The sequence below is a fragment of the Coptis chinensis genome, chromosome 1, assembly GCF_015680905.1.
Source record: "Coptis chinensis isolate HL-2020 chromosome 1, ASM1568090v1, whole genome shotgun sequence".
Lineage (NCBI taxonomy): Eukaryota > Viridiplantae > Streptophyta > Magnoliopsida > Ranunculales > Ranunculaceae > Coptis > Coptis chinensis.
The window spans coordinates 50467630-50522418 of NC_141456.1; the positions used below are offsets into that span (position 1 = coordinate 50467630).

At 36.6% G+C, this 54789-nt stretch overlaps 3 protein-coding genes and 1 pseudogene across 5 annotated transcripts; all 4 read right to left on the reverse strand.

Annotated features, from left to right (window-relative positions):
• Nucleotides 1–9584: 9584 nt before the first annotated feature.
• On the reverse strand, nt 9585–11444 carry LOC147524425 (D-glycerate 3-kinase, chloroplastic-like; annotated as a pseudogene).
• A 7711-nt stretch (nt 11445–19155) lies between these two features.
• LOC147524426 (uncharacterized) lies at nt 19156–19874 on the reverse strand. Its single transcript, XM_086563313.1, has 2 exons — nt 19733–19874; nt 19156–19633 (listed from the first exon to the last, which is right to left on the reverse strand). Exons 1-2 carry the CDS (start codon nt 19839–19841, stop codon nt 19251–19253), a joined length of 492 nt encoding a protein of 163 aa, XP_086419439.1. The 5' UTR covers nt 19842–19874; the 3' UTR covers nt 19156–19250.
• A 9396-nt stretch (nt 19875–29270) lies between these two features.
• On the reverse strand, nt 29271–40004 carry RCD1 (WWE protein-protein interaction domain protein family). 3 transcript variants are annotated; one of them, XR_015219392.1, is made up of 8 exons: nt 39815–39954; nt 36394–37667; nt 35675–35910; nt 35264–35364; nt 31923–32052; nt 31168–31353; nt 30952–31047; nt 29271–29682 (listed from the first exon to the last, which is right to left on the reverse strand). XR_015219392.1 is itself a non-coding variant. In XM_086603163.1 (7 exons), exons 2-7 carry the CDS (start codon nt 37542–37544, stop codon nt 29632–29634), a joined length of 1821 nt encoding a protein of 606 aa, XP_086459289.1. In that variant the 5' UTR covers nt 37545–37667; nt 39815–40004; the 3' UTR covers nt 29271–29631. The 3 variants fall into 3 exon arrangements, 1 of the variants encoding a protein (XP_086459289.1); XR_015219386.1 differs by having other exon boundaries at nt 31603–32052; XM_086603163.1 differs by lacking the exon at nt 31923–32052 and having other exon boundaries at nt 39815–40004.
• An 8649-nt stretch (nt 40005–48653) lies between these two features.
• On the reverse strand, nt 48654–49052 carry LOC147524428 (uncharacterized). Its single transcript, XM_086574792.1, has one exon. The coding sequence runs from the start codon at nt 49050–49052 to the stop codon at nt 48654–48656; it is 399 nt and encodes a 132-aa protein (XP_086430918.1).
• Between the last annotated feature and the right edge of the window lie 5737 nt (nt 49053–54789).

The window sequence follows — 54789 nt, forward strand, 5'->3', positions numbered from 1 at the left end:
AAGTTCATACCTTTTCACCATTACCATCAATAAATATTATCCATTTTCATATTATGTTCATAGCATAGTATGAGGAGCTAATCTCTCTTCTCTTGGGAGGGAGATGAAGCATTTTTCATATGTTTTAGTTTAGTTTTTCTTCTATCATGTTCTAGTATAAATCCCCCATTGAGTTTCTTCTTATTCGTCCATTGATCTAACACTTTTTGTGGAGGTTAGGAGGTCTTAGGGTAATTCATAATTGTGTAGAGCCAAATACCACAAACCCTAGATTATTTCTTCTAGTTTTTAGTGTTCTAGTGTGATGATTGGATTCTTTATGGCACCTCAATTAGTTGTATGGTTAATGCCACATGTGGATTTTCCATGGCACCTAGAGTTGTATATTGAATGTCACTTAAAGCACAATTTGGTTAGATAGAAGATATCATAGGAGATCAAAGAAGTACTTGTTGGTAAGGTAAAAAGCACGTTGAAAGCTAAAATCATCATGGTTATGAGCATAAGGTTTGTAGGTATGGTGAGTTTCTATTGGTGATTTATTAATTAATATAAATCACGCTTAATTATTGGTAATCATGCTTAATATAAATCACCAATAGAAACTCACCATACCTACAAACCTTATGCTCATAACCATGATGATAATATTTAGCTTTCAACGTGCTTTCTACCTTACCACCAAGTACTTCTTCAATCTCCAATGATATCTTCTATCTAACCAAATTGTGTTTTAAATGGCATTCAATATACAACTCTAGATGTCATGAAAAATCCACATGTGGCATTAACCATATAACTAATTGAGGTGCCATAAAGAATACAATCATCACACTAGAACATTAAAAACTAGAAGAAAAGAATCTAGGGTTTGTGGTATTTGGCTCTACACAATCATGAATTACCCTAAGACCTCCTAACCTCCAAAAAAATTGTTAGATCAATGGACGAATAAGAATAAACTCAATGGGGGATTTATACTAGAACATGATAGAAGAAAAACTAAACTAAAACATAAGAAAAAGACTTCATCTCCCCTCCCAAGAGAAGGGAGATTAGCTCCTCATACTATGCTATGAGTACAATATGAAAAGGGATAATCTTTACTGATGGTAATGGTGAAAAGGTCTAAACTTTATTCTCTCTTAATTCTAGATCTAAGTTGCAAAAACTAAATTTCATAAATGATGTAAACTGAGGTTTTTGTGCCTTATATATTGGCTTACATGTTCGTTTAGATAGAGACTCGAATCCTATGTTTATTTGGTGTCAAACTCTCTGGAATATTTCTATACGCAATCCTAATAAAGTTGAATTCGGTTGGACAAAAGTTGGACGTGGCCCACTTTTCCCTGCAGGCTATTTCCCAAGCTGCAGCTTCTAACAGCTTTCAGTTTTCTAATTCTTGTGAAACTCTGAATTATATTCCATGTTGATCCCCTCTTCCTATGAAGTTGAAATTAAAGCTTTGAGATCAAATTTAAGACTCTTCTAGATCAATTATTATCCTCTTTTAGAGTCCCATTAGGCTTGGCACTTATGGAGACAAATATGACATTTTTGCCCTAGGCCTTTAGATGTAATTCCCAGTGATTCCTTTTTAACTTGTTTGACTTATTTTCCCTTCATATTTCACATTTAGGTTCTTTGACCTGAAAAAACTCAAATTGCATCATATTAGAATATTTAAATATAAAATAGAGACTAACATACACATTATTAGAGATATAAATCATTACTTTTGGGCACTTATCATTGGCCAAAACATCAACAAGATATCCAATTTGAAGAAAGACTTAAGTCCTTGGATATGAAGGATTTGGGTAAAGCAAAGTAGATACTTGGTGTGTGGATCACATGATAGAAAGATTGCAAAGTTTTGACTTTCTCAAGAAAGCTATATTGAGAATGTGTTGAAGAGATTCAGCGTGGATCAAGCGAAGCCAGTGAGTTGTTCGCTTGGTGGCTATTTCCACATGACCAAAGGTAAGTGTCCGAAGGGTGAACATGAGAAGAAAGAAATGCAAAAGATTCCTTATGCATCCGTAGTGGGCAACTTGATGTATGCAATGGTGTGTACAAAACCGGATATTGCTTTCACCATTGGTGTTGTAAGCTGATTTCTGTCAAATCTGGCTAAAGAGTATTGCGAAGGTATTAAGTGGATATTTAGATATCTCAAGGGCACTTCCAAAACATGTTTGTGTTTTGGTGGGAGTAAGACCTTACTTGAAAGCTATACAGATGCAGACATGGCAGGTGATGTTGACTCGATGAAGTCAACTTCCGGTTATCTATTTACATTTTGTAGGGGGTGCAGTTTCTTCGCAATCAAAGTTGCAAAAGTGTATCGCCCTCTCCACTACAGAAGCCGAGTATATTGTAGCCACTGAGTGTTGCAAAGAGATGCTATGGATGAATTAAAGAGATTTTTCAATGAACTAGGGCTAAAACATAAACAATTTGTAGTTCTTTGTACGTAACAGTCAGAGCGCCAGCCATCTGAGCAAGAATCCAAGTTTTCATTCTAGATCTAAGTACACATATGTGTGTTATCAGTGGATTAGAGGAGTTCTCAAAAAGAAGCAATTGTGCATTGAGAAGATCCATACCTACAAGAATGGGTCGGATATAATGACCAAAGTTTTGCCGAAGAGAAAGTTTTATGTTTGTTGTGCTACCACCGGAATGATAGCACACTCCTCCTATTGATTTGGGAATGTATAGAGTTGGTATCCCCCCTCATGGCTTGGGAGAGGGAGATTGTTGGATGTGGTCCCTCACCATATGACATGAATTGGTACTAACATGTTGATATGAACAGGTGGATGCCCTCTAATTTGCCTTGGAGAAGGGCGCACGCTCCCCAGTCTTACACAAAAATCTCTAGGATGCGTAACATCAGTACTGGAAGTTGATTGTTCACAAGAGGTGGACGCCCCCTAACATGCCTAGCCCAAGGGGTGCACGCCCCATGTCGTGCACAGGTAGAATTCTGATTTTTCACAAATAAATCGAGATGATTCATAATTTCATTTTACACTGAAATTTTAGAATCCTATATATATTAAAATAAGGTTTTTTTATCCAAAAGTCATACAAGAGAGAAAACCAATTTTGAGAGCAACCAAAATTGAGAGAAAACCCTTGCAAAGAGATAAAACTTGTAAGGAGAGATTAATGAAGAGAGATCTAGTAAGTTTGGAGAAACTTGAGAGGAGTGATTGTAATCTTCCTTCCCACAGTTATAAAGAATTGGCTCTTGTGGCAGTAGGCATCATTGGCTGAACAACGTTATATTTTGTGTTGCTTGTTTGTGATAGTTAATTCCATAGCTAAGGTTTGTGGTTGTTGGTTGTAGTGAAAGCTTAGATTTTTCGATTGAAGTGTAAAGTGTTCATATTCAAACTATTTTAGTGGGGATCGATTGATATCATTTTCCCCAACAAGATTACCAAAAGAAAGCTTCAACACTCCATTACGACAGTTAATGATAGCATTAGCTGTGGCAAAAAATGGATGGCCTAAGATGACAGGAATATGGTGCTTAGGATCTTGAATAGGTTGTGTATCTAGAACAATAAAGTCAACAGGGAAATAAAATTTATCAACCATAATCAAAACATTCTCAATAACACCACGTGGAATCCTCACAGACCTATCCGCCAATTGAAGAGTAATTGGTGTAGGTTTCAGCTTACCAAGACCAAGTTGTAAATAAACCGAATAAGGCAAAAAATTAACGCTAGCCCCCAAATCAAGTAATGCCTTCTCAATCATATATCGAGCCCGATATATGAACTCTGCCTTATATGAACACCACCACCAAAAGGGGATTTATAAGATGAATTGAGGGCTGATTTTTGGTGAAGAAAGTCTTCTAATAATGGAGAATCTTCCTACAAAAAATCAGCCTAAATGAAAATGTTTAACCTTGTCAAAGGTGGTTTTGAAATTTGAAAAATATGGACCATTAGATAATTTTATAACATTATAAGCTAATTTTGATACGTCTAGTCATCTTCAGATGTGCTGATTTTTTCTAAGAATGATCTATATTATGGGGAGAACATCTCCTCCATAAATCAGCTTCTAATTCATTGTTTTTCATGGTGGAGTTTTTTTAAAGTTCGTATAAGTGGAGTTCATATAACGGGTAGTGATCACTAATAATACAAGAAATAGTATGGCATCCTATATCTCTAAACTTAGGTGAGGTTCGGTTTTGGATAATCGAACTTACTTGCTCGGTAAGGAAAACTTTCTTGTGCACATTCAACTTACGTTTCTGTGTACACATGTCCTTAAGAAATTTGGCATAGGGAGGAACTTGTTTTATAGCATCAAGTAATGGGATATTAATCTGAACTTGCTTAAACATCTCCATTACCTCATTAAAATTATTTTCTTTTTTATCTAGGATCAAATGTTGAGGAAAGGGAGCTTTAGGTATATAAGATGGTACATGACTAGCCTCTACTGAAGTAGGAGGCTCTAAGCTCTCCCTAGAAGTATCACGACTATTAGAACCAATTACATCACTCTCCTCTCCCTCACGCTCTATAGGATCAGATCTGACCTCAACATCCCTAGGCATCTCTGTCAACATGTTTACCACTCCTAAGAATAGTACGTAATAGATTGGCTTGCTCATGGTGGTGCTCTTGGCTCAAGTTAGAGCCTATTTCATATATACTAACCTTTTGGATTACCGACTGGCTAACTAGGAAACCTACCATTCTCTCTCTCACTCAAGACATTTGCAAGTTGATCCATTTGAATTTCCAACTTGGCAATAGATTGCAAGTTTGAACGCAAACTCTGTTGGGTATCTTTTTGAAATTATTAGGAACTTTGTATGAAAAGACTAGGGGTATCCTCAAGAGATGGTTTTTTAGGTGGTGGTTGATAAACACCCAAAACTTTAGTTTTAACCCCTTAATAGTATTATATTTAGGCCAATTATGTTTACAATAAATGAGAGTTAGTATTGTTTACGTGTTTTTGTGTATTTCAGGTCTTGAAGCTGATTAGGTTACTAAAAACACCATTTTTGCATGGAAAATGAGTCAACATGATTACTGAGAGAGTTCTATGTTTAAAGCCCAAGAATCAAAAAGAAAAAACTTTTTCAAGCCTAGTCAAAATTGGGAAGTCAAAGTCAATTCGAGAAGAAAAAGGACAAAAAGCCACCAGAACTTCAAAATGACATATCTTTGGACTCAACCCTCATAATTAGGTCTACTTTATGTCAAAATGACCGGCTAGGAAGAAGCTTTACAATGGACCTGGCTTTGTCCCAATCAGAGCTCTAAAAATGGATGAAAAATATACTAAAGTAATTTCCAGCAACATTGGTCCTTTTAGTATTAACCTAATATGCCTTAGGCTCACTTTAGAGGCCCAAAATCCCTTTCCAAGCCTATGCACGAAAATGTAACCTAATCTTCTCATATATAAAGAAGATTAGGGCTATCCTTCATAAAAAGCTCGATTCCCTACTTTAGAATAAGATAGTTTAGGTCTAGTTAATTAGTTTGTAGTGTAGCCTCTATTTAAACATTTCAATAAAAGCTTTAGATATCATATTCAATTCTTTCTTTACTTTAATGTCTTTAATTTACTGTTTAAATAGTTTCAATCCAATGACACAAGGCTAAACTCTCTAATAGAGGGGGTTAATGAAGCCACGTGAGAATGATTGTTAATTAGAATGGTCGTTGGTTGAAATAACATGTCAAGTTCATCGTTTTGGGATTTAGAGATAAATCTTAAAACGGTGAACTAGATAGTAGAAACCCCATCAAAGAGATTTGTGGGGGTGATGTCTCTATTGCTAGCAAAACTATGATTAGAGATAATCATAGGTTACCTTTCTTATATCGTTAATTCACTGTTTTAGCATAATAAATTACTGTTTTGCAGCATCCATATATTACTCTCATCATCCAGGTATTAGTATTTTCCATGTTTTTTTCATTAAGTGTTTGAGAAGCAAGAGTGGAATGACCTCGTGACTCATCTATGCTATAGATTGTGTTATGAGAGTAGATTAGAATTAAGTATTGATAGCATAAAAGTATCAGTAACCAAAACATTTTTTTTTTCAAATGATCAGTGGTGGTTGTTGGTGTTGCTGAAACTGGTGAGCTAGGACTTGAGAATATGGCTGGGGAGGTGGGCTTCACAAGTTGCACCCCTTGATCAATTTGATGTGGTCCATTCCTACATGAGAAGTTGGGATGACTCCTCTATCTAGGGTTATAGGTATTAGAAAATGGGTTGCTCCTTGGCTTCTGGTACGTATTGAAAGCATTGACTTGTCTAGCTACACTTGTGCATTATCAATTACATGATCAAGACTATCACACAAAAGACAACAAGGGGTCTCAATGTTATTAACTGGAGTTGGAGAATTAGGCTCATTTTCTAGCTCGAGAGCCTTAGCTGTCCTAACTAAGGCAACCATTTTAGCATTCGCGTCGAAATCCTTATCAACAACATGAAACATAACATTCTTAGGTTCACGGCTAGTTTCCCACTGCTGGACTTTTTCAGCAACTTCTTCTAAAAACATCCATGGTTCATCTACACTTTTATCAAAGAAGCCCCAGTACTCATGGTCTCAATCATAGCCTTAGAACTAAAATCAAGACCCTCATAAAGAATTTGGACTAACCTACCTTTCTCAAGGCCATGGTTAATTAGGACACTGCAAGAGCATGTTCTTGAACCTCTCCATGCACTTCCACAACGACTCTCCATCATTTTGGGAAAAAGATGAAATTACTTTTCTAAAAGCAGTTGCCTAGGGAAAAAGTTCTTTAAAAATACAACACACAACTTTTCCTAACTTGCTATAGAATTAGATAGAAGAGTGTGAAACCAACTCTTCGCTTTCTCTTTAAAGGAAAATGGGAACAACTTCAATTTTATAGCCTCATCACTAAACTGCTGAAGTTTGACAGTCCCATAAATATCTTCAAATTCCCTTACGTGAAATACGAATCGTCCTCATCCGTTCCCCTAAACTTAGGAAGAAGCCCAAGCAGATTGGGCTTTAATTCAAAATGATTAGCATTGGTTGTAGGTGTAACAGTGCAAGACGGTCGAGTTGTTCTAGTAGGGTAGATAAACTCCTTAATGGATCTAGGTACTTGGGCAACAACATCATTATTATTGTCATCCATGTCAGTGAAAATTGTTGTACTGCCGACAAAGGTTATGGGTATCTCTAACTCGGTGGAACTTCTAACTCTCTTATGGACTAGTGTTCGTTCAATCTCTAAATCAAACGGTGCTAATATTGTGTTGTTGGACCGAGGTTCAACCATAAACCACTCCTAAACCTAGGACTCAAATGAAATAAGCAAAACACGCATGACAATCAATATTAATTGCAAAAGTCATAGGTCTACCTCCTTTGTTCACTGTGTCCTACAGCACTGGAACACGACACGAGCAAAGTTCTAGATCCCGCAATAAGACTGGAAGTAGCCTGCAAAAGGTCAAAACAAACAGTAGTACTTAAGGGAAGTTCGCCTTCACGAAACAAAGGAATATAGGGTGTGCGCCCTTATGCCTGAATTCATAGAAATAATAGAAGGGGCGTGTGCTTTATCTCAAAGACCAAATAGGGGGCATGTGCACTCTATTCATCACAGTTAGACTTGAAATTTTCCAGACAACTTCCCACAGTCGTCAGGAACTTGTTTATGTGGTTGTATGCAGAAACTTTGAAGCAGACACTTAACTATTAACTACGATTACAAAAAAAAAAAAAAAAAAAAAAAAAAAAAAAAATGGAAATCACGAATTATGTAAATTAATACCCTAAGACTTAATTGCACCACTGCAATCCCCAGCAGCGGTGCCAAAAACTTTATAGAGAACTAGACAGCCTAAATAAATAGACTAATTTAACCATACTTTATAATAATACTCACAAGCGCACAAAGGCAATTGTAGTAGACAATTATGGCAAACGGGTCGATCCCACAGGGATTGTTTCTTAGAACAATTGAGTACTAGACTATCTCCTAACCTAATCTGAACAAGGTTTGTTTTGTGGAGATTTGAATTAACTATTACTAAACCTAATTATTTTAACTATGAAAGCAATAAACTAAAGAATTGGGTATTATCAATTTGAGATAATTCTAGGACTATTGAGTCCATCTTAAACCATTGTTTGTAATTTTAGAATCAAATTCAATATTTTAGTTTTTATACGAGTAGCATTATCGATGAGTATCAAATGTTTTCTCGATGATGTGAATGTGATAATTCTTAACAAATATGTATCTTCTAACATTTTAGCACTATGGTCAAGTTCAAATAATTATTCGTCTTCTTACAACACAAGTAATAAACAAACTTGACTCAAACAGTTAAAACATGCTTAATTAATAACGATACACTACAAGAAAAAAGGCTTTATATCACTGTTAAAAACAGTCACAAAAAGTCTTGTCACTTTTTTTTTTTTTTTTTTGCAAAACCGTGGCGGAGTGAGTCATTTGTTTTTTTCCCAAAACCATCACAAATATTTGTTCCAGATTAGCCTCTCTCTACCATAAAAAAACGGTAACAACTGCTCAAAAACCATCACAACAAATCATATAATTTGTGACGGTTTTAAATAAACTGTTATGCATTCATTCTTTCAAACGGTCATAAAAAGTACCATTAGTCATGACGGTTTAGGTAAAACAATGATATGTATATTTTCTTTTTCAAAAAAAATAGTGAATATTTGTGAAAACAAAAACTAGCCATTCCACATTAAATTAGACCTACATTTCATATCTGCACTGATAAAAGTTTTCTAAACAAACAAACATAATCCATTAAATTTCAAAATAGTATTTACAAACATTAATTCAGGTGTAGCTTTACAAACCAAGATCGACTTGGATAAGCCGATATATGTATTTGAATATAAATCAAAATTAAACATATCCCAGTAGAATAGAAACATATTCATTCTATCCCACCAAAACACAACACATTCTTGGATGAAGCCAACAAACTCGCGTCCTTGCTAATAGCCTACACCTCTAGCATAACTACAGTATTTCGTAGTACCCAACAAGGTGAGGACTACGTTACCCTCAGTATAGCTCCCCCCACAACTTGATTCTCATATTCATCCTACATGCAAAACAATTATCGAGTGTAAGTCAATACTATTGTATCCTAAAGTGAAAGTTTTTTGTATTTAAACTAGCCAAGATCAAGAATCACCATGTGAAACAAATGAAAAGTACATTTCCAAAGTAATGAACAAGGCAAAATCACTTACTACGTTTGGGCAATTATTTATCGTAAAAAATTTAAGCGAACATTAATGTGAAAGGAAATGGCAGCGCTAATTTTAATGACTAAACATTCAATGTATGATATAAACTTTCTTTTTGCACATTTAACCTTTACATTTAACAAATTCTAAAATGGATGTTAAAATAAGGCTCATACGTATTATAAAAAATAAAAAATAGTCTCCAGTTCTGACTTTAGTCTTCTAAGTAGTTGCTGTCAGCTAGTTTCCTAGGATGGGATTTCTTTAAAATCAATATCAACAACTAATAGATGCTCGGATCAGAACCAAGCGGTCCTTCAGAGTACAGTGCGGGAAGGTAAGCCTTGTATGCTGGAAAGTAGCGTGAAACAAAGTCCCTAACCTGCAAAATTTGCAGAAAAAAAAACAGTGTCTTAAACCCGACACAAATTAACACTTCCAAAATCTAGGACGACAAAAATCCAGAGCAAGAAAGTTTTCAATCAGGTGATCATTGCAGCTTTGAGACAATAACGTTCGGGCATTCATAATTCAATCAAGCCAGGACTTAAATAAAACAGTTGCAGACAGACCTCCTCATCATACATTCCGGGTTTGCCTTCCTCTCGTAGCAATCTCTGCCTGCAAAGTAACCCCAAACTTATGTTTACAATGCTGAAAATAATGTTCCCATGCACAAAGGTTTAAATAATTTTTCGAAGGATTTAACCATACCCTGTAATCGCCATTGGTAGACGCAGTTTGGCTCCTTAATCTTGATAACTATCCTAGCATTAATGAACTTGTCCCATGCATCATAATAAGCTTCAAGGTTTCTGTTTACAACCTCCAGCTGGAAAGTGAAACATAATTCTAATCAAAATCCATTTGCATTAACATGTTGAAAGTGTTCTGCTCCTATATGCACTAACACAGTAAGTTACTTTTAATGTCAACCTAATCTCAAAGACTCCTTACTTGTGGATCGACAGCTTTAACAACTTCGTTTGGAACGGGTTTAAAACCAAGCATCTAACCTTCGAACAATACAACCTGTATTGACACCCAAAGAGCAAAAGATGTGAGCATAACAGGCATGATGAAATTCAAATTTACATACAAGTCTTGCATGTTGCTATCTTACTGTTAGTGGCCCTTTAACCTCTAGCCATTTTGAAGGATCGGCTCTGTCTCCCTTCCCTGTGATATGCAGACTATAGAAGAATTCACGAATAAGTAACGTTGAAATAATGTGTATCAATAAGCAAACAACAATAGTGTTGTTTGTTAGTACTTACTTTATTATATCGTGGTAGCTTCATCTTCATACCTAAATATCATAAGCATAGCATAGAGTTAATACTTGAAAGATCTGTGTCTATAGAGAAAATACCGGTTTGAACTTTTGTAATTGAATTAGTAGATCAGAACTAATGCAAAGTACATAATTAACAAGCATGTAGGGAGCATTACCCTTTTTAGTCATTTTAGTTAGACCCTAAAGTGTTTCAAATGATAATGGTAGATCATGGCTTCCAGCATTTCCTCGTAACTGAGAATGCAAATTCACATATAAAACAAAAAAATCATCACAGTTACACGTATACAAGGATTGAGAGTGTTCATATAGATACCCCCAAGATAGTATTTCCTGGATTTTGCTCCCTCATCTTAGCCTTCAATGTATACGGATTGCATTTAGAAAACAGAGATAGAGAAGAAGAATGTATATCAGAACTGCAAGTATCTTTACCTGATCCTCTGCAGTTAAATAAAAATCATCGATCGAAACTGTGGCAGACTTCCTGTAATACAATTAAAGCCAATTTAACCAAGAAAAGAACTTAAAAAAATTAAAAAAACAACCAAATTCAGTTTTTCAATTCAGGTTGCCAACTTCCAAGAATTACCATTATAGCAACCTGATTAAAGGTACATCACATAGTTAAAACGATAAGCAACAATATTGTGAATGAAAAGAAAAACGGGGAATAAGTGAAAATGAAAAGGAATCACAAACCCACCCAAAGCAAGAACCTTGAAGCCTCATGCTCTGGCTAGGGTTCTACACAATCTGCAATATCGTAGTTAAGCTTTCAGACTACCATAAATCTCACCAGTCATACCTTCGAATTTGAAGAAGAAATGAAGAGAGTGGGAGTAAGTGTTGACTGCCAATGAATGAAGTGCTAGAGATGAAATCCAGAATCAAATGCTCTAATTTAATAGAAAGAAACCCTAACAAGGAAGAGAGGAGAAGATAAAGATAAGAATAACTAACATGGTTCAATTGATCGTTGTAAAGCAATCCTCTTTGTAACCAAGATCAGAACACCGGTCGCAATCCTATTTCTTCATTGAAAAAAATGCAAGTTTTTTTGTTTGTTTTTTGATAAGAGGGGTAGAATTTTGATATTGTACTGGTGTAGGAGTTTTTTTATTTTTTTATTTATTACTGTTTTAAAGAAGTGGGGAGTTAGTGTGTGGGCAAGTCTAGAATTTTTTCGAGTCGTGAATCGCGGGCACTTGTTTCTAATTTCTTACGTCAGTAGTTTTTAACAGTGACAATTAATTTATACCAATTATGTGATTGTCGTGTTCGAAACAAATATTTCTCCTACGCATATACGCCCATCTTTAGAAAAATACAATTTGTGACCGTTTCGAAAACGCACGTCACCAAAAACTTTTTAAAACAGTCACAAAAACCATTTTCTGTCATTTGTGACCATTTCAAACATAACAGTCACAAATAACATTTTAAAACACTCACAAAAAGCCTTTTTTCTACTAGTGATAGATATCAAACTATATCGCATGCATCACATACAATATGAAAGATTAAGTCTTAGCTATTAACTTACGAACAGTGAAGATTTTATTGAACATGAAACCTATTGAATATCATAGAAATCAATCCCAAAATACTAATAATAATTTAAGACTTCGTCTGTCCTAGACTAAATATAGTTACACAAAACAAATAAGAGAACTCAAGTTAAAGGTGAAGAAGCCATCACTAAACCGATATTGTTGTGTTGGTTCTTCTTCTTCTACCCTTCGTCTGCTCCAGCTGCTCTGTGCAAGAAAACTCAATCTCCGGCTCCAAAAGATGTGATGCCCTTACTCTCGGTCTTGCTTTGTTTATATAGGTTTCCTCCTTGTTGCATGAGTGATGGAATCCCTTTAGGAAAGTTGTGTGCGGTGGGGAGTCTTAACCGAGTGATTCGGTTGGAAATTTGATCATTTCTGAAACTTACTGTTCGTGTAATAAAGAGAAAAGGTGTGCGCCCTCATAAATAGGCAAAATAGACGGCGGGCGCCCTCCAACTTTGACTGCAGGAATCCAAACTTTCACAGTAGCTTCAGGAAGTCTTCTACATGTTATTTTCAACTTGTATCAAGTACACTCTCTATAACCAAGCCATGATCATTTGTCAATCCTTTTAAAAGCTCAGGTCTCAGCCCATTTTGTCACGTTCATGTTGATTTCTATAAAACCAATGAAACAAACTAATCAAAGGAACATATATCAATTAATTGGACAACTTAATATAAGTGTGGGCATAAATGTGTAGCATTTATATGCTTATCACTTGGAAAACACACACAAGCAAGCTTCCTGTCGACCACGTTCAGCCATCACACATCCATGATGGCTTGGTTGGTTATTGCAGATTAAGGGGTGTTATTGTTTGGTTCTTCTCCATGCTCATTTGAAAAATGACGATCTCCTCTACGTGTAGATTGTCTTTGATCAGTAACGGGTGGGTCATTGACTTCATTATTCCCCTTATCACCTTGATTTACGTTGGCTCTTGTAGTAACCATTGTTTCAAATCAAAGGGAAGAAAATAAAAGATTTCTCTCAAGAACAAAAACCCAAAAAATTGGTGGGTATGAGAACCTAGAATTGAAAAATCTTCATGAAGAAATCAAATCAATTTTGTATAGTTCCCCACAAACGACGCCAATTGTGTGATGATTTTTCTTAATCTAGAAAGACCAGTATTTTTTTGATGATCAAAAAACAATGATAAGTATTGAATCAAGAAGAAGAAGAAGAGATCTAGAAGCTAGATGATGAGTTGAACTGCATTCTTTAATGGATGCATACGTATCTTGTGAAGAGGAATCAAACTAAAAATGTATTTCAACTATTCTATTTATAAAAATAGATTAGGTTTCCCATAACTACTTGTTAGCTAAGTAATTAGTGTTTAACTAGGAAACAATCTCTTGTTAAGTCTTATCCAGACTCTTCCAGAAGCTCAAGTTTCCTATGTCAATAAGTTTTATTTATTGACTTAAACATTAAGGAAACATGTTCAGGTTTGGATTGGGAGTTGAAGGTTCCGAACTTAGTAGTTTCGGATTTGGAGTTCCTAGTCAGAAGTTAGTTCTCCGAACCTACTACTCCAACCAATTTCCAACCTCATCTTCTTATTTCACTTCCGAACCTAATTAAGAAGTGAGTTAGTCAGGACTTGGACATAAAGTGTGTTCACACTTCCTACCCACAGTAAGACCATACTCGAGCATTAAGAAGATGTTTCCATGTGTCACATATATATCTATTTGTTAAAATATGTACACACGCATGGTATAGCACGATACTCAACCGGTGGCATACGCTGCTCAAGACCTTCCATAGGAATGACAAGGAGAAAGTTTTTCACGTGGTTAGACCGCAAACAATCAACAATAGCTTTCTGAAGAGTTGACAACTCAAATTCCCTTTCAAGACCTTTAATAACCTTACCATATAAAATTGACACTTGATTTGGTTGGTTTCCTTAAGAAGACGAAGGAGAAAATATTTATTTATAGATCCCTTACAGGCCAAGTATTACAGGGAAGTAAATTTGAAATTTGAATATACAACTATACAGAGATAAAACCCACAATCAAGGAACCTAAAATCAAGTAAATCCTACCCAATAATCTCTCCATACAACAATTACATACATGGAGATAAAATCTATCCTAAATAAGAGTCTATAAGTATATAAACTCTTGATGTGTGGGATTGGAAACTATGTGGTATCTTGCATTGATACATATAATATCTTTAGAAATACTCTATGATTTTTGCCATCTGGTTTTTTTGCATCACAATCCTTTCACTTAGAAAGATTGCAAAAACTTATGGACACCAATATGATGACTTTGGCCTCAATTCAGTCTGTTTTTTAGGAGTAGGGTTTGCTGCTCAAATATGACTTGCGGTGCAATTTGTATCATACTCCTTATTCCTTCATATATTTCCTCATTATTTAGAGGAAAAAAATAAAATAAAAATTCATGCCACAAATGCAACAACCACTACACAAAAAAATAATGGCTTCGGTATTGCATAATGGAGTGAAAGATCCAAATTATTCCCAAGTGAAAAAAAAATGTTAAAAAAATTCTATTTTATCTGCACTACCATAACAATGTGTGAAAGATACAAAATATTCCTGAGTGAGGAGAAACAAATGTCAGAAATATTTCTCTATTTTCATTCACAACAATAATAACTTAGCACAGAAATATCAGCTCTCACAATTTTAGATGTTCCAGTTAGTACCAAATTTGTATGCCCATTGGACCAGTAAAAATCCTCACTTATTTTCATTCAAAACCATAATATCTTTCAATATCAACTCTCAAACAATTTTCATTGTGACGACGTAGTGCAAAAACAACATTCCACCTATGCCTAATAGTTACATTGCAAGTGCGATTGTCAACTCACATGCATGTTATCACACTTGCTGCCTATTAAGTTAACCAATGCAACCTCATTTCATCCTTACCAACAACTAAAACAGAAAAGTATTATTTATGTACACCATTACTTAGCCCTTCTCCCTTCTCTTTTAAAAAGTGAGGTTTTAAAGCAATATTGTCCTCAACCTTGTAACATGTCTAGTTCACTGATTGTGGAATTTGCTCTCCTCCTGAGTGAAATTCGATTGAACTATCAATTAAAGAAGCAATATAAGCCTCATACCACACAAACTTTGGTTCCTCAAAAGTGGATGAATATTAATTTCACTAACAAGCCCTCAATAACGTCAATTGTTCCCAAATAGGCCCCATGTAGCATAACAACACAATTTATCAGATCCTAGTAAGGTTATGTCAATAACTTTTTGCAAAAAGTTGCTAACATTGTTCGAATTGGGAACAATTGACATTATTAGGGCCTGTTTGGGAAATTACCCATAAAACAAACTATCATGAGTATATAATTTGATGGGTCCAAAATGTTACTGCTACGATATCCGCTAGAGGATTGCTAGCATCCTACCCCTTTAAAGGGTCCCACTCGATCTACTGACAAGAAAGAGTTACTTGTTCACCTATTCTTCAAGTTTAATATGATTTGTTGATCTTATAATGGGTTGACTCACTTCCTTATTTTTCTAACAACCCAACCTCAGAGTGCCAATCAGCACCTACCATTAGCCATGATATGGCTCCGGCTGCCGGAATCCGTTCCGGCAAGTCATTATTTTATATATGAAAAACAAACGCCACACTTATAATATTCTTTATGGGATCCCATTCTTTATTTGAGATTACAATATTTATTATTTTTGTATCAAATTAAGATTTCAAGTTTGAGATGTAAATCATCAAGAAAAATAGACGATAATTGACCCCAAAAAATTAATGATAAGTAATCCCATCATTGAAAAATGTTAGTGGTCTGGTGTGTAGAGGGGAAAATATTAAGAAGAAAAAGCAGATTAATATAAGAAAAACATCAACAAATAATTAAAACAAAAAACAAGAAAGGCATTTAGTGAGGGTGGCGTTGTTGGACGATGGCGTTAGGGCGATGCTGCTAATGGAGAGAAGATGTGAGTTCCTTTTTTGGTAAAGGAGATGACTCGATTGAGTTTTAAATGTTTAGAAAGCTTAACAAGTAACTAACTGGTTTTATACTGAGTAGGTGCCAACTAGCAAAGTCGGTAAAACATTTGGGTGATGATACTAGAAGTCTGAGGCTCGAACCCCACCAGAATCAAAGAGTTATTAATCTCATTTAAAACAGGCTTACCAATCAAAAAAAAAACTGGTCACTATTTTTTGCCCCTTTAAAAGGGCAGGACACTCGCAATTCTCTATCCGATATAGTCAGACTGCTGAGGAACTCTTCAGATCTTTACAGCCAGTTCATTCAACAGGATCTAATGCACATCTGTATAAACATCATCCACATGAGGAAAAAACTAAGGGTAATATCCTAAACAAGACAAGAAATGTACCATTTCTTCTCAATCCAGGCAAAAACACCAATTTTGACCAATTCAATGAAAATTTGACACTTTTGTCATTGCCCATGTCAAGACAAATAATTCTCTCTCAAATAGAAAAAACACTTCTCTCCTCTCTCCTTGTCCCCCTTGATGTGAACTTATCTCTTGCTCATCACCACATGATTTTGTTGAGATATGTGTGGCCGTTTGGAACCCTTGGATCTCAACAAATTCAAAATACTACCACAACTCTCTCTTCTCCTTCTCTAACACTTTTCACACACAATCCATTAAGTAGCAATACATTAAAACAACGTCAGCAACTTTGAACAAATTTTGATGTGAATTTTTTTTGAAAAATCACTAGAATTTCTTAAAATGAACTAAAATTAAGGACTTTTCTGAACACTTATTTATATAATATCAAACTCTAAATACACTGGAATCCAATTGAAAACAAAATAAAACTAAACCAAGATCTAAGAATGAATTGAAACTAAGTACAAAATGTATTGAAAAATTACATCTTACAAAAATTTAAAGTAAAAAAACCACCACCACCATATCAGTACCAAAAATTATAAAAGTAGGTGACTTATGGTTTCAAAGTAACTACCGTATTAACACATATGTTGCATACAAGATAAACTTATCCCAAAATTAACTTAAAAAAACACAAGCTAATTGCTTAACAAATATCCCGTAAGTGATAAACAAATTCCTCGGTATGTAACTCACAGATCAAAAAATTACAATTCGGTGAAAATATATATATCAACCATATGTGAGAAATAGATTCCTCAATATATATAACTAACATATCAATACTTAACAAAATAAATATAAAACAATAAAATAAGATAAAACAATGAAAATTAATAAAATCACCCACCAGTTCACTACCATATTAACACATTTCTTCTAAGAGAAACTTAGTTCAACATATATTAAAAAATCACACCTCTGTTCAACAAACATCATATGTAAGTGACAAACAATTCCTCAATATATAACTCACGGATTAAGAAATCACCAACAGTTAGGTAACAAAAACTACTAAAATAGCTGACATAATGTTTGAAAGTATGTAACTACCACTTTAAACATTACATCCTTGGGAAACTTACCCCAAAATATCTTTAAAAATGTACAAGTTTATTTTTCACTATATAATCATATGGAAGTGGCAGATATATTCTTCAATCTGTAACTCACAGTTTAAAAAATTACATTTCAGTTAAACTTAAAAAAAAATTTAAAAATGAATTGTAAAATAAAAATAAAAATAATATAATATCACCAATAGTTGAGTACCAAAAACTATTAAAGTTGCTGACAAATGGTTTGAAATAAAGTACCATATCAATACATTGCATCTAAGGGAAACTTAGTCCCAAATGTACCGAAAAAAGAACAAGTTCATCATTTAACCAATATCATATATGAATGACAAACAAGTTCCGCATTATGTAACTCACAAATCAACAAACTACATTTTAGATAAACTTAATATAATATTAGGGTTATTTAGGGATTGGTCCTACTTATTTAGAGGTATTTAGGGATAGGTCCTAAAATTATCGATTATTAGGCTTTAGTCCTATTTCTATCGATTGACCTTGAGTCGTCTCAGTTGACCGTGGTCAACCCATTTTATAATAATAAAATTTTCTTTTTTTTTATCAAAATAGCCAAACTACCCTTCGCATGTGACTTTAGAGAGACATTTAAAATAGCCACGTGTCAAAATTTGAAGCATTTGATCCAATGGCCAAAATTATAGAGTCGTTGGAAGTTGTCTCTTTGCTGTACTATAAGAAAAGGCGTTCAACACTCACACTCTTCACTCAACAACCTGAGCACTGAAGCAAAAACATGGGTGGAACTCCTGTTCGAACTTTCATTATACCAAAGGTGTGAAATCAACTTAAATGGTAAATTCACTAAAGGTATTTCACAAACTTAAATTCAAACTCCTTTAATGGAAGAAAAGTAGGATGAAAACCTAATTAACTCAAATACAGGAGGGGTTAAATCCTAAAAGACTAATTCTATGTTGTATCAAATTCTAACTTTTTTTTAACTTGGTTTATTGACAGATCTGTCAGTTATGTGAGCAAGAAGGCCACACTGCTCCAACTTGTCCCTACCTTAATAGGAGATGCAGGGAGGATAATTGCAAGGGGATCATGTATTTGTTCAAGAGTTAGGATAAAACAACAGGCAAAGTAGTTGGAATGTGGCTGCAATGCGACTGGATTGGATGTTTTAGTAAGGAGATGCAATACATTGATTGCAACCAACCTATGATGCCTACTAAAAACAAGACTACACTTGTCCTAGATTGTAATGTGTGGCAATGAGTGTTGTTGTGTTATTGAATAGGGTATCCCAAGTGAGGTTCTATCTGATATAAGGCCTCATTGAAAAGGATTCAAATAAAGGTTCTTGGTTCTGAAATAAAAGTTCTTGGTTTTGAAATATAGATTTACCTACAACAATTCAAATCTTAAACTCAGCAATGTCACTCAGACAATATTCATAAGGGTACCAAAACAATGTCAGCATCTGATAACAATCAAAAGATATGGCCACATACATAAACCAGACCTAAAATGAACAACATCATATAGACCATTTCTCAAGTATATGTAACACAAAACAACAAAATATGGACAAATATTCATTGACAAGCCCCAAAATGATTCAAAAACCAACTATTGTGTAAGTGGCTCTCCTGCTCTCTGATTTGCATTCACTGGAGGAGTTGATGGAGTTTCTACATTGCCATCACCAAACAACAAGCCATACAAGCCAGAGAAATCCCTACCCATTCCCCTTCCATTCCCTCCTCTTCCTGTTCTGCCTCCTCTTGGCCTTCCTCTCCCTCCCCTGCCTGGAGCTTGTGGTTCTTGCACTGGGGCTCCTCTTCTTCTCCCTCCCCTGCCTGGGGGTTGTTCTGCTTGTGGTTCTTGCACTGGGGCTCCTCTTCCTTTCCCTCCCCTGCCTCTCCTTCCCCTACCTTGTGCTTGTGCCTCTTGTTGTTGTTGAACTTGGGGTGGTGGCTGTTGCTGACTTACTTTTTGCTCTGTTTGGGCACCTGCTCACTTATTGAATTAGTGTTTGCATAAGGTAAGGTTTATGCAATCATGCACTAACCATACTCATGCATTTTGCTTTCAATATTCAACTAACATACCTTTACTTTTCTTCCCTTTCCTTTGCTGCATTGGAGGTGCATCTTCTTGCATTGGAGGAGCTTGTCGTTGCATCTGAGGTCCATCTTGCATATGAGGTTCATCTTGCATCTAAGGTCCATCTTGCAGTCCATCTTGCACTTGGGCTGCTGTGACATCATGAGTATCATTAGACATTGAACGATACATCACAATCACATTAGAACCAACTGTGACATCATGAGTATCATTAGACATTGAAGAATACCTTTTCTTTTCTTCTTCTTGCCAAATTCCCCTTTTTTCCTTGCATCACATGATCTGGAATTGTGGCATTCTTCTTGACACTTTGCACATTTCTTTTTTGACTTGGGCATTTCATCATCTGCCCTAATTCTCTGCTTCCTTGGTCTTCCTAGTTGTGTGGTGACTTCAGGAGGCAGTATCAATTCTTTGTCCAAGGTCTGTTAAGAAAAATACATTACAAATTACATACAAATAAAATAAATAAATTTCTAAATAACAAAAGTATTAGGAAAGGGGCATCACTCACTATTTCTGGCCAATCCTCTATATTATCAAGTGGATACAAATAACCTACGTAAGTTGCTTTGAAGGCCTCAACACTAAAATAAGGACTACAATACCTGCCATATAATGAAAAAAATGTAAAAAAAGTACCCAAGAGAATGCACATATAGACACAAGTATAGACACAAGTGATTTACCTAGACCATGGTTCCCTCCTTGATCTGAGTATTGTAACTGCATGCACATAGGGCACTCCTGACATTTGCCACTCAATGTAAGAGCATTCTTGCTTTTGAATTTCCACATTATACTTCTTCCCAGTTATGTGGCTTATTGCTAAATACTGAGTCTCAGGTACACCTCTGATCTCATAATTGTTATACCTCTCCTCTCTCTTCTTAATCATGTACAAAACATTTGGAACAACACCATGTTCAAAAGACTTCATTGACAACATTCTCTTATCATAGATGGACTTCAACAAAAGCAGGTTATATATACATGTCTATAAACTGGACCAAAGGTTTATCTCTTATTTTCAAAATCCATGAGTTGAAAGACTCACTAAAATTGTTAGTCAACTCATCACACTTTGATGTCCAATCAAAGTGTGCTCTAGCCCAACACTCCCTTGGCTCATTATCTAACCAATCCAATGCTACACTATCAGTTTTGTTTATGGTTCCTAAGATCCTAGTCAATTCTGGTAGCTTGTATGTCATTGCAACTTCCCAAGCAAAACTCTCCCATAATTCACCAGGAAACTTAGCTTTAAAATTTTTATACATATGTCTGAAACAAAATCTGCAACAAGAAATACATGTACAAGTTAAAACAACATTATAACAAAGTCTGAAACAACATTGCAACAAGAAATACATATGTCTGAAACATTAGATATGGCTTGATGAGATGTATAACAAAATACATGTATAAGATAAAACAACAACCTGTGATTAGAATCTGGGAAGTATTCTCAAGAATTTGGTACCAATCCATTCCTCACACCACTAATGAATGTCAACTTTTCCTTGTGTTTGATGAGATGTGGCTTCAATTCAGACAAAAAAAGCCTCCATGTATCTTTGTTCTCACCTTTACACACATAAAAACCAATAGGGAAAAGCCCATTCATGGCATCCAGTCCTATAGCAGTCAAACAACACCCACCATACTTACCTTTGAGAAAACAACCATCAAGCCCAATCACTGGTCTACACCCACTCACCCACCCATCCAATGAACCCTTGAATGCAATGACTACACCAACAAATGTCGATTGCTATCTTTCATAAACCATTTAACAAGGCTACGAGATTGGACTTCTCTATCTGTCTACACATCTCCGGGACTACTTGATACCCAACTTCATAATTTCCATTAATTTTTTCTAGCATCAAAGCTCTACTAGACCAACCCCAATAATAAGATATACTAACTCCAAACTCACAAAAATCTCTTTTCTCAGATATCCCTTGGTTCGTGTCGGGATGATCTCTTATTTTGTCAACAAGTGTTTTAGCTACCCATGGTGATGTAGCCTGTGCATACTTGTTTTCATCATCAGCCTCACATGTATGCTGGTCCAAAAACTTCCTAAGAATGAATGTATGATTGTCTCTTTTGGTAACAGAGGCACTTACTTTCCACTAACAATTGAAATCTTTACATTCTAAAATGAGCCTCTCCTTGTCATTCTTCATATGTCTATAGCTAAACTTCTTTCTAATTGCCAAATTTATGAAAAAATCCCTACAAGCCTCAACTGTTGGCCAAGACATTTTAGGCTTCAAGTCACACACAAAAACATTCTCAACTTTTGGTCCTACAAGTTTAGCCATCTCCTCTGCCTCAAATATGTTTGTACTGACCCTCACAACACTAGAGTCACTACCTTGTATCTCTTCTTCTAAATTTTGTACTTCTTCTTCCATTGGCTCCATGTCATCCAAGGCCTCATCATCAATACCACATACTGAGTAGTCACTATCTGAAGGATTGTAGTTGTAATCTTCTTCATCCTCGTCTTCAGCACTCCACTCATCATTATTTGTGACAGTATCAAAAACTGGTCCAAAACTGTAACCATATTCATACATCTTGTCACCTTCAGCATCGCTTCTATCCTTGTCATCTACAGGGCCGGCCCTGAGGACAGCCCACACAGGCAGCCGGCTGGGTCCCCGAAAGTTGGCCAAATATTAGGGCCCCCATGGTTGAAAGCAGTTGTGGTCAATTACTTTTTTTTCGGCCCAAAAAAACTTTAGCAAACAAATATCTACTGTTCTTTTTTTCGGCCCAACATTGGTTCTAAATTTGGCCCAAACATAAATCATTAAACATCAATACTAAACTGTACAGAGACTTGTTCTCCATGACTCCACTTCTCCTCTCAATCTCTCGTCTCTGCAATTCTCTAAGGTATTTCCAGTTCTCCAACTTGCACTCTATGGTCTCCATTCCTCTCTCTTTTGTTGATACCAGTTACCATCCCATCTGCAGAAAGAAGTTTTTCAAAGCTGAAGTTGATCAAATCTTACCTTCGATCGAGCATGTATCAAGAAAGATTGAATGGATTAGCTATATTATCTATTGAAAAGTCTTTAGTAGAAAAACTTGATTATGAAGACAATTAGTGATTTCGCAGCTAGAAATATAAGAAGACTAGCTTTTCAGTAGTGCTTAGTTTTTGTAATTGAATTTTGGTGTGAATTTATTGATGTTAAGCACACATTTGATTCCGTAAGAATACGAAGGAATTTGGACTTAATTTGTGATCAAATATGAAAAAAAATTGGCTTCTGTATTTTTCATCATTTATCGGTAGAGGCCACACTTTAGGATCTCGCCTAGGGCCCCCCAAAACTCAAGGCTGCCCCTGGTCATCTAATGCATCACCATCACCATCTGTAAATGTCTCACCTAAAGTAACCTCATCAAATGTTTCTGGATCAAGTGAACCCAATACATGTTCCCAGTCATCCACAACATCATTGACAGTGTAAGCAACTTCAGGTTCAGCAACTTCAGGTTCAACAACTTCAGGTTCAGCAACTTCAGGTTCCACAACATCCACGACATGCTCAACTTCAACTATTTCCTCTACTTCATCATTAGAATAAGACACAAGGTCCAACATCAAAGTCTCTCCATTAGGGCCTACAAGTGGTTTCAACTTCTGCAGCCTACCTGACCTTCTTAAAGGTTTTTCTTGCTTTTCACAGTAGGGGGTTTCTCAGTAGGTTGGACATTATTTGAAGAACTTTGGTTGTATACAGGGAATCTGGGGGATCTTCTAACTCTAACTGCCTCACCCATTTTTATACTTTTGTTGGAATTGTTGGAAGTACAGAAGTGGTGGTAGTCTTACTTGGTGGTGGTGGTATGGGACTTGGTGATGGTATAGGAGTTGGTGGTGGTATAGGACTTGGTGGTGGTATAGGAGTGGTGGGAGTAAATCTAGGGGATTTTCTAACACTAGTACTTACTTGGACACTTTTCTTTTTAGGGGTAGTGGGTAATGGGTGGGCCTTTACTGGTGTGGACTTAACTGGTTGGGCCTTTACTGGTTGAACTTTTACTGGTTGGGCCTAAACTGGTTAGGCTTTTACTGGTTGGGCCTTTACTGGTGACTTCATTGGTGGGAGACTGTTGTCAGAAGCAATGGTGGGGATTATAGGAGCTCTAGTGGGTTTAGAAGTTGTTGGAGCTGGAAAGACATACAGGTGGTATTTTTTGTCTCTATCAGGTTTAAGCTCATACCACATATGTAACAGGTGTTCATCTTTTGTTAACCTGCAAATATACCCTTGAATGATACTTGCCATTTGAAATTCAACTCCCACACCAACCAAGTTTTGCACATCCTTTTTCAAATCAAACATACAGAATTCATCCCCATCAAATTCCATAGTACTGCTTCTCCTACCACCTTTGTAATCACTACCCTTAATCTTCCCAGGGGTAGTTGTCCCCTAAGAACCCCCATAATGTACAACAAACTGTTTTATACCTAGCACCGAATGGTCATAGTTCATAATAGTACTTAACATAACAAAGCAACAAAAAATGCTGACATTATACACTTATCACAATAAAATAGTCCTACTTTTAAGAACATGCAATAACAAGAGTACCCTAAGAACAAAATACATGCATATATATCCACCCACACAGCAATCTTCTTACAAAAAATGCTTTTTAAACATAGGGTTCAATTAATACAAACAAATAATGGAATAAAAACACGATTTTTATAAACAATCCTAAATTTAAAAACGCATGCTTTGACGTGTAAACATACAAAGTTTGAACTTACTTACAATGAGCAACTCCGAAAAAATCCACGACCACCACAAGAGAGATCTCTACGAATAAAATTCGATGACCGGCTAGCTAACACTCACAATTCCAGTTGAAGTTTTTTTAAACATTTCCAGTTGAAGTTTTTTTCTAAGATTCGCGAGTGAAGGTTAAGTGTTTGGTAGCAAACAAAAGAGATCTTCAAGTTATCATTTTTAATGGAGAAGATTAAGTGTTTGGTTTGATTAAAAGAAGACGAACTGTCATAGTGTAAGTGAACAAAATGGGGGGAGTGCGAAGATTTTTCCCTCCCTATCTCACCTATTTCCTCGAGATACGAATACAAAATGATCGAAAGGCTTACATAATTTCATCCCTCACTGTTTGACACGTGGTGTTCAAAAACAATTCAATATAATGTAGCGTGTCAAGCACACTGAAGGGTAGTTTGGCCATTTTGATAAAAAACGAAAATTTTATTATTATAAAATGGGTTGACCACGGTCAACTGAAACGACTCAAGGTCAATCGATAGAAGTAGGACTAAAGCCTAATAATCGATAATTTTAGGTCCTATCAAATACCCCTAAATAAGTAGGACTAATTCCTAAATAACCCATAATATTAAAAGAACAAAAGACACCAGTTCAGTAAGTACCAAATACAATTAAAGTAGCAAACATGTGGTTTGAAAGTCACTACCATATTAATACATTACATCGAAGAGAAATTTAGCCCAAAATATCTTTAAGAAGTATAAGTTTATTTTTCATATATCATATATCAAATGGAAGTGACAAACATATTCTTCAATTTGTAACTCACAGTTTAAAAAATTACATTTCAGTGAAACATATATTTTTTAATAAAAAAATAATGATATATATCCCCAATAATTGAATACCAAAAGCTACTAAAGTAGTTGACATATAGATTGAAAGAAACTACCATATCAGTACATTATAAGGAAACTTATCCCCAAATGTACTGAAAAAGAACACGTTTCTCATTTAACCCATATCATATATGAATGACAAACAAATAATTATGTGGTATGGAGTTCACTAATCAGCAAACTTAATGCAAATTAAAAAGAACAAAAAAATACCCCAGTTCAGTACCAATTACTATTAAAGTAGCTAACATATAGTTTGAAAGAAACTACCATATCAGTATATTATTGTATCTAAGAGAAACTTAGCCCCATATATACAGAAAAAGAACAAGTTCATCATTTAACCCATATCATATATGAATGACAATCAAATTCTGTGGTATGGAACTTACTAATCTACAAGAAAAACATAGCTCAAAATATATTTTGTCAAAAAAAAACGTTCAACAAATATTTCAAAAATATCCAAAAAAATATACTTGTTGTATTTGTTTAGCAGGGCAAAATTTTAACGAAGCAAGCAAAAGTTGCAGATAGCATTGGAATACCTTTTTCCTTTTGACATAATATTCAAATATCTCTAAAATATTTTCCTTTTTAAAAACACACTCTTTCAGCTGACATACGATGACCATTTTGCATTTGTAATTCTATTTACTTCCATTTGATCGACCACTTCTTGCTGATTTAGTAGACCAACTAAAACTTTTATGACATTCATATTAAAGTCTTACACATGGTAATAACCATGACCAATTTCAACATTCTTCTTGTTAAACTAAGGTTTTCATATTTATAACAAAAATTATTTTTTTAGAAATGAATGATGAAGAGACGAATTATACAAAATAACCAACCAACACAACCAAACCAAATGGGACAAAGTCGTCTCCATTGATTGTTACATTAGTGTATTTCATGTGAAACATGGACACAAACTTAAAAAGAAAAAAAAAATGGATTTTGATAAATAAATTGTTGAAATGAAATGGAGAAATAGAGAGAAAATGAAAAATGCAAAGTGATAATGTGGGTGGTAAGAGAATGATAATGAAAAAATTGTAAAAAAAACAAATGAGAGAACTAATGAGGATAGTGAACTGATGAAGAGAAGTGTAAGAAAAATGAGAGATGTTTTCCCGCCTAATCGTTTTCCCGCCCAAATTGTTATGTCCATTGTCATCTTTCAGGTGAGAGATTGACAAATGCATTGTATATCAGCAATTTTACTGTATATGCTTTGACTTTATAATTATATGGTTAGCTAATGTTGGGAACAAAGTGACTTTATTTATAAAGGGAAACTTGATTTAGTGTAATAAAAGATATGACATCAAATAGCTAATTTGTTGATTCGTGCGTTACATATTGAAGAATTTGTTAGTCATTTAAAAATTAATTATTGAATGGCAATGTTGTGGCTTTTTCAATACATTCTTAGATCTTGATTTAGTTTATTAAGGCTTTAAATCTTGGTTCCTCTAAATCTTGTCTGCTTTATTTTATTTTCAATTAGATTCTAGTGTATTTAGAATTTGATATTATATAAATGATTGTAATTAAGTTCAATATTATATAAATCAGTGTTCAGAAAAGTCTTTAATTTTAGTTGCTCTAAGAAATTCCAATGATTTTTCAAAAAACATTCACATCATAATTTGCTCGGAGTTGTTAACGTTATATTACTGTATTACTATTTAATAGACTGCGCGTGAAAAATGTTAAGAGTAGAAGAAGAAAAAGTGTTGAAGAAGAGAGTTCTGATTTTATTTTGAATTTGTTGAGATCCAATGGTTCATAACAACAATACATCTCAATAAAATCATATAGTGATGAGCAAGAGACAAAACATCAAGAGAGACAAGAGATAGAAATGTGTTTTCTATTAGAGAGAGAATTGTTTTTCTTGGCATGGCAAGGGCAAAAGTGTCAAATTTTCATTGAATAGGTCAAAATTGGTGTCTTTGCCTAGATTGAGAAGAAATAGTACATTTCTTGCCTTGTTTAGGATATTACCCAAAAATTAAGTTCTCTAAATCAGGTAAAATACCCTCACGCCTTTCAATAGGGCTATTTTATGGAGCAACATCTTTACCACAATATTGAACATACAAATTATCGAGGAAAAAAGATACTCTTAGATATTGGCAATGCTCACTGCTTAGCAAGTGCATCCTGGAATCCTGCCATTTTGAGTTGGTATTATTTTTTACCAATTCGTGGAGTAAGACTAAAATGGAGTGGAGATCGCCTTAGACTCTGTTAGAACTAAGTAATAGTTGGGTAAAGACTAACCTGGAGATCGCCTGAGACTCTGTTAGAACTAAGTAACACTCCACAGATTCAGATAATCAGTCACCGTGTTTTGATTGCAAACATCGTTTCGAAGGAACTATGACATGCAGCTATTATGTATCCCTTTTTATGCAACTTTAAGTTTAACACAGAAACTGCAGGTGTGTGGTGTGTTGTCCCTTTCGAACTAAAATAGAAACCCCCATCAAACTCTTGTAGCAAATCAAATTTAAATTCAACACTAACCAAATAGAATTTGAGAAAACAAAACAGACATCTAATAACATTTGGCAAGTTTGGAATTTTTTGATTATTTGTGACAACGTTTAGAATAGTTAGAAGATCATATCTACAAAAAATTAACCTAATCCAAAACTTATAAATACCCTAACGATTTTGAGTTTGTTTACGTGTTAAAATAATATATGTCCCTAGAGAAAAATAATATATGTCCCTAGAACCCTTTGTTTATTTTAACACGTGTTAAAATAATATATTTTGGATTAGACTAATTTTTTTGTAGATATGATTTTCTAACTATTCTAAACATTGTCACAAATAATCAAAAAAATCTAAACTTGCCAAATATAATATCCAAAGTTAAAATAATATATGTCCCTAGAACGACTTTGTTTACGTGTTAAAATAATATATGTCCCTAGAACCCTCCCGTTCTAAGAACATATTATTTTAACACGTAAACAAACTCAAAACTGTTAAGACATTTATAAGTTTTGGATTAGACTAATTTTTTTGTAGATATGATTTTCTAACTATTCTAAACATTGTCACAAATAATCAAAAAAATCTAAACTTGCCAAATATAATATCCAAAATGGTGAAAATGAACATTCTACAATTAGCCAAATTTTGTAAATTGTTAACTACATTTGGCAAGTTTGGAATTTTTTTATTTTTTTGATTATTTGTAACAATGTTTAGAATAATTAGAAAATCATATCTACAAAAAATTAGCCTAATCCAAAACTTATAAACGCCCTACCAATTTTGAGTTTGTTTACGTGTTAAGATAAAATGTCCCTAGAACCCCTCACCTAACATATATCACACACAGGTCCCAGAGGGTTAACCCAACGCAGACAACACTCATCTGAGATCAAGAGCTAAGTACGTTAAACTGAACTATCAATAATTATACCACGAAGAAACTCACAACACTAACGATCTGCCAAGTATTTGAATATACACAGAGTAATTGATTAAATGTACAACCTTGCCCTATGCAATTACCAACAGCCCATAACAGCCTAACATGGTAATACACCACACAAAAACCAGCTAAAAAGGGTATAATATGTAATTCACTGAAAACAGCATATTTCAGGTTCAGTCCTTTTCAAAAAGTGAACAAACTCCAAAATGAACTATAAGGGTGCAAATTCTCAGTCTATATGCAACTTAGAGGCCAAATTTCATACAAGCTTTGTTTCTATTTCAAAATCTTAAAACTCGACTGTATATAGAGTCAGTTTCAGGGAGTAAAAGCACATAACCACTAACCAGTGAGAAAAAACTGATTAACGAGCAAACCAAGACTGAATAAGCTCAGATACCATCAATCCACATGAATCACGTCAACCATGTGAAAACATAAAATATTTCTAAGCAAAGACAGTTCATAAACTGATCCAGTTCCAAATAAAAATCGTCACTTAAAATATAGAGACTTAACAGCACATAAGTTTTCCTAGAACCTGACAACTAATGCAAGACTCTGAAAGTTATTCACAACTTCATGTCGACACATTTCCTAATAGTACCAGAATAGCAGCTGGCAAACAAACCTAATTTTGTGATAGAGCAGAGCTGCAATATTTTCAGGTAAGTATCAAATACCACCAGAAGAGGCAACTCTGGTTTGCTTCGCCATGACAAGAGCTAATAAGTTCCTTGCTCCTGTTTTGGTACTACCAAATCACGACCAGGCAGCTGCAAACAAAGACAGGCCAAGAGTTGGTCAACCAATATTTCAACGCACAATAAACAGTAAGCATGAAGAAATAAATACTTTAAACTGCCACAATAGACAGGTTAACAAAGTAGTTAACAGACCTATATACTAAAACAACTAAAACAATTGTTGATACAAAACATCTGAGCTTTCCAAATTACACAAGCAGATCGAAGCGTGATCAAAGCCTCTTGTTGTATGTTTGTGGGATACGTCATCCTACAGTATATATATCTTCTATAAAAAAATCTTTGATGACCTACAGTGAATCGTCAACCCCGTGGACTTTTGATTTTCCAATTTTACCCTCATCTTTTGATATTACATACCAAAGCCAAGACTAAAGCAGTGCATAACATGTTAAAGGGTAAAAGTGCAACTTTAATTTAAATTTCCATAAATACTCCTATTCAGATATCCCAATTACAGGCATGCCTACCTTTTACTTTTCAATTTTAACCTCATTGTTGACACAGCATATTAACCTCATTGTTGATACCCAACAAAAAACAACCTCACTGTTGACTTCAATTTATATTATCCAATACATATCAAATTAGTAAACTGTACATTAAAAAGGGAAACAATGTAATTCCACAGTTCACACACTCCCCTTCAAAAGACAACATATCATCTCCTTCCAACCAGGACAAACAATTTCTCTGTCAATCTCATCACAGTGACATTCCCCAAATTGGTCTCTTCCAACAAAACACTGTCCTCCACCGCCTGGATTGAACTTATCTACCCCATTTCCTTTTTGTATTGTCTGTGAACTTCTATGGCTAATCTGACTTGAGACATAGGGTTTTGGTTTCCATCCTTTAAATGGTTTTGGTTATTTATTCGGATTGAAAGTCACTTCTAAGCAATTAAATGGGGTTCATATTTGCTAAGATAAGTTCATTTGAATTCATAGGAACCCAATAACCTTATTGTGGTGCAATTTGAATGAGATCTAATTACCTCCTCATCATCCATTTGCTTTTATTTCAACAAAGAAAACCAAATCTCTTGCTCTTCTGCTGGAAGAAGATGCTTGGGCACTGATCCTATACTCAAATTCATATCATGCTAGGTTACTCCCTACAGCACTTTGTGATACACGTGTAACACGTGCCCATGGACTAGTTATAATTATGCGTACATAGACAAACTTTACCAACCAAAATAACAAAAGGAATTTAAGGAAAATAAAAATTTACACAAGCAGATGAATCATGTATAGTAGAGGAAAGCCCTTTTACCTTGGCCTGAAGACTAATTATTGTAGCCCTCAGCAATGTATCCCCAATTGCCCATCTCATCCTATGAACAAGTTCATCTCTGCTTATCTTATTACTCTGATAACAAATTCAAGACAGTAAAATTAAATAAATAACTAAATAAACAAATCATAGAGCAAACCCATACACAGAAAGAAAGACAAGACAAAAAGCATACGGGCAAGGCTGTAATATTACCCTAAACTGGCCGTAAAACTGATACACTAACTTCATGGAACTGTAAGGAACTTTGTCCTCAATTGCTGCAAATAACTTGGAGAAAGGCATCCAAGCTGATTTAGGAGGCTTTCCAGCAAACTTGATGCTTGAGTTTTTCCCCTGAGATGTATCCACAGAAAGTGGAGTTTGATGACAATCACCGACCTACATATCAGGTGTAATTTTTTCGTGAGAACATGAAAACTTTTCTTAAGAAGCATATAGCAATAAGTTGTGGTAGATGTATACTTATGAAAACATCCTCAACTTTTTAACAAACTCCTAGCACGTATCCAAAATGTCATATTTATAAAATGTCTCACAAATGTCATATTTCTGTGAACCACTTCAACTAAAGCATGTATACTTTTCAAAACAAAGTTTACTTTGCAAGGACGTGAAAAAAAAACTTACAGTATCAGGCAAAATGACAGTGACAAGGGTATGAATGGAACCTCAGAAACCAGTTTGTGGAATTAGACACATGGGCTTGAAAATAATGCCAATAGAGGTGTACATATTAGAAAAAACAAAAACGTGTGTATCATAATAAATCTCAAAAAGAATCTGAATGAAAAGATGCAAAAGAAAATTATGCAAACTATACACTCACCATATTTCCTCCTACCGAAATATTATGTTCCATTAAATAAAAACAAAAAGTTCATGATCAAACCAAGACTTTGGCACTACTGGGACTCTATCACTAGTAATTACATTCAAATCTAAACCACCTGTTTCGGCCAAAGTGTGGGCACCCACTACCGAATCTGTCGGCACGTAATGCAAGAATCTGTCATCACACAGACCAACTCTTGCAGCACATTCAGAAGTTTCCAAGAGGCAAGAGATAAGACATTCTTTCTGTTAAGATTACCAACCACAGTTTTAGAGTTAACAGCAGCTACCATATATCTTACAATCACTACATGAATATGATTCATTTATATAATAATTACCACATCTGGATAGCAGTCGTTAAAACGCACTTTTTCCTCCTCTGTACATTTTTGTTTTGGATTTATAGTCAGTAAAGTAGAGATAACAGGCCACAAGTACACCCTACCCAACCAAGAGACGCGTCTATACTCCACATCCAAATGACATATCCTCCCTTACACCCAATGATCACTTCCTCCAAATACAGTGTGATAACGCAAGAAATGCCTCCTATACCTTTGCAACAGCAGACCACACCAGATCGCAAAAGGTGAAATGTTCCATGTTATGCTACCTACAAAGAAATGACTTCACATCTGCCAAGCTAATGACTTCACATACAAAGGAGCAGATCAACTGCTCCTCTTAATCCGGTTGTCAATAATCTTCATTAAGTGCAGCATCATTGTTTAAGGGTGTAAATTTTGTTGATTTTCATGTGCATTGGGATGGGATAGTGAGATGAGCGCACCTGGGTAAAGGGTATTGGGAGCGTGTGCAATTGGTCGAGTAGCTCATGAAGGAAATATTTGTAAAGAAACTTTGAACTTCCAAATAAGAGCTAGTAAAAAGTGAAATTGGGCTAGGTCGGTGGAACTCTGGTAGATGGAAACAACACAAAACTAAAAGGCATTCAAAAGAATCCCTCGTTCTTTCCAAAAGTTCACCGACAACTATGCACGTTTGGTCTCGCAGAAGGAATGTAACCAAACTTCGCAGAAAAAATGCAACCATAACTAACCGTATCCCACTACGAAATGGCATTATGAATCCTCAAATCCCAACCAAGGTGTCTTTTATCTAACCCCATAAAGCCACAAATTGGGTGATTCTTAATGAGACAGATGGCAAAGTCTCAGAAACTCCAAGGCAATGGTCTTCCCTCCAACCACATATCCTTCCAAAATCAAATACACTCACCATTCTCCATACTAGATGTAATCACTTGCGTGATGCCTTAAGACCCAACCAAATGCCACACCTATACAACCACACCTTGGACCACTAACCAACCTACACGATCCACCAAATCTCTCAAGCAAACATAAACTCATGCGTCCTTCTCAACCCCAATGCTCTATAATATTTCAAATTATATTCTTTCCCAGTTCTCAACCGACATTATGATTCTCTTCCAAGTCATCACACAAGTTACTGATCATTTTTCAATTCTCTAAATCATGCTTTGCGGCATGGTAAACAGAGACATCTAATAATAGACCGATAAGATAGACACGGTACTTTTAATCTAAGTAACGCAAGCACCTTAAGGGAGAGATCTACCTTGCCACCCTTGCAACTTCCTTTGGTAACTCAAAACAACATACTTTAACCGAGCTAATTTGTAGGAGTAATTATTTGAAAAGTGAAGCAATTACCTCTGCTACCTAGGGTCCTAAATTGGTTTTGTCACATGGCATATCTGGATGAGAGACCACCTTCCCAACACAAAGATAAGTGCAGCTGTTATAGATCTGTTTGGCAGATGTAAAAGTTATACAAACATTGCCAGTAACAATTTAAAGAAAATTTTTAAAAATCAAATAAAATAAAATAAATCACTGCACCTACAAAACCGATAAACACTCCTCATATACGAGCAAGCAATTGTAACACTACTTCAAAAGGAAGGGGGGGGGCAAGGTGTTCGAACGTGCCTAAGACATGTTACAGCCACCAGATAGCATACGTCACTATGCATATAATCTTCAATTACGCAGTGTCATATATGCACGGCAGGGAAACTGAAATCCGCACTAGGCCACCAAAGCTCTTCCCATCCCTTTGATCAAAGGAATATCAGCTAAACAAGAACGACTTTGACAGTAATTTTGAAAGGGGTAGAAGGTGTAATACTAGCCCTAAATAGCAACATGTGCTTCATAAATGGTATATCTGTTACAAAAACAGACCACACCGGCACTTTTTCTTTATCGGAAACCACACCGACACATCAACCTTCACATGCAACAGATGAGCTTTTTCCTAATGTTAAAATGTCTCCAATCATGTAGTTGTTATGCATGTATGGGAGTGTAGCGCTCAAATCCAACTTAAATCATGTCAAACATCATTCCATAATTCGTACAGAAATTACTCCAGTCAACCAGCACAGCTTTTGCACCTTTAAAGATATTGCACATGATAATCACAAATGAACTTCAAGGGAATTCAGTTCAGTATCCACACAGGGACAACGAAGTAATGAACGGGTTATATTCTAAATAAAGCACACATCTACAGAGCCCATAAACCAATACCACCCACCATCCTTTATTGGTCTACAACTCAATCATATAGCATATATCCAGCTTCAACTTAGCATTTTTGGCATGGGCTGTGACCCACTTCTCAACTAACAATAGCACTTGTCACTAATAATCATCCTGGTACTGAAGATAACTTAAAATATCTAGATCCCCACGAGGTGTACAATAATTTGATGCCGCCAGCACACAGAACAGCCAGGCACCAAATGGCAGTTGGTGCAATTTCATATTCCTAGCTATACATTCAGTATAGCAGTTGAAACAGCCTAACTTTGGCACTAGAATGTTTAACAAAGGGGAAATTAGAAATCTGCTTGAGAACTCACCAAAATATATCTTTGTCTGGATGGCTATTAGAGCCGTTTTGCTAACGAAGGTAACTAAGCAGTATACCGCGCTAGGCGGTGGTCATGAACGAAGACAAGGGGACGTAGAAGAGATAGGCAGATGACCACAGCGAGACTCAAATTAGGCAGGTTGGATTAGGTGGATGCTTGAAAAAGAAAATGGCTGAGAATGTTTTTTTTCCCCTCCCAAGACGTGTTTTTTCCACTCCCCCCCCCACCAAAAAAAATAAAAATTAAGAACTTACTACGTCTGTGGATTATGCAATCAAGCTCCATAGATCAAGCATGTCTCTTTACAAACCGCTAATCCGCTAGACAAAGCATCCATGTAATGTAGATTAATCTCTCATTTTTACATCACTGAAAATAACATTATCTTGATAAAACCAAAAAATGCGGTCCCACCAACAAAAGGCAAAGAGGAGAGGTGTGCAAAGCTATTATAGGACTTCTCAGATCATCACAAAAAGGAAAATACATTATTAAAATAAAACAGTATTTTTAAGAAACATAACCAACCGAATCAGTAGGAGACATATTTGTCTGCAGTTTCTCCTGAGAAGTATTAGAAATCGTAACAGCCGAAACCCCATCTTTGCTCTCACTCCCACTTCCAAGTCCTTTAAGAAAAGAGCTAGTCAGTATTATTAATCCAAGACTTACAATTAAAAAAGCAAAACATGTAACATAATAGAAAACCATAAAGGAATGATATTCCTACACCCCTCCAATAATTGACTGCAAGTCACAAGCTTGCCCACTGAATCACATGTCAAGCATAATTGAACCAAATATATAACTGTAAAATTAAACAGATCATGGAATTGGTCGAATCAATCCATCATACAGAGGGTGTAGGAGTATCATCCACAATGCTAGAAGGAAATAAAATGCCGCCACTAGATGTACTTGAAACTTAAAAGATATCACCTTTGGAAGCCCTCTTAAAACTGACAACATATTCTGGATAGATGTGAGTGTTCATATTCATATTCCAGATTGTATAATGCTCTGGATTAAGTAGATCATCTACACCACTATCAAAGTTCTCGCCGCTGGGACAGAACTGTTCCGATCCAGGATGAACCAGTTCCATGTTTCCCAGAATGACACGGCACAACACCATATGTTGCACACCATTTTCGTCAACATCACAATAACTTGCACTGTCAAAGAAAAAGAAAAAGAATAAAAGGTGAATAATCTCCGTGACCAGATTAACCAATGATAAGATATAAGTTATAAGAACAATGACAAGGAGACACCAGAAGTAACAATTCACTAGACATCAAAAGATCATCACAGACCATAATCCCAACCATAATCCCCATGTCTCATTTAAATGGTCAACTGCAAGGGTCACTACCCAAAACCCACCATTTACCACATCAGATATCTTAAAGAATAAATGACATCCAGATCAGTAAGTTTATCGGTCCACTTATCTTTAGCCACTAATTTGATTAATGACATTAACCAACATCACCATTTAAACTTCACTATTTGTCAAGAATTATAATTAGAATGTCCCTAAATATGGAGCTTAATCCACAGTCTATACACTCAACAAATAGAAACGACAAAGCACAGAAGAATTATCAGGTTTACAAATAAAAGAAATTCTAATTTGCAGGGGGACAAAATTGTACCTGACGTGGGAACAGCTGACAGATGTAAGATGAACACCACTGCCATAACTGGTCTTAGTTTTAGGCAGTTCATTGAACCCTAGTCCATGCATCAAGATCCTAGAAACAGCTTCCTTGGACGAACCAAGCCAAGCATATTGAACGTTTGCATTGCCACGATACTTTTCCGTAATCTCAACCTGTTTCTCAAAGAGCTCCAACCGAGACTGCGCCCAATAACCTGTACTGCGTTGAATTCCATGAATGTTGTCTGCACAAATGGACGAACCCATACCTGTTATTAGCATGTGTTGGACAGCATCAGTGGTCAATTTTTCATTCAAGAATCCAGAGTGAGGTTTCTCCCGAGGAAGATATTTCAACATCCTATTTTCCCCAATAACCTCCTTGATTTCACGAACTGATTTCTCATCAGTACTTTCTTCCTGATCCAGACCAAAGCAAACTTTACCAGGTGCTTCCTCGACTTTCAGTCGCTTAACAATATTATTTGATCCTTCGCTACAATCTTCCATTTTAAAATTGTCACCGGTAGTAACTTCAATCTCCAGCTGCAACTTGATTTCATGACTCTCATTCGGATCTGAGTACAATAGAGGATGGTTTTCCTTCCCCCCAGATTGAAAGCAATCATGAAATTCATTGTTACCAGAGTGTATCTCCGGAAAGAAACAGATACCGGCTTCATCAATCCAAGCAATTGGTTTCTGTACACCTGTCTTAAGATCAACTAGAATCATGTGAAGAAAGTCTAACAATGAAGGGCATCCCCTAAACTCCACTTCCATTGCAACTTTTTGCATTTTAAAATCTTCTTTCACCAAATCAATGAAACCCTCAGGAAAATCAGTCCAATCCCCATTCTCATAGAACAACACACGTTCAGGCAGCCCAGTTTTCCTAAAATTCGAGTAATTCTTAACCAATGATTTCTTAACACAAGGCAAAAAGCTGTTCTTGCAACCATCAAAATCCATCAGTGGACCCATCTGTTTGCAAAACATTTGAGGCAGTGCATCTTCGGCAGCACACTGTGCATCAGCGCAGGCAGCTCCAGTGAAGTGCGCCATTGAACGAGCTGCTCTCTTTCTCTTCAAGTCGACAACAATTCTTCGGCCATTATCCAATACCTTTGCGTTCTCCACTTCCATTGTTATCTGCTAAGTCAATTCTATCCACTAATTTGTCTCCACAAAATGTGCAAGTATTATAGATATATACACTACACTCCTATTTTAGGTATGCCTTAAACAAATCATGCCAAGATAATGTACCTGAAAAAGTTAGTCAAACAACATATAGATACATTGGTCTTCATAAAAACAAACAATCTCAAGAAATGAGAAATGAGAAATGAAGACAACACTGCCATCTACTAAACTTAAAAGTACTAAACCTAAGATGTCGCATTTGATCATTAACATAGACAATCGTCACACACTCAGGAGCATGATATCCTCAACGTATTCTCGATTCTTTCACTCAATTAAACAGAATTGGCTATCAATCAATAGTAAGAATACACTATACTGGAGAAATACCCAATATAATAATAATTATTAAAAATAAGGTTTATGTTGTTTCCCCCTAAACCTTATGCGGAAGACTATCAAAATTGCATTAACAACAACATAAAACATAATTACATGTTTTGTGGTAAAAAAGGATTTACATGAAACAGGTACAACTGCAAAATAAGTTAAGATAAGACTATTCAAGATGAGCTAAGTTACATTGACATGGATAGGTGTGTTCGTATCCAGCACAGATACTAAGTGTCTGACACGGCGAAATATCAAAAAATGAGAGATATCACATACAATATGTCTGATACATCTCCGAGCTGTGCAGTTAAATCGCTACTCGTTTGAAGAGCGAGTAGGTGTAATCGGTCGGGGATTAATCAGGATTAATCGGACGATTTTTCATAACACTATATTTTTTTACAAATAATTATTAAATATATTTAACTTTGAAATACCAACATAATAAAGCCAATTAAGAACCCAATCAATCAATAAACAATTAAAACACTCAATCAACTAAAATAAATATGATTAAAGTGTAGAACTTTACAGAATCGAGGGTTGGTCGAATCGGTGAAATGTCGAGTTCAATGTTTAACATTGAAATAGTTGAAATAGTGAACACAATTACTCGGCTAATCAGCTAATCGGGCCGAGTACTCGGGGAGTTTTTGAGCCCGATTGTGATCGGGGATTAAATTGTTAGTCAGGTCAGCTAAGCAGCAAGTACTCAACAATTTAATAGCCCAGTCTCCGAGACTGATGCGTGTCAAAATATGGCACGTTCAAGTAACATGGAAGATGAATGATGTATAAATATTGACATATGGAATAACAAGGGATATTAAACCCAACTACACCTAATTGATCCCTCAATCAGCACTGACTGATAAGGGCTAGCCTCTAGTTTGGGTGTCGATGAATTGATACTGTAGATTGGCATTTTGATTTCTCTTCTCAATAAGGAAAAGAGGTATCATCACCCTTGGACCTTCAAGGATTGAAATTTGATTCTTTTCAACATACTAATCAATATCGTATAATGACATGTTTTCACTGACAAATAAGAGGTACCACCCTACATCATTAAAAATGAGATACATATCGTGAAATCCAACATCACCAGGGAGCTTTCCCTGGTTCCCCATGCAGAGAATAAGTCAAAGTTTCAGAACAAAAAAAAACATACTTCCAGTTTCACTACATACTTTTCTCACAATACTTCACAAGTGATTGAAAATTCACTACAGATTTCATGAAAAAGTGTCCAAAAGAAGCATAACAACACCTCTAAAAACATGTAATCAATGGAAGAATCAAAGTTTTATAGTAAGCCCACCATATATAAAGTACACCAGAATTTTTTTCTATCCCAAAGTGTTATCAAGTATAGTCCAATTTTACCTGAGACCACCCGAAAATTTCCTAACTCTACTCAGGATATAGTCAAAATCTATCAAAAAAATTTTTTTTTCCATAATACAAATTTATGTATTCTCTGATTCTATGTATTGTCGGCAAATTTCAAACTAATTTTCATGCAAAATATAACAGTTAAATTGCTGACTGTACTACACATTCCCTAAACCTAAAACACAACAATAACCCAAAATTTCTCAAATCTAAGCCATGAAATTAATACAATTATTTTACCAGAATAATAAAATAAATAAAGCATTAACAAAGTGCAATTAATAGAACCAGATCTAAACCAATAACAACAGATACAAACTTATCATCTATAAATAAAACAATAACCTTAACACCAGTACTGAAAACAACGACTTTTCAAACTATATCGTATAAAAAACACCTTCAATAATTATAAACACCAAATTTCTTTACAAAGAGATTATAGATATCGATGCTCAAAGTGAAAAAGATTGAAAATTTACCTGAGAATAACGAGCAAAGATTGTGTTTGGCTGCCTTAGAACAAAGAACGGGTCAGAAAAAACACTTCTCTAGGGAAAACTAGGAGAGAGAAAATAATGACGGCGTTAAATTATTGAAATGAAAAGAGACTTATTACTAACGGAACCGTAAGTCGGTTTGCGATTCTATCTTGGACCGCCGTCTTTAACTTGGGGGAAAAGATATCTCGACAAATTAAAAGTCGGCACGTAATGTTACTGAGGAGGGTTTTGGTTTTTCAATCCTACGGTTTAGTGGAAAAGCTCTCTAAATTGTTCGTTTCTTGCACGTGCGGTTTATGTTTGAGCAGTTTTAGTGGTGGTTTAGTTTTGGGGCGGAACAAGTTGGGAGGTCCCCATGGGTTGAACCTGACTTCGTCTGTGATGTGGGCTTCGAATTTAGAAACTTGTTTGATTGGATTGTTAGACCCGACCAAGTCAAGCGGTCAAGCCCGTACATTTATATAAAACACTGGTTTTATTATTATTTTTTTTTTTTTTTTTTTTTTTTAGGCTTTCTCATATCATCTGGTGGGCCTAATGCGCACATCTCTCCCACTTGTTTTTCAGTTTTTCAATCTTAAACAAAACAAAAACCCAAAAAAGACTGAATTGGTATCAACAATACCCAAAAACATTTTTTACCAGATTTGTCCTTAGTAGTCTACCGTTTTTTTCTCCAATTGACTCGCACACTTCTTCTTCGCTTCTCACAACAACAAAAGATAGCAACAATAGCTTCCAAATAAAGCTATGAAAGATCTATAACAGCGTTGTGGTGCAAGCTATTGAAGCTCCTGCTATCTTTGCTGCCAAGTCAAACATAGCATCCCTGACAAACTATGGCTGCTGAACCACTTATAGCCTAAAGTGCAAGCCATTAGGAAGATGGCTCCACTGCACGCTATCACTTACTTGTTATTTGGTTTTTTTTTTGGTCATGCAGTGGCTTCTGAATTACCATGTTCACCACAAATATTGGAATTCAAATATTTGCAAAGACAACTTAAACTCAAATTCTAATTGTATTAATCATTAAAACCATAATATATGGTTATACACTCATATGTATATATCCTACAATCATAACAACATCAAAAATCTGACTTTCAAATGCTTTTCAGTGCTTGAAAAACAATGTTTAATAGTATCTGCAACTATGTTCTTTGACACAATACTTCACTTTTCCATGAACCTCCACAGTAGTCAACTTAAAATTTCAGCAAGCAACAAGTTCCATAGAGGTCAGCCTATAGTTCCAGCAAGTCACAAATCACCGAAGTGGGTCAACCTAAAACGTTAGCAAGCAACAAGCTCCACAGAGGTCAGCCTATAGTTCTAGCACATATCACCACAGTTGGTCAACCTGCATTCCAAACAAGAAACAAAACTCTTAAGCAAATACTCATTGCACTAATTGAAAGTCGTCTTGGTTATATGCTTCATATTCTTAAACCATATAAATTCAAGCTCAAACCATTATCTACACTAATTTAATGACGATAAAAAATCTACACTTTGTTTTAGCTGTGATGGCATGGTCGTGATACACAAGGGCAATTTAGTGAGTTCCCAAATCCCATGCTCTGCTCGAAAGGTTAAATACGTGAAGGGTTAGTAAGATAGACGACATCAAACATATCTCAACCCCCCCCCACATTCAGCTAGTTGAGTAACATTTAGAACTGCCATTCAATTCAGTTGTTCATGCGCTTCAGAGTTGATAGTCAGCATCGTGAGCAAAATTTGGGGATCACCAACTGATATAAGGGAACTTTCACCACCGATGTCCTTGATTTGGGTGCGAATTTGAAGTTCTTACTTAATATCCAATCTCAATAGTTTGAGCACTAACCTTATTCAGATATAGCATTAGATATAGCAAAATAAATGCAAAATAAATCAATCATGTTATTAACAGAAAAAGACAAGCAGTTTCAGCCTTTCAGGCCTCCAAATCCATCTGTGCGTGGACTTTATCATTGAAATTTAAAACCCTAGTTCTGATTCTTTCCAACCCCAAGACATTCAATGTTCCTTAAAGTATAAAATTGTATCCAACAATTATTTGATGATTCACTAAAGAAGGCTAAGATAATCCATAGGTCCAATGGCTTGTGACCATGCCATGAAAATAGAATTTTGTCGGACAAAATAACCACAAAACCCAACTGAAAGCAAACAAAAACATTGTTGTTTAGAACTACAACCTATAGAACTACAGCCTTAGCGGACAAAGTCTACAAGTAACAAACAGAATCAACAACTTAACTACTTAAGAAGTGAGAAGGTATCGACACAAGGTGTTGTTTTACTGTCATATGACATCCACTCCTTGTCCATCTTCTCCGTCACTCTCTCTCTCTATTCAATTTTCAAAGTCAAACAAACAAAAGTTCGAAGTTCAAACAACTAACAATTCTACCAATGTCAATGAATCCATGTAATACTAAGCATATAGTTAAACTATTTCAAACATGCTCTCACTACTCTTGTTTGAACTAGCAATATTAGTATCAAAATAACAAAATGAAATCAATAACCAAATGAAATCAATAATGAAATAAATTAGAAATCGAAATAACATAAATAAAATGAGTTCAAACTCCAATAACTCAATTGAACATCAATGAAATGAAATAAATGTGAAATATGCATATTACCTACACAGCAGAAAATCAATCAACACAAACAGCTCGAAATCTCCTCGAATTTAATGAAGAAACAGATCGATCTTCCTCGAAATTCAATTTGGTCTACATAAAAATGTAAGAAATTAGTAATTATCACCATTGAAATCCCTAATTATCAATTTATCACCATTGAAATCCCAAATGATCAAATCTGAAATCCCTAATTATCAATTTATCACCATGAAAATCCCAAATAATCAAATCTGAAATCCCTAATTTTCACTCGCCTCGTTTTCGCTTGGTTTATGAGAAATGAGTTCTCTATCCTGTTTTTTTTAGACAAAATAGAAATGGGTTTTCTCGATTTTATGTGAGCAGTAAAGAGTGAAAAAGAGGAAAAGAAAATAGCGACACTTGATTTTATGGCTTTTCTCGATTTTCTGGTCTCAAGAGTTTGGAAACCCGGGGAGTAATTTGTGCTTGTGATTTCTTTTTTTGGTTTCACTTGCAGCACGCTATTTTTTTTATTTGGTAAGAGTTGAAATAGCAGGCAAGTTACGTCGCCATCTTGTTTTTTATTGTGAGCAGGTTAGGTTCGCTAATATTGCTAGTTGAAATAGCGTGCCCATGAGGTAGGCTATCTTGTGGTCGCTATTGTTGCTACTTTTTGTTGTAGTGTCTTCTTCACTCTACTCTCAACGGAACTGAAAGGCGAGTTCATATCTTCTCTTCTTCACTCCTCTCTCAAATTTGCATGTTGTTTCTCCACCTGTTATCTCTCACGCACTCCACTAATTGTCTCTTTTTCAATTTTTTTATCTTTTCAAGTATATGGGTATGATCTTCTTCCTCTATTGTTTTTTGTTTTCGATTTAAATTCAATTTCTTAGGATTTTTAAAAGCCAAATTTTTTCGCCCAATATATTTTGTATGAATTTAGTTTGTTTCTATATGTTTTACGACAATGTAGATGGTTTGTTTTGGAATTGTTTTGGAATTGCACGCTTAATTTATATCCAATTGAACATTATGGAGTTTGACTTGGTTAATGAAGTCAAGCATGATGTTTATAAACTTTTATGTAACTAGTGCATGATCCTGTTCTTTTATGGTGGAACTATCACCTAGAGAAGCAAGGTGGCTTCGTTTAAACCTGCAGACATGCTCTGTTCATTGTACTTCTTTCTTCATACTTTTGTTCGTACTTCTTTGTTCATTGTAGTTGACACCATTGTTCTTGATATATTTTATTGTTCTTGATATATTTTATTGTTGTTGATCCATGCTATTCATGATATAATATATCATCAGCATCACTTAGTTGAGGTAACATACAAATTTACTTCAACGTCTTAAGTACTTTTATATATTGGTATCAGCAAAAACACTTTGTAATATATCTGATGTTTGATATTGTCTCGTGCTATAATATGACCATTTGGTCAAAAGTTCCCTGGAGTTATTCCTCGTACCTTTATAGGTATCTTAAATGTATGAACCTAAAATCTCTGCCTATTCCTTTCTTTTCTCTCTCTCCCCTCTTTTCTCTAATGCGGCCTCCTCCCTTTTTTTCTCTCCTCTTCCTTCCTTTTTATACCCTTCCCCCTCCCTCTATGCACCGTCCATCTGTCCCCTCATCTGACGGCTCTCCTCATTGCCGTACCACGGCCACGTCTGCCTCTTAGGGTTCCGCGGCTCCAATCCCTGCTCCCCATGGTAACGTATTAAGTTGCTTCCCTCTCTTGTCCCGCTGACTCAGTCATTACTCCTCTAGTGGGTCACCCCTATCTAGTCCGTTCCCCTTCCCTTCATCCCACGGCTATTACTTGTGCCACATCCACTCTCTAGGGTTTCGCGGACATAATCCAGTACTTCCGGCCTACCTTGTTTCACTGCCTTCCCCCTTTGTCCTTATCCAAATCCCGTATCACATAATGGGCCACTACAAATGCCCCTTCTCGACTTTGTGGTCATATAATTGGCCCGAGGTCAAGAACTTCAACCTCTTTATCTTCTCTCCAACTAATATCTGTTCACCTTGGGAAGCGTGTGATGTGAAAGGCACTCATCACGCGCGATTTTTCTGGCGGCCCCTTGTTTCCTGCACTTACACGTGTCGTCTTTCAGCTGGAGCTCCAGCCGATGCTTCGATTTCCTCACCGCCCTAGAATTACCTTTTTGCCCCTATACTATTTAAACCACACTCCTCCTTCATCTTCCCTCACTTTCTTTTTTTCTTGCCTCTTATTCCCCTCTCCCTTTGCTCCAGTTCTCCATTTTTCTTTCTATTCACTCCTTCGCTGGTGCTTGCGTGCTAACCTGTGGTGATCTCTCCGGTATTCTTCTTCCCCTCCGGCTATCTTTCAAGGCCTCACCAACTCTCTCTTCCCCTTGATCGGTACGTTCTTTTGGCACTCTTCCCTTTAGTTGCACTGTCTTTTCCCTTTCTTTTTTCTTTTCTTGTTTTGAAATACTTCGATTTCTAGAATTTGTTCATCTTCTTTACGATGTCGGACCGTGAATCCGGCAACTCGTCATCTTCCCGTTCAGCGGGGGTATCCTCTCCCCCTCCTCCTGCTTCCACTGTGGTACCCTCCACTTCCGGCCGCCTCACTACTTTACTGCCGCCCCCTAGATCTCGTAGACCTAATTTAGACGCCCTTAGAGCTACCTACGGTGTCCCAGCTACCATTCAACTAGAACACGTGTCCTCCATCACTCACTATCCACATTTGGTTCCCCGCCGACCGGGCTCTCTTGTCATCACTGTAGGCCAAATAGTTGTCGGTCTACGGCTTCCCCTTTCCCTCCTGAATGTTGAAGTTTGCAACCATTTCAACATTCCCACTTGCCAAGGCATAGGTAATTTTTGGTGGATAATGTATGCCAAGGCAACATCTACTCTCACCACTACCTCAAAACCAGCACCAAAGACATCAGCACAAGATACCAATCTTTATGTGTTCATCCTAAAAAACAATCTTTTCTCCTTCGACTTACCACTTCATATAAAGTTTGGCACCACTATCCGCTTTATATTTTAGGAAACTTCCTGTCCGCAGACATCCCCTCCACCCTAACTCTTAATCATCTTGCCTTCCGACTTCGCGGTGAGTATCATAGTTCTTTTCCCGCTCTTTGAAATGTTTTTCCTTCAACCTACTAACTCATAATTGCCTTTATTTACATGTTGGCAGCCGGATTCCAAATCTCGGATTTACGACAACATCTCTTATCCCATATTTACCAAGCTCCGCGACCTTGGTTCTGCCCAAGCTGACTTTTTAGGCATCATCCCACCACCGCTACTCCCTTACTACCCATTCCCGCTCTCAACACCTTCCGTGGATTAACAGGTCCTTTTTTCCGTCCTCCCCCTCCCAAAGAGCGAAAGCCCCGTGCTTCACATCATTCAAAGAAGAGGTCTCGCCCCCATAAGCCTCACCGCCCCTCTCCTCAAACTTCCTCACACTCTTCCGACTCTCGAGTCCCTCCAGACCTCCGCCTTCCTCCATTCCCAACGACGTCCCATCCTACCGCTCTATTTCCCACTGGGACGATCAGTTCACCTCACTCCCATCTCCCCTAGAAGACCTGGACGTTCGCAAGCAGAAGTTATTCGACAGCGATTCCGACGATGATGTGATGGAAGTACCACCCGCAGCCATGCATGCGCTTGCTGATCAACCGCCTGCCAAGAGGCCGCGGACGTCCACCTCTGAGGGGACTGTCTCTGCAATTCACTAGGGCTCCGTGCGTGACGGTCAAGCACCTGCTTCTGCATCTTCTCATCCAGCTGACTCCTCTCCATGCACTCGCCGGCTTGGCAAGCTCAGCCTCCCACCCCGGCATCCACTCTTGCGCTTGTTGAGGACTTTTGTCCCGTTTTCAATGTGCACAACCGAAAGTAAATACGGCGGACTCCGCTTTGGATAATGCCATTGTGGCCTCCTCCTTGTTCTATAATGCTCATCTGCCTAAGGACATTGTCTATGCTAATGGAGGTACCTTTGACCAACACCGCACCTCACTATACACAAACTGGGAAAGGGTATAACTTCCTCTTTTTTTTTTTTTTTTTTTTTTGAATCAGGTGAGCCTAGACATCTCCTTCATGATCCGTGGCCTTCTCCGTGCCAAGAACAAGGTGACCCCCCTAGAACAGGAGCTCAACGGCCCTACTGGTTTGCGCACGGCCTATTCCGGACTTCAAATAGATCTGGCAGCTGCCAATTTGGCCAAAGTCCAGGCTCAGGACGAACTTAAGTCGGCAAAATCCTCCCATCAACTGTACATGGGCTCCGTCAACGATCGCTTGCACTGTCAAAAAGAAGAGCTTCTCCACCACCACTAGCTTAATTTGGACGCCCTCACCCAACAGCATGAAAAAACCGTGGATGCCCTCAGTCAGGCCCACAAGGATGACACCGCCAAGATGATGGAGCAGCACCAATCAGACATGACAGCTCTCCGCGACCGTTTCAAGACTCTGGCGGAGAAAACGGTGGCACGGAAAGTCCAGGAGGAACTTGCTCGGCTCACCCAGGAAGGCCGCTTTCTTCCAGAGAGACCTGCCGATCTGGTGACTGACCCTACTGAAGTCGCTGGTGATCCTACGGCAGCCACGGCTCCTTCTGGAATACCCGAGAACATTGGGATGAGCGATGACCCCCTTCCTGCTGCCGTCATACTGGGGTCCCCTGCTGCCGCTCCTGAAGACATAGCTGATTCATCCACATAAAGGAATGCCCTAGTTCTCTCTTTGTATCAAATACTTGTCACTAACTTGCGACCTGGATTCGTCATGTCCGCATATTTCGCTGCTGAAGACATAGCTGATTCATCCACCTAAGGAATGCCCTAGTTCTCTCTTTGCTATCAAATACTTGTCACTAACTTGCGACCTGGATTCGCCATGTCCGCATATTTTGCTATGTAACTATATTTTAAATGTCTGTCGTTCGCAATACTTTTCTTACTCCTATCATTCCTTTTAGCATGATACTTGATTGAGTATGTTATGTTGTCCCCTCTTTATCTGTTGGTTCTATCTCCATGTGCAAACCTTTCCCTATGCTACGATATTCCCTCTTCAGTCTGCTATGCATCCCTTGCATCTTTGGTTTGTGGAGGGCTCTTCCCACTCCGCAGGCTCGACCAGGCCTTGGGGCATCTCTCCTTGCCCCACCTATCTCTTGCATCTCTGATCCGCAGATGACTCATCCCACCCTGCAGGCTCGATCAGGCTCTTGAGGCTGTTGGGGACACTCTCTTTGCCCCATGTATCTCTTTCCTCTCTGGTCCACGAAGGGCTCACCCCACTTCGCGAGCTTGATCAGTTATTGGGGCCTCTCTCTTTGCCCCCCCTTTCTCCTGCACCTGTGTTTCGCGGAGGGCTCATCCCACTTTGCGAGCTCTATCAGGATCTCGAGGTTGTAGGGGCCACTCTCTTTGCCCCATGTATCTTTCTCCTCTCGAGTCCGCGGGCCCGTCCAGGCTCCAAAATCTGTTGGGGCCACTCTCCTTGCCCCATGTGTCTCTCGCATCTCGGATCCATGGAGGGCTCACCCCACTCCATAGGCTCGACCAGGTATTGGGGACACTCTTTTTGCCCCGCCTTTTCTCTTGCACCTATGTTCCACAGAGGGCTCATCCCACTCCGCAGGCTCGATCAGGCTCTCAAGCTTGTTGAGGCCACTCTCCTTGCCCCATGTATATCTCGCATCTTGGATCCGTGGAGGGCTCATCCCACTCCTCGGTCTTGTCATGGTTCTGGGGTCACTCCCTTTGCCTCACCTTTCTCTTGCATCTCTGATCCGCAGAGGGCTCATCCCACTCCATGGGCTCAATCAGGCTTTCAAGTCTGTTTGGGCCACTCTCCTTACCTCATGTATCTCTTGCATCTCAGATTCACATTTTATATTCTTCTTTAAACACTACACATAAGAAATGCATTTTCATTCACAAAAGTGTTGCGATTTTATACATTTACATACAGCTCTAATCCTCTGCTTTGGACTTCCTTACATTGCACAAGACTCCATTACATTCAGTCATAGAACTTTTTCAACATTCTTACGTTCCAAGGCTTGTCTATCAGTTTACCCTTCATGGTCTGCAACCTGTATGTACCAGAATCTCCCACTTCCACCATGGTGTACGGCCCCTCCCAGTTAGGACCTAACTTCTCATCCCTCTCTTCCTTGGTACTCGGAGTTATTCGGCATAACACCAACTCTCCAATCTTGAAACGCTGTGGTCAGACCCTTTTGTTGTATTAATTGCCTTTGCAACCTTTGGTGATACTCCTCCAATCGAATGCGAGCTGAGTCTCTTTTCTCTTCTGCCAGATTCAAGTCACCTGCCAATATACTCCAATTCGACCCCTCCTCCATAGCCTTGGTCCGCATAGTGGCCGCCACCATTTTCGTAGGAATTATGGCCTCGACCCCGTATGCTAAAGCGAAGGGAGTCTCCTTGGTGCTTGTCCGCGGTGTGGTTCGGTAGGCCCAGAGCACATGGTTCAACTCGTTAGCCCACGCACCCTTCTTATCTTCTAACTTCCTTTTCAGATTGTTCATTATCATTTTGTTAGACGATTCCGCCTGGCTGTTGCCCTCGGGGTTGTAGGGGGCAAAGAATCCTTGTTTCACCTTGTATGCTTCTAGAAACGCCGTCACCTTAGCTCCCGTGAACTGCGTCCCATTGTCTGCAATGATGGCGTATGGCAACCCAAACCAACATATGATGTTCTCTCACAGAAATTTAATCACCTATGTTTCCTTGACTTGCTGCAAAGGCACGACCTCTATCCACTTAATAAAATAGTCCGTGGCCGCTAGCATATATCTCATTTTGCCGCTGGCCATGGGCAATAGTCCCACGATATCCATGGCCCACATTGCAAAAGGCCACGGACTTGAGACATTATGCAGAGGTTCCACGGGTGCGAATATCAGCTGTGAGAATCTTTAACACTTGTCACATTTCTTTGTGAAGTCCACCACGTCCCTCTTCATGTGGGGCCAAAAGTAGCCTTGTGTCAAAAGTCGGTGCGTGAAAAAGCATGCAACACGTAATTATTTGTGTCGTTGTTTATGTTACGTATCTTTTGCAAATCTTACTTAGCCTATTAAATATTTATTAGTATAGTGGCTAGCAAGGTATCAATCCTACTCTAAATAACTAAGTGATGATAATAGAAATTCCTAATCTAAGTTACTCTAATGAATGCAAGTAAAAGATGTGGCTAAGTAATGACGAATATATAGTTGATTTGTTTTGAGATGTAAACTAAGCATAAACTAAACTAAATTAAATATATCAATATGAATCAAGAGAGAATATCTTGGGAGAGATGAATCCACCAAAATCATAGAATTAGTCTAATAGATCTACCTATCATGCTTAATATAAATCACCAATAGAAACTCACCATACCTACAAACCTTATGCTCATAACCATGATGATAATATGTGGTTTTCAACGTGCTTTCTATCTTTCCATTAAATACTTTTCAATCTCCAATGATATCTTCTATCTAACCAAATTGTGTTTTAAGTGGTATTCAATATACAACTCTAGGTGTCATGGAAAATCCACATGTGGCATTAACCATACAACTAATTGAGGTGCCATAAAGAATCCAATCATCACACTAGAACACTAAAAACTAGAAGAAAAGAATCTAGGGTTTGTAGTATTTGACTCTACACAATCTTGAATTACCCTAAGACCTCCTAACCTCCACAGGAGCATTAGATCAATGGACGAATAAGAAAAAACTCAATGAGGGATTTAAACTAAAACATGATAGAAGAAGAACTAAACTAAAACATACGAAAAAGGCTTCATCTCCCCTCCTAAGAGAAAGGAGATTAGCCCCTCATACTATGCTATGAACACAATATAAAAATGAATAATCTTTATAGCTATTAATGGTGAAAAGGTCTGAACTTTCTTCTCTCTTAATTCTAGATCTAAGATGCAAACACTAAATTTCCTAGATCATGTAAACTGAGGTTTTTGTGCCTTATATATTGGCTTACATGCTCATCTTGATAGAGATCCGAATCCTATGTTTATTTGGTGTCAAACTCTCTGTAATCTTTCTAGAAGCAGTCTTGGAAAAGTTAAATTCGGTTGGACCAAAGTTGGACGTGGTCCAATTTGCCCTGCAGGCTATTTACCAAGCTGCAGCTTCTGACAGCTTTCAGTTTCCTAATTCTTATGAAACTCTGACTTCTTTTCCATGTTGATCTCATCTTCCTATGAAGTCGAAATTAAGGCTTTGAGATCAGATTGAAGACTCTTCTAACTTAATTATTATCCTCTTTTAGAGTCTCATTAGGCTTAGCACTTATGGAGACAAATATGACATTTTTGCCCTAGGCCTTAAACTGTAATTCCCAGTGACTCCTTTTTGACTTGTTTGACTTCTTTTCCCTCCATATTTCACATTTAGGTTCTTTGACCTACAAAAACTCAAATTGCATCATATTAGAATATTTAAATATAAAATGGAGACTAACATACACATAATTGGGGTTATAAATCATTACTTTTGAACACTTGTCACAATCCCCAACTAGCATTTTGCTAGTCTCTTAGCAAATATGTGTTATACTAGAGAAGTGTTCAAAGCTAACAATACTAATTAAATAATAAACTAACTCACTTTCGCAGGCATCGCGGTTGCATTTACCATATGCAACAAGGCCTTAAACCTTTAAGTTGCCCTTAAAGGACGAGTTATAGCCTCGTGAGGGTTTTCAGTTGATATACCCACAAAATCAATTTTACATATGAACTATGGTGAAATCTAGATAAAACAACTTTTTCAGTTAAAATGCCTAAATCAAAAGGTTACTACTTATCACACCCATGATCATAAAACATTAGGCTAAGGTTCTATTCATAAAGATAAAAAAGACTGACTAATCATCCTAAATAGAGCTTATTCATTTTTAACCATTTTGATTCATTTCTCTTTTCCAAGCAACGTAATTTCTATCTCACCTTTGGATTAGTATTTTGACTTCAAATCTCACCATTTTATACACTCACAATATAATCTCTATCAGATAAGTTTTCTATTTTACCTCCATATGCAGGGAAATGAGTAAAAAGTAGAGCATCCCACATATTTAGTCAGAAAGACGAAATTTTCAAATATATAAATAAAGTCTCATGGAAAGAATGTCAATTACATTTGAAGTGTCGGGTCCTTCACTTTAGCATCCTCTCACCTATTCTACACTTCATATCATACTTTAGTGATAAGTCTGGGTATTAAAACAGGGCTTAGGACATGTTAACAAGAAAAAGGTAAAAAAGATTCAAAAATTTCTGAGAATATACTAAAGACTTTGTGCTTTTGACCTTCTTGAAAATTTTCTTCACTTGTAGACTGCAACACTTGAACTATATCACTACTTTTGCTCAATTATTTATATTTCTTTTTTCTTTTTCTTTTTTTTTTCTTTTTCTTTGAGCAAAAGGAATGATTTTCTTCATTTGACTTTGGTAAAATTTCCTTCAAAATCTTCTTCGTTCTAGCTTTCTCTTTAGTTCTTTAGAAATCCTCAGAAATATGGATAAGGCTAATAATATGGGATATACTCCTTATCCGGAGTTGGGTTTAAGATGATTGGTTTAAGAATAAAAGGTTTAATATATAAGGCTCAAAAGTGGTTAACATGATAATCCTACTAGGTGGGATAAAGGCTGATTGGTTCACTACTTGACTTATCAGTATGATATTCCGCTTTGAATAGACTACAAAACCTAATGGCTATCTCTCCAGTTGATGCCACCTCATGATTGACCAAATCAAGAATGAATGAGACTACACAACGAATTTAAGCATAGAAAAATGGTTGAGTCAACTTGGACTCAGATTTACGTAAAAACTATCCAAGAAATTAAAATTGAAAGGCTCAAGTCTCACAGGTCAAGTCTCTGTACTAATCTTCTAGTTTGGTAGAAGTTTAAGTTGCTTTTTCATTTGAAATTCCTCTAGTGGTGTATTATATGAACTTACTTTAGATTAAGACTTTTATCAGTGAGATCTATTTCTAGTAATAGAAACTTAGTCTAAAAGTCTTACTAATTCTGGTCATGACTTATAATTTCCAATTTCATTAGCCAGTTTAAACGATAAAAATATACTTTTCACCTAGAATCACCATAATTCACATATAAACTTTCCAAATATTATAATTAAAATATTGCAAAATTTTGATTCTCACCCACCTAACTAAATTAGGCATTGTCCTCAATGACTAAATAAAATAACTGAAAGCTTACCATAATTGAAATAATCAGAGAAGGAGGGATATTACCTTAAATGCGTGCAAAATTACATCAGCTAAAATATATAGAATTTATATCCTTAACAAAACAAATAAGAGTGGTGATTTATAAGGATCAATAATTACTACAACGACTAAATATTTGTCATGTGCTCAATCCGTAGAGTTATACGTCTCTAAAAAGATTGAGAAATGGTACTAAAGTGGAATGTAAGAGTCACATGTACAAATGTCATGACTGAAAAATAAAAATAAAAATTTAAACAATGAATAATAATAATTATTATTATAATAATAATAATAATTTCATTGTTGCACGGAATACAAGATTTGTCTCTGCCTAAAAATAAAAGAGATAAAACCATAATAGACAATCAAGTACATGAGTGATCAAAAATAGTTATTAAGAAAATGCAGAACTGTGAGCTGAGTCCAAATTTTTCTACCATAAAATTAGTTATGATAATAAGCTCGGATTCATTATCCCAATACAACTCCATTTTCCGAGGCCACTCGCCTTCTCATAATCAATTCGACCATCATAAAAACATCAAACAATATATCTTCAGGACATTTGTCACCCTTATAATATAAGAGACAGTCCCAACCCCGATTTTCACATTCTTGTTTAAAAAATTCGTTCATGGCATTGTTATCAAACAATTTTCCATAACAGAGTTCTGCCTGAATTTTTCGTTTGGTCGTCATGTCCAACTGTTTTCCAACTTGTCCTTGAGCTGGCGTATTATATATTGGCCAAACTTAAGAAAAGAACCAATACAACACACCGAATCAGTGAAGGACGGTGAATCAGTCATTAAAGTTCAAAACTGGATCACAAAAGAGCGAACAAGTCCTTAAGGTTCAGGAACTTCTTTTTCTCAAAATCCTCTCAAGCCTAAACAAATACCCATACTTTATCACATTATTGCCCTTTATTTCCTATAGTCTCCCTCCATACAACATTAAAAAGATAGAAACCCAAATTCAAATTGAGAATTTTGACAACCCGTAACCGAAGCTGAGCAGTGTATCTAGCAAAAATTTGAGCGGTTAATCGGGAAAGCAGGATGTCCGAAATACTGTTTGGAATTGTGGAATTCCAAAATATAGAATTTGAAACAATTGGGAATTGACCGGCGGTCAATCTTGCCAGTTAGCAAGTGCTGATAACGATCACTGGAGTTTGCAACGCCTATTAATGGGTGGGGTGAAGTGGTGATAATGATGAGGAAGTGGTGGATGCTATGTTATGAGGATAACTCATTGTGATAACGATGAGGGAGCTGTGAATGTGGCTGGAAGAAGAAGGAGTGGTGGGTGCGGCTTGAAAAAGAAGAAGATCGGTTTTTTTTTGGGCTTTTTATAGTATTCGGCCCATTTAACTGGATCGATACTTAGAGTAGGATTTGGTTCAAAACACAAAAGTATTCTACCTCACTTGACCCGAACAGAGAGGAATTTCACCTCACTAGTTCACGCAGTTGATGTCTGGATGCATCACATAACACTTCTAGGCTCATATAAATTGAATTCTTATTCATAAAAAAAAAAATCATATTCATAAACTATTGATAATATAAGAAAAAAAAAAAAACAACTAATCCCATGACAGTATGTAGGAAATAAAATTAATTTCTACGTACCCTCTTCGCAATACTATACCATAACAACTAAAAATAGATTAATTCTCCATACTCTTAATACTTCAAGCTCCTTCCCGAACCTTTTGTGGTGATGGGATAGAGAATACAGAGATGTAGAAAGTGTTGATGTAGTCAACGCAAGAGACGCTACAAAATATGGCTTTATAGGAAAACTTTTAGAAGTACTCCACGTCTCTACTAGTCATAATCGTGAAGCTACAGCTTCCTGACGCTGGACAGATTTCAACTCCTATCTTAACTCGAATTCCAAAATCTATCGCACTCTCTCTCTTTTTCCTTGAATGAATTGGGTTAGTTATCCTGGTTATATTGGAACTTCCCTAGTCCTCTATCATTGTTTGAA

Coding starts and splice junctions, on each gene's coding strand:
- LOC147524428 (XM_086574792.1), bottom strand. CDS start 49,052: ATGATAATGAACAATCTGAAAAGGAAGTTAGAAGATAAGAAGGGTGCG.
- LOC147524426 (XM_086563313.1), bottom strand. CDS start 19,841: ATGCAAGATGAACCTCATATGCAAGATGGACCTCAGATGCAACGACAA. Junction 19,634..19,732: donor GAAAGGGAAGAAAAGTAAAG/GTATGTTAGTTG, acceptor ATAAGTGAGCAG/GTGCCCAAACAGAGCAAAAA.
- RCD1 (XM_086603163.1), bottom strand. CDS start 37,544: ATGGAAGTGGAGAACGCAAAGGTATTGGATAATGGCCGAAGAATTGTT. Junction 35,911..36,393: donor GTCAGCTGTTCCCACGTCAG/GTACAATTTTGT, acceptor TTTCTTTGACAG/TGCAAGTTATTGTGATGTTG. Junction 29,683..30,951: donor TAATTAGTCTTCAGGCCAAG/GTAAAAGGGCTT, acceptor CTTTGTTTGCAG/CTGCCTGGTCGTGATTTGGT.